Source organism: Equus quagga, chromosome 15 (genome assembly GCF_021613505.1).
Source record: "Equus quagga isolate Etosha38 chromosome 15, UCLA_HA_Equagga_1.0, whole genome shotgun sequence".
Lineage (NCBI taxonomy): Eukaryota > Metazoa > Chordata > Mammalia > Perissodactyla > Equidae > Equus > Equus quagga.
Genome location: NC_060281.1, coordinates 67,543,684 through 67,615,772, shown reverse-complemented (window position 1 = coordinate 67,615,772; position 72,089 = coordinate 67,543,684). Strand labels below are relative to the sequence as shown.

At 45.1% G+C, this 72,089-nt stretch overlaps 1 pseudogene; it reads left to right on the top strand.

Annotated features, from left to right (window-relative positions):
* Positions 1 to 17,698: 17,698 nt before the first annotated feature.
* On the top strand, positions 17,699 to 54,943 carry LOC124227125 (transmembrane protein 132B-like; annotated as a pseudogene).
* Positions 54,944 to 72,089: the final 17,146 nt, after the last annotated feature.

Here is a 72,089-nt window from a genome sequence, read left to right as displayed (position 1 = left end):
TGGGCGTGTAAGGTGATCCTGCCATCTGCTTTTAGACATCAGGTTTGCCCCAGTTCTGCTGCCCTGCTGACTTGCCAAGGAATGCAGGCACAGGGTGCCCAGAACAGGGTCCCACAAATCTGTGTACGTCTGTGCTACAAAGGTGATGCCAGACCTCTGCAGAGAGGAGCGAGCTGAGATGAAGCTGCTGTGAGTGCAAAGGGCCGTTACCAGGATGGAGGAGGACAGCAATGTGGGTTTCCACAGAGGAAAGCCCAAGTGGAAAGAAGAGGAGTCTGCATTTTCACTTCTGGTCACCTGTGTTTTCATTTGGTCTCCCATAATGCGAGCCTCCTGGTGCCAGGTGTAGGGTTTTGTGCTCAGAAAACCCCATGATGTCTAGCACAGTGCTGAGAACACACAGGTCAGGGTGGAAAATCAAATTTCTCCAGCAGAGCAGGTTCACACTGTGGATGACTGAAGATGCCAGGCAGCGAGAGAATGGAGAGGGGCACCCGTAGGACTCATGCCCCGTCTACAGGGGGCGCCACCACTCAGCTCCCCGCAACTGTTTCCACGTGGCTCTGTGAGGACAGAGCTGCAGATTTGCCAATATTCAAGACCAGACAGAAAGCTGGAGATTTTTCATTGTGAAATCTTCCCATTCTAAAATGTCAGCCCAAGTATGGAAACAATAAAGACCTTTGAAGGAACCAGTGCTGTCTGGGTTTGTGACTTTGCTAGTGGTCATTATTAGACGCCAGCCTTTGAGAGGCAGGACGCCATGTCTTTCTCATCTGGTGTCCTCCACAGAGCCAAGTACAATGCTTGGGTGAGGGATCACTGGAAGGTTGATTTTTAAATAATTTTATTGAGATATAATTTATATACCCTAAAATCTACCCATTTTAAGTGTACAACTCAATGGTTTTTACTGTATTGGCCAAGTTGTACAACCATCGTGGTAATCTAGTTTTAGAACATTTTCATCACCGGATAAGAGTCCTTCACACCCATTTGTAATTAACATCTGCTCCATCCCCAGCTCCTGCCAGGCACTAATCTACTTTCTGTCACTAGAGTTCCCGTGTTTAGATATCTCATACAGATGGAACCATACTGTACATGCTCTCTTGTGTCTGGCTTTTCCTACATAATGTAATGTTTGCAAGGTTCATGTGTGTTTCGGCATGAATCTTCACTCCATTCCTCTCTATTCCTCAATAACATCCCATTGTCTGGATGTACCACCAGTTTTTGCTTATTAACCCACCATTTGGTGAGGGTTACAGTGCTTCTGCTTTTTGCCCATGATAAGCAATGACACCATGAACACTCACATGCAAGCACGTGTGTGCACAGATGGTGATGTTTTGGGGGTGGATACCTAGGAGTGGAGTTTGGTAGACTTCTGTTTAACATTTTCAGAAACGGTCAAACTGTTTTTCAAAGCGGCTGCCCCATTTCCCTCCCCACAGCAATGCCTAAGGAGTCCTGCTTTTTCCCATTCTTGCCAACACTTGTTACTGTTTCTCTTTTCACTAGAACAGTTTTAAGCTTCCTTCATGGTGTTGCTCCAAGTAGCAAGCGTTCATTGAAGAGGCAAAAGGAGCGTTCTTGCTGCCCTGGGAACTGCGAAGTTACTCTGACATTCTGTACTAGAGATCGGAGTCTGACGCTGGCCGCCACCCCGGGGACCAGCTGACCTGGTTGCCTGAGATGTAGTTCAGCAGGCCGGGTGAACTGACCCAGAAGGGAGCTGCCGGGAAGGTGCGTGATAGACTCAGCACGCCCACTTCCAGGCTCTACTTCCACAGGCAGTTTAACAAATGAGCACAGGGACGTAGGTGCCCAGGAAGAGACGTTGCAGCATCATCCATCACAGCAAATTTGGACACAGTCTAAATTTCCATCTTCATGAGACAACTTAGGTAAAATATGGAGTAAACAATAACTAATTATTAAAAATGAAATAGATCTTTCTTCCTGTTGACATGGACCACCCACTGATACATTTTTCTCAGAGAGAAAAGAAAGGTGCTGAGCACCTTGTTTCATACGCTGCCACGTGTGTAAAGGGAGGCAATGTTTACCTCTGTGTGTGTGCATATGTGTGCACGAGTGAGTGTGTGAATAGGATGTGCCTGGAAGGATAAACACAAAAATGAGGAAGGAAGGAGAGGATGGGTTCAACGTTGGCAGTGAGAATTTTCAGTAAATACGTATACATCAAATATATACAAATACACAAAGAAACCTGTGTTGTGAAAAGAACAACAATAAAATGAGTCTTCACATTAGTAACACACAAATTAAGACATGAAGCATCACCAGTGTTGGCCTGATTTATTTCTGGGTACACTTACTCTTTAGCACTCTGATTATTTCTTTTACTATCTGTATATATTATTTATTAAATCAATGCTTTGAAATAAAAAATATCCCAAGAAGGAACAACATTATAATAGGATAAATCCTTCAAAGCAAAAATGAATCAACAAACCCAACAAAACAATTTCTTTCCCAAGATGACACCACGACTGAAGCGCAATTGGAATCTAGGCATCTGTAGAACCAAGCTCACCTTTGCCTCCACCGCCCTCTATTGCATCTGTGATGAGCCCAAACGCTTTAGTGTTGGCCAGTGGCATTCCAAACACCCCGGGGCAGACATCCTGCTGTTGAAATGGCCCCCAGGATTGGGCATCATCATTGACAAAGAGACTCATCTCTGTGCCGCCCAAGGCACATGCAAATCAACCACTATTTCCACCCCATCTGGTCCAGTCCATGATCGTGAGTCCAACTATGAGAGAGAGGAAAGAAGAGAGAGGTATTGTACAAAGTCCTTGATTTTCAGCACACTGAGAATCCCCCAATAGGATGAGGAAAGTCTGATGTGGTCAACACCTACCTGGGAATTTGCAGCAGGAGTACCCATGAAGAGGGAAAATTGTATCCTTACAGCCATGGGGAATATTTTGAGCCAGCTGGCAACGTTAAATGGAATGGGATTTCTACACATAGCACATAGATGTGCACGAACCAGAGCAGCCCCATCTGTTGGAGGAACAGCAGCTTCTACTTAATGACGCCTGGGCAGGGCGCCGCTTCAATGAGCTGCCTCGGGCTCAGACTCACTTCGTTAATGGCTGTTTCCAAATGTGCAAAGCAGAGGGAGGCTAGGGCGGGAAGCAGATCCTCCTGCCCGGGTGATTGTCTGTAAACTCTGCCCCAGGCGGTTCAGTCCTGAATGGAGACATCTGGTCCAATGTTAGTTTGGTCATCCTCTGTCCCCAGGAAAGGGAGATTGAAGAGCTGGATATGCCAGAGAAAGAGCAGGGAGAGAGGCACCAGAGCAGACTGGATGTGGACACTGCTCCTGGGATGGCAGACCTAGGGTCAAATCCCCACTCTGCCACTTCTTGGCTGTGTGACCTTGGCCAAATCCCTGAATCTCTCTGAACCTCAATTTCCCCATCTGCCAAGTGGAGGTGGTACTGCAGGGAGAACAAAGAGGGAGTGGTGTGCAGAGCGCCGTGCATTTCCTAAACTCGTGATAAGGAATCGAGCAGTAGCGGCAGCCGTTGTGGTTACCACAAGAGAATTACAAGGGCCCCCTCGCCTCATTTCGCATGACATGTGTAATTGCAATCTGCAGGCTGGACCAACAAAATATTTTGGCCCATAAAATATTTTTGTACATTAAAGATTTGAATTTAGGAATTTTGCTTGAAGTCGAGATTTCTGGCTTATCTTGGGGAAAAGAATATGAAGATCTGGCAAAAGCAGATCCACATTACCCTCTGGGAACAATTAACTGAAACCGGGGAGCGGCCGCCCCGCGCAGACAGGACAGCGCCCTCCAGTGGTCATAACGATAATCACTCACCTCCTGAGCAGGTGCTCCTGTTTCCCCCGTGTTATAGATGCGGACACTGAGGCACAGAGTTTAAAGAGCTGCCAAGGTCACACAGCAAGAAAGCAGAAACTGGCACCAGCCTCCACGTTTCGACCTCCACATCACCTCCCTGTAGCACGGCATCCCCTCCAGGCCGGCCTCATCCCTTCTCCCGCCCGCCTGTCCTTGACATCAGAATGTTTATCTCTGTCTCCAACAGTTGTAGCCCAAAGGCTGAGAGTCACAGACTGTGTCTGATTTGGATGGAGACCATCGAATCAATTTTCACCTCCGGGTCCCAGGTCATTAGCTTGCTCTTCCCAAGGTTCAGAGAGAATTTGCTGGTCACAGAACAACCAGCTCTTTCCTGTGGAACACTTGCCTCCCAGTGAGGACGGGGATGAGCACTATTAGGAGGTCTTTGCTGTTTTTAGTGTCGTGAGTTATCAGTTGTCACCATCACAGGCAGGACTCCTCCTCGCTGTTAGTGGCCGGAGCAGCCCGTTCATCTCAAATAACGAGCACTTACGAGTCATTTGGATGGAAGCCGCCTGCGTTTCTCACCAGAAGGTTCATTCTCATTTTATTGCCAATCTAGTCAGCTTTCTCCTCCCAGGCGGCACCGATTGCTCAGTCATTTCCACGTGAGTTCCAGTTCAAAGGGCATCGTTTGTGACTCTGAAACTAAGCATCTAATATAGCAAAACAGGTGGCTGGCAAGTGGATGCATGGACATAAAAAGATGCTCAACATCATCAGTCATTAGGAAAACGCAAATGACAACTGCAGTGAGTATGACCTCACACCTATTAGAATGGCTAATATTTAAGAAAAAAATGGGCCAGTTGACAATTCCAACTGTAGGTGAGGATGTGGAGGGACTAGAACTTTCTGCTGACGGGAGGTAAAATGGTCCGGCTGCTCTGGAAAACAGTGGCAGTTTTTAAGAAAAAGCTAAACATGCATCTTTCCTGTGACACAGGCATTCCACTTCTAGGTCTTTACCAGAGAGAAATGAAACTACGTCCACATGAGGACTTGGTCACGACTGCTCGTGGCAGTTCTCTGTGTACTAGCCCAAACGGAAACCACGCAGGTGCCCGTGGACAGGGGAACAGATGAACAGTGGAGTATTCATATAAGGAAACAGCACTAGGCAATACAAGGAAATTCGCTATTGATACAGGTTCCAATATTGGTAGATCTGAAAATCACTATGGTGAATGAAAGCAGCCATGCAGAAAATGGATGATTGCATTTTTATGAAATTATGGAATATGCGATCAAATCTCTAACGTCAGAAATCAGATTGGCGGTTGTGTGTGGATGGGTGTGGGCCCAGGGACGGGTCGGGTGGAGGGATGACGGGGTGGCACAAGTAAACTTTTTGATCCTTGTCTTGATTTTGGTCATGATTTCCCAGGTTTATGCATAGGTCAAAGCTTGCCAAATATTATGTATGTAACACATATGTGTTATACTTTATATCACGTATACCTCAATAAAATTCTTTAAAATAGTGCTTGATGCATGATAGATATTTGACAAATATATTTGGTGAGGAGATCGCACTAAAGCTGTGTCAGCGAGAACGATTTCCTCCCCTCATTTTTTCTTCCCTCTCTTCTTCCCCTTTTCCTCTCCAAGAACTGGATACTAGGGGAGGTGGGGACCCCACTGGGACACTGGTTGGGGGCGGCCGCGGGCTCTGCGTGTCCTGCTCGTAGGAGGGGAGGGGGCTTCTGGGGTCGTCCACGGCAGCTCTCCCTCTGCAGATGTCTTGCTCCTCGAGACGCTTGCTGGATGAAGAGGAGACGCGCACGCTCATGGGCAGCAACCTGCAGCTGGGAACAATCCACTTCATGTGAACATGGCTTGTAACCTACGTCCTGCCAGATGAATGGAAGGTGACTGTCACTTTGGGAACTGTCAGTGAAGGACAGGACAGACAAGGGGGAGTCTGTTATTTCAGGAATTAGGAGAAGGACCGCGGGGCTTGTCTGCAGTGAACACGGGGAAATGTACAAAATGAGACGGGGGATGTACATAGAGGCCCAGTCAGGCGGGGCCTCCCGGAACCATGGAACAGGTTTGGGTTTTTTTTCCTAAGAACAGTAGAAAGCCATTGAAGGGATTTAAGCAGAAGAGTGACAGTATCTTACTCACGGATGCTGGAAACGATTCAGTCTGGGAGTCTGGCTGCTGTGTGGGGTGTGGATTGGAGGGTTGCAGGGGGAAAGGTGGGGGACGACTTCCCGGCTGCTGGCAGCATCCAGGGAAGGGGGTGTGGCGGCTTGGCCCAGGGTGGCGGCAGGGGAGGTGGCTAAGGTCCCCCTTGAAGGGCAGCCCTGAGGTACTTTCTCTGTGTGACCTGAGTTGATCTGAGTACAGCACTTGGGGATTCTGGACTGGACCAAAGGTTGATGGTCGGTCACGTTGACAGTTACCGGTGATTCTTTTTAAAGTTGCTTTTGGCCAACAGGAAAGTTAGCCCTTAGAAAGTTTTGAAGAATAAATTGCTTTCTGTAAACTATAAATAGAAGGGCCTCTGCACGAGATGGGCTTGGCAGCCTGTTGTGATGTGTTGCTATCGATGAGGAGATAAATGACGCTTGTCGTGATCGCAAGCAGCAGGTCGATTCAGCTGCCAAGTGGTTTCCAGGCTGGTCTCCCTGATGCCTGGGCATGTGCTGAACTGGCCTTCCAGGTGGGCGACTCCAGCACGTTGCACCCACCATCCTCTGGTGCCCGTCTCCATCCTGCAGTGTCAGGTGCAGTGTCACTGTGACATTTTCATTCACTGAATCGCTGGCAGGAGGAGCTGGTGTGTATTGCTTCTGTCTTTGGCGAGAATCTGGGGAAACGTGAGCAGTCCCTTCCCTGGACGTGGATTTCAGCACCGCCTGCTTGGTGGTGCAGCACCCAGCCGTTTAGAATCTTTCAGAGGCCCTGGATCGCTCAGTAATCTTCACCTAAGGGACCTGAAGGAAACACTGATAAGACGGGAGCTCTTAAGCCCGGACCTGGGAGACAGATTTTGTGTGTCATCCCATTGCTGACTTGCTGTGGGAGGCTGGTACCCTCCTAAGCCTCTCTGTTTTAGGGACATGTATTGAAAGTTCAGATTCTGCTGAGTTTAGTACTGGCGACGATTCAGGTAACTCTGAGTAGGAGCGGTAGTTCACTGGCTGTGAATTTATACCATCCGGCACGTACAGAGGAAGGTGAGAGCACGGGCCTCACTGTGGGCGAGTGTGGATATAGGGAAGGGTGAGAGGTTGTGACCAACCGCTTAATCTCCCACAAGAACATACCGTTCGCTTCCTTCATGCCACTCAGCAAGCTTCCACGCAGGATTTCATTGGCCAGAGTATCTCACTAAATGGCTGAAATATAATTTATGTTACCAATTCTTTTCTTGTAGGATAGTAAGAATTTTCCCATTTTTTAAAATATTATAAGCAATTTACAGTCAATGTTTGCTTATACTTCTTTGTCTACTTTTCTTGTTATTTTCTTAAATTATTTCTTAAAATCGAATGATTAGTTTAACATCCAGATGTATTTTTAGGGTTTTTGCTACATATTGACAAAACATTTTGCAGGAAAGTTGTATTCTATTATGTTCTCATGGGTAGTGTAGGAAATGCTTGTACATCCTGATACTGGGTAGTATCAATTTGTTTTTAAAACTACTTGCCACTTTGACAGGTGAAATATCATATTGCTTTCACTTGCATCTCTTTGATAACTTGTAAGGTAGAATTTTTTTGTGCTTGTTGATTTCTGGTATTTGTTCTCTTGGAAATTGGAACATATGTATTACAATCATTTTGAGCTGTTTAGAGACAGTGTATGTTTAAAGGCCACATGGTTAGCAGCTCTCCTGTTTATATCTCATTAATTTATTCAAGAGACATGTACTGAGAGCTTCGTCTATGTGGCAGGCACAATTCTAGGGACTGGAAATTTGATAACAATGAAACACACAAATCCCTGTTTTGTGGGACTTAGATTCTTAGGGGTCAGGCAGAGATAAAGTACGTGAGTGATGTAGGTAGCGTGTCAGATCATGAACAGCACGAGGTAAGGAAGGGATAGCGGAGATAGGGATAAAAGGAAGATTTGCAATGTTAGAGGGAGTCCAGGAAAATTCTCTCCAAGAAATGAAGATTCTTTCCATTTTAGTAAACATGGATGAAAATGAGAGAATATGGATACCACATGGATACTCAGGCATTCCAGGTAGACGGATCAGAAAGTGGCAATGCCCTGGCGCAGGAAGGTGTGTGGGGTCGAGTGAGGGCATCACGGTGGGCCTTCTCGGCCACCGAGGGACTGCGGCTTTTCTCTGCAGGAATTAGGGAGCTGTGGAGGGTTTGAGCAGAGGAGGGGCTTGCTCTGTTATACATTTTCGTAGACTCACTCTGGGCGTCGTTCTCAGGACAGACCGAAGAGGAGCAAAGGCAGACCTGAAGGCCTCGGCTAGGAGGCTGTTGGAGGAGCCCAGGTAACAGGCGGTGGTGGCGGCTCAGACCAGGGAGGCAGCAATGGAAGTGACGGGAAGGAGCTAGGTTTTCAATATTTGAAGGTAGAGCCCCAAAGACGTGCTGACAGATTCACTTCATTATGTGGGTTTTTTTTGGCTTGTTTTCTTGTTTTGCCTTCGATTCAGGAGAGATGAAATCACCATCAATTGAGATGAGCAAGACTGAGGGAGCAGTTTATTGCACTAATCATCATTATTTATGAACGAAGTGATTTTAAATAAAAACCAGGATCAGTTTACAAACTCCAAAAGGCACTCACGAGGGGTGAAAATTTAAAACTGTGCAGGACCTTGTGAAAGTGCGTGTGAGCAGGGGTCCCTCATGCCAGGCGACGCTCACGGTGAGTCGGGCTCTGTTTAAGTCCAGCGTGTCCACAGATGGCGTAATTGGGAGCCGCAGTGCAGAGGACGACGCTGAGAGAAAGGCTGTCCCTCTTAAGGGGGCAAAATATCCCCTTTTGGATCTTTTCCCCAGTCTCCTCCATTCTCAAAGAAGAAATAACTTCATTTTTTTCTCCCAGTTTCCTCTCAGTAATACTTCCTGTCACATTACGTTGCATATGAACATTACTTAAAACACCGTCCGATAAAATAGCCTTTGCAATTTTCTCTTCAGATGGAAACGAGGAAATTAACCATCACAGGAGTAGGTAGCATCCTTGTCTGTGCAGCGTCCTCTCCGGGAGCAGCTGAGTGCAGCTGGTAGGAAGAACGGCGTGGGCTCCCTGTGAGAGGGCAGGAAGAGATGGGGAGGCCTCCGCAGGACCCGTCCTCTGACATTTCGGTGCATGGAAGTGGGGTGCCTTCCTTTGCTGCGTTCACGGTCACTTCAGTGACGCTCCAAGCTATCGTTTTGACCTCAGGGTTTCTTGACCTCAGCGTGGTTCACATTGTGTGCTGGGTGATGCTTTGCTGAGAGGGGCTGCTCTGTGCCTTGTAGGGTGTTCAGGTACATCCCAGGATTCTAGGAACTGGATGCCAGTCCCCTCCCGCTGAGTGAGACAACCAAAAATATCTCCAGACATTGCCAATCTGCACCGGGTGCCAACTCTGACCTCGAGTGAGCTGAGTCCCTGAGTCCCACAGAATTACGATGGGTTGTAATGCAATTAGGGAGGAACGAAATGACAACTCTGTGAAACAGTAACCCCGAGGTCTTCTCGGTCTCCTGTCCCTGTGCCGAAGACCCCACAGAAAGGGCTCCTTCTGTGTCCTGCTCACTGTGCCCACAAAGTCACTGCACCTTTTCTTTGTGAGGTCTGTGTTGTGCCTGTACTTGGACAAGGGCACACTCTTAGGATGCGGGTTAACTAGGGTTCAATGGCTTTACCGTTATTTTCTCTTCACTCCTTTTTTTAAAAATTCTCTGCAGTCCTAGAATCTGGCATTTATTTGGATATTGCTGAGGTCATGATGGGGTTTCCACCGAGGGAAGGGTCGGGAAAGGGCACAGTGGGGCTTCTGGCTGGCTAGAGCAAGAAGTCATCTTGGGCTGTCAATTCCGAGGTAGGAGGGAAGCTTGAAGCCATGGATTTCAACCCACCTGCTGCAGCTCGTGTGGCCCCTCCCCCTAAGTGGCCCCAAGCCCCCAATGTGTGTCTGAACACTGGCCCCCAGGCTGTGGACCGTGCTCCACCCAAACGCGCCACACCCGGGGGGGCACTCACATCTGCCATGGCACAGCTTTGGGCATCAAGCAATGGGATCTTGATCTTCAGAAAAGAGGTCTGGACTGGGCTTTGCAGTCCTGGGCTCGGGCTCTGCCTCTGCCATTATTTTAGCTCAGTAACTCTGGACAGGTCCTTTCTCCTGTCCAGGCCTCATCTTCTCCCAACTAAAATGAGTCATTTCAAAAAGATTCATGTTTGTCAAAGTGTAACACACTCGTCACTGAAGGTTCTTCAATAATGCAGGTGGTGCACGGGTGAGGGCGTGCATGTGTGTGTTTGTGTGTGAACGGGGGATCTATACGTGTGTGCACACATCTACATCATATATGCAGCTATTCCTGTAAGGAAAATGCACTGGAAACAAAGTACAATGAAGCCTGCATACCAGAGTTAGGATTTCACAGCGCTTATTGCTTACAACAAGGCTCGTTACCTCGTGAGGTCGATTTAAATAAGAATATCAAGCAAATAATATTGTGAAGGCTCATGGATATAATAAACCGTGTGTCCACGGGGGGCGGCGTACGGGCAGTCGTGGGCGAGGAATGTCTGCGCCTCCCTCAGATCTGGGTGGGAGCTCACCTGCCCCACTGTGGCCACAGCGTGGGCCAGTGTGTGGTCAGCCGCCCTCAGTGTCTCGGAGACACAGCTGCGGAGATGCTGCACAGACGGGCCCCCACCACCCCCTAGAGGGACACAGCCTCCTTAAGGAGGCAGCTGGGTGAGTCTCAGGCTGCTCTGCTCTCTCTCCCACAGCAACTCCAGCTCTGATCAGGGAGCCGGTGTGCTCTTGTGTTCCCACTTGAAACACATTCTTTCTTTGTCATCCATGTCACTGATCTTCAGCCACCCCAGATGTCTGAATTCGTGACTCAGAAAAGCAAGTGGGGCAGTGTTGTAGACGGTGAGAAGGCCGCTCACAGTGTAGCCTCGGTCTCAGCTGCCTGCAGGTCTTGAGACGCTCACTGTTACAGATTAGGAGGGAAGGGCGCCTTTACTGGGGAAACCGTTTCCTTCCAATTTTAGAGAAAAGGAGGAAAAAGGCAATTAGCACAGCCCTTTGAAGAATTATGCAGCAGAAATGATAGCAGCTGAGATAAAGAGCAAAGATTCATTTTATGAGGTATAATTCAAGCTGAGAAATCCATCGACGGGAGCAAAGTAGACAGACTCCTCTCTCCGCATGTCAGGTTCTTTCTCAGTAGTGATGCCGTGGAGAAGGGGGCGTGCCGGTGAGAGAGATGGGGACCCAGATATAGGATAAGATGCTGTGGAATTCTGAACCTTAGAAGATTGTGAGAAATCCACAAAACAGCAGCAACCTGCTAGGCAGCTTTCTGCTGTCAGAAGGCTCCTGGCTTGGGGGAGAAGATAGAGAAGCTTCCTTTGCATACATGAAAGCCTGTTTTAATTCCAGCAAAGAGGCTGCACAGTCACTGTTAGCATTACAGTAGATATCCCTGTGTCTCAGGGGAAAGGCAGTCCAGGACCATCCTTTGCAAAAGATGGAATCAAAGAAGGAGCTTTTCTGGTCAATTAGTTTCTTTTCCACTTTCCCTATCTTTCCCCCGCTTTTTACAGAGACTGATGCCCCATTGGTCTTTTTTGTTTGTTTTTCCTGTCCTGGGCTTCACTAAGCCATTGAGAGGGATGGATCATGTTATTTTTTCATCCTTGTCTTTAGCCAACCTGTGTCAGTTAGAAATGCTTTTGTCTGTTGGAGAATAGCTGAAGCATAGTAGCTAAAAAAAAGGGGGGTTTATTGTCTCCAGGGCAGGAGTTCTGTAAGCAGTCAGTTTCTGCTTTGGTTCAGCAGCTCTATAATATCAGGATCAGAGCACTTGAGATCTCTTGGTCTTTTCCTCATTCTTTTTGCCTCATGGTGCCAAAATAGCTGCTGTACCCTAGGCATCACATCTACATGCCAGCAGTAGGGGAAAAAAGGCTAACAGGCAAGAGTAAAGGGCTTTCCTCTTCAAATTTTATCTTAATTCAGTTATATCAGTAGTGATTTAAATACTGGCTAAATGATCACTATCTACTTGCCAATTATTATTATTACTATTATTTGTTTCCCAGGAAGATAAAGGCATTCCCTATGGCTTCTCCCCATATCTCACTGGCCAGAGTTGAGCCTGACTTTGGGCAGATCACCATGCTAGAGTCTTGAAGTCCCATTTTTGGCGGACACCAACTATGATTGATTTCTGAAGCTGCAGAAAGACCACCTTCTCTGAGGTCAAGGACATTCACCAGCTGTCTGATCAAACTGAGCGCTGTTTCAGGGAGGAGGGTAGACTCTGGGGAGGCAGAAGACCATCTCTGTCAGCGAATGTTTGTTATTTTAAAGGTAGCAATCACTCGGCCTCCTGCCTAAGGAGGCGTCTGCAGAGGTGGCAGCCACACGTTGCTTTGGGGTGACTTGGATTTGCTCATTTCTTCCATCTGTATTTACTGAGCGCCTCCTGAGTCCAGGCTCTGGGCTGGGCACCCTGAATGTAGCACTAAGCCAGGTGGACCAGGCCCCACGCTCACGGAGTTCACAGTGTAGAGTGGGAGACACACCATGGCAAGCCAATAAGCAGGTGACCTCAGACTGCGATGAGCTGCGGGGAACAGCGCAGGGTGGAAGGGCAGAGGCTCACTTGGGGCAGAACCCACTTCCCATCGGGTGAGAAGGGAGGGAAAGGCCTGACGGGAGGCATTTGAGCAGAGACAGGAATGATGACTAGGATCCAGCCAATGTCGGATCTGGGGGTCGGGGGAACGTGCAGGGTTGGGCTCACTGGTCACAGGCACTCACCTGAGTAGCCTGCAGAGAGGTGGGACCTGCGGGCGCTGGGTCCTGGGATGACCTGGGTCTGCTCACAGGCAGGACGCTCTGCAGATGACTGATTCTGTCGGTGACCTGGGTCCAAGCATCCCCCTCCTCTTTAGGGAGTGTCTTACCAACCTGCCCTCCTGGCCTTTGTCACCTCTCGACAGAAGGCATCGGAGGGTGCATAGGATGGGGACCTGCCCAGTGACCTGGAGGATCCGCTCTCGTCTCTCCTTCGCTGTGCTCCGCCGTCTGTCACTCAGGGGTTAGCAGCGTCTGTCTTCCCCTCAAGAGAGGGGACGGGTGAGTCGAGAGTTGGAAAACGTGTCTGAAATCTGTGAAGCTGACGGACAGAACCAGAAGGTCTGTCCTGGGGCAAAACTCATGGTCACACGGTTTCCAGGCGTGGCCGGCATCCCTCCCCCTGAGATAACAAGGCCCCCGCCTTCTTCCACTCTGTGGGGCTTACGCGACCCTGAGAGCTTCAGCATTTACAGCTTGCTGTTGAAAGTCGTTTCTAAATTCCATCATGACACATAAATGTGGAAATCAGGTTAACTCTGGGCACCGGCTGAACATTACCCAGTGTAAATTCCTGGGCCCAGTACCTCTCCCTCTTGCCTGTCACGCTCCGCCTGCCTCCTCAGGAAAAAACGCCGCTCCTTAAACTGATGTACGAAGTGGGAGCGGGGATTTTGTTTTCTATCTCCTAATAGGATCAGCTCAAATCAAATATCCAAAACCATTGCCCGGGGGACCCTCTTCCAAGTGGAACTTGGAGGAGTTTGTGCCTGGGAACAGCAGACGGAAGGAAGTTGCTGGCTGCTTTTGGCTTCTGCTCCTGTGGGACCATCAGTATCCCCCTCTCCTCCTCGGGGGGGAGGCAGCCGAGACACCGTCCACCCGCCATCAACACTGTTTGGTAGTCGAGTCCCGGATCTGCGACCTTTAGAGCCTGCGTCCCGGACAGTGACCCATCTCAGCGACCAGTGTGCTGTTGACCGAATTGGTGACGAGCGAGGTCTCGATTCCTTTCCTCTCACCGACATAAACAAGGATCCTTTTCTAGGGTAGAACCTCTGGAAGCCAAAATGAGACCTTTCTGATGATCTTTATGGTAACGTGGTGACAGTCATGCTTCCCACCAGTAAGGCGCCTAGAAAAGGCTTGTTTTACAATTTAAAAACTTTTTGAAAAAATGGGAAAACGAATGGTTTCCCCAAACTACTTAAGTATGTGTCAGAGGAGGAGAAAGATTTTCTGCGGGTAAAGGTGAGGACCATCAGTTTTTCTGGCAAGATAAATGCTGGGGACTGATTTGTTTTGCCTTGCTTCACGAAGCCTTGAGAAATGAGCCGCATACCAGCTGTGAGACGCAGGCAGACAGACACGATGGAGTTGCTTTGAGAAAACACCAGAAATCAAAACAGCCTTGCAGCCAGGGAGTTGATCCATATGTATGTGCGCCCTGAGGTACGACTCAAGTACTGGGGCGGCACGTCGGAATTGCTTTGAATTATCATAATTTGGCAAATCATCTAATTTATATATTAAACTGGCTCAACAGACATATCTCGTTGAACTTTCATTAAAGCAAAAGAAGTGGTGAATAATTTTCACCTAGGAAGAAAGTCACACACCCATGGTCTAAATGACACGTAGGAGGATGGCTCCTCCACACCCTTCTGGAGAGCACTCGCTTCCAATGGGCAGCTTCAATGTGGAGGCGATCAATGGAACATGAGCTGTGGTTTTCATAGAGTGTGGCTTATTGCTCCCTTCCTTTGGCCTTTTCTGAAAGATAGCAATTCCAAGGCTTTGACGAAAAAAGCACAGTTTTCTATCAGGTTTTCCCATAATGACACACAACCTTATTTTCCTTACACGTAGATATTTTCAACAAACATCGTAACCAGACAAACTCTCCTGAGATGACCTGTGCTTCTTGGCGGGACGCAGCGGAGAGGGCTGGGGTCCAGGGCAGGCTCAGGGTTAAGGGGGCGGGGGGCGCACCTTCAGAACTGCTCCTGCCAAGAAGCTGCCACCACAGTCCATTTCTCCAGCTCGCCTGCGCTCTGTGAGTTCCGCACACCTCGCCCTCCCAGACTTCTCTATGGTGTTGTATTTATTAATTCATTCAAGTACCCTCTCTGCTGTGGGTCCTCTACCTGATTCTATAAAATCAAATTATACCCACCCCTTACCTTCAAGATTTTTGCAGTAAAGCTGAGAGACAGATATATAAGCTGACTATGTTCCTGTATGCTAAGAGGAGGTATTTTACAAATGATATAGCTATATATTCGAAGAAAGAGCTAATTCTCCCCAGAGGGAAACATTTCATCTGGGAAGGTGTTAAAGTTAAGGCAACATGGCAATGGGGTTTTGAAGGATAGATAGGAGTTTGCCAGGAAGAACCAAGAGCTGTGGGTAACAAAACCAATAGTTACTCTTAACTGAGCAGCAACTGTGTGCCACATGTGCGTTTACATGTTTTAACAACAGTGTGACTTGGGCACATTAAATCCTTTTTACAGAAAGCTGAGGAACTGACTCTCCCAAGTGCAGGCAGCTTTTGGAGCAGATTGTCCCTGAACCCAGGCTCTGAGCCATCACACCACAGTGCTGGGTGTTCCAGGCAGAAGTGTGGGGAAGGAGAGAAGGTTGATGCAACCTCATGGAAGTGTGTGCGTCTCATGTGCCCAATGACTGGAATGTGTGTGACACTCGCCAGTGTGTGGCTTGGGCACAGATAATTGAGTCCTTCTGAACCTCAGCTTCTTTGCAAAACAGACGGCATGCGGCCTCTCTCTCAGGGGTGTGAGACTCCCCTTCCTTCTGTTCCTCTCTTCTTTATGCCTCCCTCTCTCTTCCTTCCTGACATGTGTCTGTTGAGTATCTGCTACCTGCCAGACAGCTGGATAAGCACTGGGGATGCAGCTTAAACGGGGCTGGGTGAGGATGAGCCCCGAGGTGGGGGCCGAGGTGAGCCAGCCTCTGCTGCTCAGTCCCAGAACACCCCGGTTAGTCACAGGTGTGGATTGGCACAGTGGTCCCCCAGGCAGCCCAGGGCATTGTGGGATGTTGACGGCAAGCATCCCTGGGTCAGAGGTCAACTTGCCCCTCCTGCCGCATTTCTTTCTGTCTCTCTCTGTATCTCTTTGTCTCACCATCTATCTGTTCTGTTGGCTTTTATATCTTTCTGTGTCTTAGCTCTTCCTCTCTCTGCAGCTACTTATCTCTTCTTTTTCAATCAGCTGCTCCCTCTCTCTCTCTCTCTCTCTCCCTCTTTGACTCTATGTGGGCAGGTAGGTTCTCAGTCTTTCTCTCTCTCTCTCTTTCCCTCTACATCGGCTTCTATCTCTCTTCCTCTCCCTTTCCATCTCTGTCCAAACATCCAGAAACAGGACTTGTCTGAGGGATTGAGAACCAGCCAGAGACCCCAGCCCCATCTCCCCAGCTGGCCGGACCTGCCCAGGACCCGTTTGCAGAGACCGTGCAGAGGCTTGGCTCCCGCCTCCATGGAGTCGCTGCTGTGAGCTTGAGCTCGTGCTTCTCTTCCGGAGCATTTCTCTCAGAAGGGCTGCCTTAATCAGGTTTAGGTGATAATTAAATGACTGATATTTGCATGCTAGTTCTGTGCCAACTGGGTGTCGTACTAAATTCTAATTTGGCCTAAGCTGGATAAGAAGGTTCCTTCATTCAACAAAGCTGGTTGTCTTGGCAGCTTACAGACGTAATTAGGCCGCGCTTGACGGAACTGCTAATGGATTCAGGTGCCGGGAAGGAATTCCAGACAGACACTTCTGCACTTATTTTCCAGTGTTGGTGCCAGGGTGCGGGAATAAGCAGGACCCGGGTCCCTGAACCTTGGCGGGCTGGGGTGCAAGAATGCAAAAGTCCATCCGTGCTTAAGTTGCGATGTGCTCCACTCTTTCTCTGTCTTTATTGGTTCTTGAGTGTCTCTGTCTCCCATTCCCTCTCAATCGGTCTCTGTCTCTCAACCTGTGTGTTTGTTGCCTTCTGACTCTCTGCCTATGGTGTATTAGCTCCCCATGGCTGCCAGAACAAATGCTACAAAATGGGAGACTGAAAAAAACAGAAATGTCTCCTCTCACGGTTCTGGGGAACGAAAGCCCGACGTCAGTTTCACTGGCCGATGTCGAGGTGCCAGCCGGTCCGCGCTCCCTCGGAGGCCCTAGGGTGGGATCCTTCCCGCCTTTTCCAGCTGCTGGTGGCTTCAGGCATCCCCTGGCTTGTGGCCGCATCACTCCAGCCTCGATTTCCATGGTCACATGGCTTCTCCTCTTCTCTCTGGGTCGGATCCCTCCGCCTCCCTCTGATAAGGATCCACGTCATTGTACTCAGGATTCACCTGGATGGTCGAGGACCATCTCCTGGGGACCGTCTCCTCAGCATCCTGAACTTACTCACATCTGTAAATCCATTTCTAGCCGCTGAGCTGACATTGGCAGATTCCAGGGGTCAGGGTGTGGGACCAGTGTTCAGTCTACCACGGACATGCTCTCTGTCTCTCTCCTGTCTCTTTTTCCTCTCACCACTCGGAGAAGGGCCTTCTTCAGTGGCTCCCCTTTGGCCCAGAACTGGAAATGAGCTGGCTTCTCTAAGTGGAGACTGACGGATCCTCCTCTGAGCTGAGCAGCGGAGGCCAGAGCTGCCGTGCGGGAGAGGACGCCATGACTTCCTTTTCCCTCCCTTCGCTCAGGAGGATGGAGAGGGATGTACCAGTATGTTGTGTGTTCTGTGTGTCTTTCCCCAACATGGCCTACGAGGTCTGGGACTCTAGAAGTCACTTCCTTTCACAGGGTGATCTCCATCAGGCAGTTCCGGGCATCAGGTGAGAGCTTGTGCTTTGTAGCTGGGCACTGAGGTCCCCTCCCCTGCTGCTCGTTAGATGCTTCACCTTGGGCCCACAGTAACCCTCTCTGAGCCTCAGTTTCCTGTCCTGTAAAATGGGTATGATAATGGCACCTCCTTTGGGAGGTTGCTCTCCACACATGTGCGTTAGTGTGGGGCTCTGTGGATAAGCGGGGTCCACCCGAACTGGCAGGAGCACACTGCCCTGCAGGCAACAGTGCAGACCCACGTTTCAACCTGTAATCCTGTGTCCACATCCGAGTTCCCTCTCTTTCTCTCCTTTTGCTTTGCTTCTGCGACTCATCTTTGTCTGTGCTCGTCCCTGGGGCTCTGTGGTCTCTGTATTTCTTGGTCTGTGTCTCGCTCTAGCTTCTAGCTGTGGTTAAACATGTGCTTGCTTCTCTGCCTCTCTCTGTCTCATTCTGTCTTTCTCCGCTTTATATGAGTGTGTGAATTCTCTGTCTTTCTCTCTGTCTCTATCTGACTGACTGCTTGTCTCCCGTTCCTTCCCTCTCACCGGCTCTGATGAGGGTTCTGTTCTCAGGGTCCTCAGCTCTTCCTCCTTGATGCAGAACCAGGAGATGACTTGTCACCTCCCCCACCCACGGAAGCCTGACAGATACGTCTCCCAACTCAGACTCTGCAGATGGAGACGGCGCTGAGTGGTGATAGAGCATCAAGGCTTCCCTCTGCCTGTTCTTTATTATCGATCAGCTACAGAGAGGGACTCGGCCGTGAATGGAATTTCCTCCAGTTTCTCATAGTTTTTATTCACTGTAACACGCTACAGTTCTACTCAGGTACCAACACAGTAAAGGCAATCGCACTGCGCCTCCATCCTTAGCTCCTGGGGCAAGTGCATCGTCTCACAATGTGATTCCACGGCGGTAGGGGCGGGGGGAACTCTGGGGCGTTGGTTCAAAGCCTGTGCTTTGAAGTTTGGTGAATCCCAGCTCAGCCACGGACCAGCCATATGACCTTAGGTAAGTCACTTTTCTCTGCGACTCAGTTTCTTCCTTTGTAAAATGGGCGTAGTAATATTGCCTCCTCTGGGGGTGGCTCTCTTTTCTCCCGGGGCTCCCTGGGCTGTTCTGCTCACATCCAGCAGCTGCTTGGCCTCTGGAGGGGTTTGTGTCGGGGACTCCTGTTCTTTTCAGGGTTCCAAACTGACCTTTTCTCTTCTTGTCAATATGGTGATTCTCTCTTCTCCTCCCCTCCATCCACCTCGCCTCCCTCCCTCCTTTTCTCATCATTGTCAAATCACTATCCTTGGGAGCTCCAGGGGGATAGACTGGCTCCCAGTCTTACAGATGAGGAAATGGAGACCAGCAAGATTCACTGGGACACTTCACCATGACAGACTGTCGAGCCACGTCTTGTGGCTCTTGGTTCAGTGCCTCTTACAATGACTCATCACATCTTCCTAGCGGTGAGACCAAGGACGTTCACCTGGGAGGGTGGGATCTGGTGTTTCTCTCTGGCTGATAAGTGAAAAAGGGGTGTAAGTGGGCATGCCTTAAATGCTTCAGGATTATGTGAAAAATGTAGAGCCTTAGGCCAGCAACCCTCCTAGAGGACTCAAGGTGAAAAGGGCATTGATTTTCGTTATTATGATGGCAGAATGTCTCACAGACGTCAAGGGTAGGAAATTAATCACTCCTTGCTTAAGAATGACCTGGAAACGAACTGGGGCTCTTATTACTACTTCTCTCTACATATGTATCTCATTATTCCCCTTCCTACAGAACCACTTTCTCTGCTTTTCAATCCATGCGGCATAAAATGGCCACCAACTGCTCTTAAGTTTATATCCCTTCCTCTCAAGAAAAGAGCTAAGACAGACAATCCCTTAATTCCATTCCGGTTGCCTCATTGACCCGGTTTGGGCCAGGTGTTCACTTATGGACCAACCAACAGTGGCCAGAATGGGCGGGGCCGTGCTTCCCACAATGACTGCCAAGATCCCTGTTGCTGTTACCAGGGGGATGGATACCAGGAAAAGAGAAATTCCTAGTGAGTGTTTAGAACAGCACTGTTTGTTGGTTTCACATCCATTCAACAAACATGGGATGACCACTCATCAAATGCCAGGCATGAAAGCTCGTCTCTACCCTCATGGGGTTTTGCTTGGTTCAATTCCCCCCACTCCCTATGGGAGGGCCAGTTGTCTTTATTGTTGCTTCCACAGCTTCAAGTTTTCTATGGACAGGTTAAAGACTCGCCTGTTTTATATTCTGTTGTGCAAGTCGGGAAGAAACACTTGATCAAGAAAACTTGCTGAACAATACGTAAGGCCCGCCGGCCACTGTCTTCTTGGAATGACCCCTAGAAGGGTCAGGCAGGGGGATTCTACTCTCCAGTTACCCCTCGCTGCTGACGGATGTTCTCCGTCCACAGGGAGAGTGATAATGGAAGCTTCTTCCAGTTTCCTCGTGTTCCCTATATTACCTATTACCTCCTTGACACAAGAACCGTGCTTTGAGCCACGCTGAATTTTTATTGACTTTTCCTCTAAGTACATCTTATTTGAAATATCTTTCTTCAGGGGCCAACAGGTAGCTGGATTTTGAAAGCATGTACTACTGGGATAGCATGTTATCAGAGGCCACAAAAATGTAATTGAAATGGTGAGCTAGGCGGACTTCAGAGACAGCCGATGCCCAGCACTGGAATTGAAAATCATTATATAAATTGTAGCAAGACCCTAGCTGTTCTCTGACTGAGTTTACAGCAGTCTTGCCGTTTTATCAATCCTAACTGAAGTATTCTGAGGACAAAGGGAGGGAAGGGCGGTGAGGTTATGGAGAGCCCCCTTCAGAGGCTGGCATGGGAATATCAGCCAACAGGCAGCTAGAAAATGGAGCTCAGAGTTGGTTCCGCTTCCTGGGCTTTCTGGACACAGGAGAATGCCGTGAATGATGAACCACGAGCCTTGTGGTCAGTGTTCACGAGCTTTGAGGCTCCTCGATACTGCTGCTGTGAACAGAACTTCACATCAGGCAAAACACATTGAATCAGTTTTCGTTGTGTCTTTTTCCTTGTTTGTTTGAATCAAGGTCTTAGGAGTTTTGTGTTTACAGTCAAAGGTCCCTTTCTACTTAGATAGGATGAAATTTTAGCTTCATTTATGGGAGGAGATGACTGGCTGAAGCAATGTCGTGGTGGCTACCAAAGTGGGTGTTGACCTCTGTGTGTCTCTGCTCCAGTCTTGGCTGTGCCACTAGGCAGCCATTGTTTCAACTCTATCCAGCAGGGGGTAAGAAACAGAGCCAGACTGATATGCGTATATTAAGAGAAGCATTGCAAGGAATTGGCCTGTGGGGTGGGAGGGGCTGGCGAGGCAGGGCTGACATCTGTAGGGGAGGCCGTCAGGAAGGGGATGCGCCAGGAGGGGACGTTGCAGTAGATGGGCTGGATCATTCCTTCTTCAGGGAAGCCTCAGTTCTAAAACTTATCTCCACACCTGTGATTTTGTCCAATTCAATGAGCTCTTTTTATCCCAAATTCCTCAGGGCTTCCCTTCCTTGACGGACATCTTAAATATTTATTCGTATTTGTTTAATCTCCCTGGTGAGAATGGACTCTTCCAAGCTTGGACTCTGTACCATTGGGTTGATTATTTACTTATCATCTTAATGCCCAGAATAGAAATGTGACAAGAGTACATGTTCGGGTAACACTTGGTGCACAAATGAATGAACGAATGAATACAGTACTATCTAGAGGGGGAAAAAAAACTCACGTGTAAAACACATGGATGCTCCACCTTCCCCAGCTCAGTTATCATGTTTTCAAATTTTCACTCCAAATTTTCTGTTCTGTTGACAAGCAGCTATTAGTTCCAAATTTAATATCAATGAAAGCCAAATCATCCGTCTATAAAAGAGAAGAAAAATAGTACTTATCACATAGATCGTTGGGAAAGTTAGCACTGTAATTACACGTCCCGCTTCTCTCCATGCTTGTGCAGCTCATGTTCTAATAGTAAACCTCAGAGGAATGTGACCCCGGTGCCCTGGTCTCTATCAAGAGCGAGCCAGGAAAAGACAGAATGAGCAGGCCCAGAATTTCAAGAAAGAACTGTGTCTTTGTGGAAACAGAGAACATGCCTAACTAACTCATTTGCCAATAAGCCTTGTCTCTGTCAAAACTATGCACTCTAAGGCCCATTGAAGGCTCCCCACTTTTACCAATCTGGCAGGAAAACTTCACATCCCTGGTCCCTTTGCACATCCTCTTTTATTCCAGGTGTGTGATGAGCTCTGGCATGTTGGCGCGTGTTCTCTAAGAGGTGTTCACGGTGCTGCCGAGGGCCCTGGAAATGGAACCACAAGAGAGGCCATCACAGAAAGTATCCGTGTTTACCTGGTGATCAGCAAAAGGGGAGGGGTGGAAGCTCTCGTTAAGGACTGGAAGGGTCGTCATGTCAGTGGAATCCTTTATTCTTTTTTTAGTGGATCCCAAAGTGGAAGTCGAAGGCAACCAATTTTAGCTCAGGATAAAGAACAAAAATACGGCTCAGTACACAGTCCAGGGGTTAAACTTTCAAGATCCAGCATCGTGATCCAATCTTGGCCTCGCCACTTTCTAACTCTTTGAACTTGAGCATGTTACTTAACCACTTGGAGCCTCATTTCCCTTGTCTGCAAGAGGATGATGATAATAGTGTGGAATTCATCCCTACCTGGAATATTAGTTCCAGTGCGACTGTAAGGGAAAGCCCTTTGTATAGTCCACTTCCATCACCAGGGCCTGAGATCTTAGACTCTCAAATGCCAAGAATTACCTTTTCTTATTTTTCTTTGCACTTGGACTGTGGCCAAATTCTCTGACACAATATAGACCAAAATCAACATAGACCAAAAGAGAGTGTTGGGGAGTCAGAGACTCAGTTATATTTTCTCTCATTCCTCTTTTTACCTCAAGCCCATGTAATTAAAGTATTTATTCGTTAAATATGTGTACAATGTAATTCTACTGAGATATTTTGGAGAGGATAAAATAAGATGATGTTTATAAAAGATGTTGCACACACCTCGTTATTTGTTCAGTATCAATAAACACGACTTGAGTGTGTGACAGCGTGTGTGTGTTTGTAGGGTATAAATCTACACAATTTTTAACCTCCACTTGATTATAAGCTTCACAGGGTAAGAACTCTGTCTCTTTTACTCACTGATGTTTATCACACAGAAGGTACTCAATATGTATGTGGGATGGATGAATATTAGGGAAATGGGTTTTGGTCTGCTAGAGTTGGCGTAGTAAAGTGCCGTGGACTGAATGGCTTACACAATAGAAATTTATGTTCTCACAATAATGGAGGTTTGAGTTTCAAAATCAAGGCGCCGTTAGGATTGGTGTCTGGCGAGGTCTCTTCTTGGTTTGCAGACAGCTGCCTTCGAGCTCTGTCCTCGCGTGGACTTTTCTCTGTGGCGTGGGGAGAAAAGAGAGCTCTCTGGGGTCTCTTCCTCTTCTTATCAGGACCCCAGTCCTGTGGAGTCAGGACCCCACCCTTATAACCCCATTCGACCTTAATTCCCTCCTCAGGTTCCTATCTCCGAATACAGTCGCTTTGGGAGTAGGTGCTTAGCGTTTGAATTTTGGGGAGGCACAATTTCGTCCACAACACCATCCAAAGATGCAGTGAGCTCCTATACGAATGGCCACATAGTCTTTGCTAGAACATCTCCAGCCAATATCCTGCCACTGGAAATCTTGAAAGAGGTGTGGATTGGTCTTTGGAACATCTTTACTGAAGTGAGACCTTAGGGATAATGAGCCAAGTGCTCTTTTGATTTCATGGAATGCTTTTGTTCCAATACATACACTGATGAGCTCTCAGCAGAGTAATATACAAAGAGCCTTGCAAGCTACCTGGATGCGATATTTACAACTTCTTCCCTTAGAGGATTATAATCAGGCTAATGGAAATAGACGGTTAATATTTTTTGAGCTCTCATTTCTGCCCTAGGCACTATTATAAACACGTTAGATGTATAGACTCATTTAAGCCACACAAGTTTTCAAGGTAGGTAATACTATTTATTATGTGATGTTATATATGTGGAGGCAGAGGTACAGAGACTTTAACCCATCCTAAATCACCTAGCTGGTGCGTGGTGGGCCCACAGGTGCTTGCTGTCTCCAGAGCTGCCCCGCATCAGCACTGTGCATTACTGAATTGTCAGTGTGGTTGTGTAGACATAGGGTGTTCTTAGAAACTAGTAGCAAAGTACCCTTCCTCCTGCTTTTCCATCAAAGGGATCCGTTAGTTGGAACAAGCTTTTTTGAATTCTCAAAACACTTGTGTTTTCAACCACATCACCTCTAAAGCCTGTTTTCTTCTTTTCACTAAGTTTCTTTGAAGGTCTTTTCTGGAAGGAAGAAAAATATGATTTCCAGGGCGTGATTATATTGTAACTTTGAGAATCTCTTTTTGACTAAAGGATGAGCTCGTGTTCTTAAGTTATTAGTAATTTAAGATTTGCCAACGAACCTTGGCTTCCAGAACACCAGAAACCAGTCAAGCATCATCAGCATGGGGCCGAACTTTTTCATTCTTGGAGAGAAATAAATAAAACACGATTGCTGCTCTGGAAGATAGTGCCTGCCAACTGACTCTGAGATAATTAAGTTCTCAGGCTTCCAATATCAGCTGGACCGGGCACTAATGAGATGCTAAAGGGCTCAAAGTAGTTACGTGCACATTTGAAAGCCTTCTCTGCCCCAGGGAAGCATCTCATTTTCAGACTTGGTCTCTGGTGGCTTAGGTAAGAGAGCGTCTCCTGATGCATGTGCTGTCAGAGGAAATCTAAAGTGACCTGCTGCTCGCTCAGAAATGTAGAGGCGGTGGGTCCCGAAATAGAACCTGATGTCACCTCTGGAGAATATCTGCAGCTTCGAGACAGCAGCTGCATTTCCTGGGTTAATGTACTACAAAAGAGCGCTCCTACCGAGCTTTCCTTAAATGGTTGAATTTACAGGAAGGATAAAATGTGAGTGATGGACGTCTTGAATGTCATCCTATAGAGGGGCATGCTTGAGCCTCAGTAACTAGGTGAAGATCCCACGGAAGATTCTGGCTGGAGGGACCTGCGCCAGGGTGGGAGGCGGTGGGTACTGGCGAGTCTACCATCAATTCTTAAATTAATTATGGCGTTTTGGCTGCCTACAGTAGAAACCCAGATCAAACTGGCTTAAGCACTCTCTCCACGAAGGAAGCGTGTTGGCTCACGGAACAGAGGGCGTCCTGATGGCTTTATGCAAAGTTGGATCCTGAAGGTCTTCTCTGCTTAAAGCAAAACATTAGATTTTGGTAGAATTTTTCATTCCTGAGAGAGGCCCTCTATACTGAGTAACACTGGAGCCCACCTAGGTGCCCAAACCCACTGTGATTTGCATGCTGTTCTCTGTATGTAGAATCCTCTCCTTTCCCCCTGCCTAAGCCGGGAGAAATGCAAGTCACTCCAGGGCCAGCTCCGCTCACCGCTCCTCTGCGAAGCACCTTCTCCTTGCCTCTCTCACCCCAAGGGTTCTCTGCCCTGGGCTGAGATCACCCTGTACAAGCAGCGCAGCAGCCGGGGCCTGTTTTGTGAAGATGTGCATGGGAGAGCTTTGCCCCTTCCTTGAGATTTCAACTTCTAGAAAGCAGAGACTGTGTCTTATCTATCTTCGTATTATCCAGGTCTGTGTTACTACTACTATTATTAACAACAACAATATTATTACTACTAGGCACTCATACTAGGTAATGCTAATAGTATACAATAAGCATTTTTTTTTCTTGAGGAAGATTGGCCCTAGGCTAACATCTGTGGCCAATCTTCCTCTTTTTGCTTGAGGAAGATTGTCCCTGAGCTAACACTTGTGCCAATATTCCTCCATTTTATATGTGGGACGCTGCTTCAGCGTGGCTTGATCAGTGGTGTGTAGGTCCACACCCGGGATCCAAACTGGCAAACCCAGGGCTGCCGAACTGCGGTGTAAGAACTTAACCACTACGCCAGCAGGCCAGCCCCACAATAAGCATTTTGATGTGTACTAACATGCTCATTCGTGCATATTTAGTGCACAATACACAGGAATCCATTTCATATCACAGCAGCCACAGGAGGTCGGTACTATTTTTAGCCTCGGTTTAGAGCTATCAGGCACAGAAAAGTTTCAGTACATGGTTCTTAATAGGGTTTTAATAAGCATGAATTTACTTTACGTAAAATTTATAGAACAAGCAATTAATATAACCCTTCCTTTTTCCGTTTTCTCTTCAAGTTCATTTAAATACGATGTTTCTAAACTATCAGAGGGATTGAGTATTCTCCTGCAGGTCTCGCCATCCTCCACCGCCTACAGAAGCTCATCTGGCCGTATAATTGGGTGAAGTGGAGCAGGAAGAGAATCAGAGAAAATACAGGAATATTTTGCCTTGCCCATACCCCAGCTAAAGCCTGCAGCCCCAACTCAGCTCCACCCAATCTCTTCAAAACAGGAATGCAAGCCCAGGGTGGGAGAAGTCCCCTCCCCCCATAAGGAAAGTAGAAGTCCAATTTGATGTAAAAGAAAACCTCTGGATTTGTTAAAACAGCTTTATTGAGATACAATTCACAGATCACAAAATTCCTACTTCTAATATGTCCAGTTGAGTGGATTTTGGTAAATTCACACTTGTGGAACATCACCACTATCAAATTTTAGAATGTATTCCTCATCACAAAAAGAAACATTGTACTCATTAGCAGTCACTCCCACTTCACCCCACCCTCTCCATCCTCTGCAAGTGGGAATGGAGACCTTCTGTCTCCAGGGACCTGCTAAATTCTGGATATCTCATGTCAATGCACTAGTGCAGTAAATGACCTTTGGTGACTGGCTTCTTTCACTTAACACGATGTCTTCCGAGTTCGTCCTACTGCAGCATGTATCAACACTTGCTTCTTTGTCGGCCTGAGTGATGCTCCATTGTATGGATATACAATATTTTGCTGACCTCCCCATAAGTTGTTAGACACTTGATCTGTTTCCACTGTTGGCTATTAAGAACAATGTTTGTTTAGAAGTTTTAATGGAGAAATATGTTTTCAATTATCTTGGGTAGATAGCTAGAAGTGGAAGGCTGGGTCATATAGTAATGCAACGTTTAATATTTTGAGGAACTGCCAGTGTTTTCCAAAGTGTCTGCACCTTTTAAATTCTCACCAACTCTTCGGGAAGTTTCCAGTTTCTCCACAACCTTGTCAACACTTGTTATTGTCTGTCTTTTTTACTTTAACCATCAAAGAGGCTGTGAAGTTGTATCTCATTATGGACTTGATTCACATTCCTTAATGACAAATGGTGGGCATCTTTTGATGTGCTTATTGGCCATTTGTGTACCTTCTTTGGAGAAATGTCTATTTGAATTTTTTGCCTATTTTAAAATTTGGTTATTTATCTTTTTATTGTGAGTTGTACAGTTTCTTTGTATATATTCTGGATTCAAGTCCCTTATCAGATACATGATTTGCAAGTATTGTCTACTGTTCTGTGGGGAATCTTTTCATTTTATTGATGGAATTTCTTGAAGCAAAGAAGTTTTTACTTTTGTTAAAGTTCAATTTATGTAATTTTTCTCTTGTTGTGTGTGATTTTCTTGTCAAATCTAAGAAATTACTGCCTCGTACAAATTTATAAGATGTACTACTATGTTTTCTTCTAATATTTTTCTAGTTTTAGCTCTGATATTCATTTCTATGGTCTTTTCAGATGTTATTTTTATACTGTGTGAGTCAGGGATCCAACGTCATTCTTTTGTGTATGAATATCCAGTCAACCCAGTATGATTTGTTGAAAAGACTATTCCTTCCCCACTGAATGATCTTGGCACCCTTGTCAAAAATCAACTGACCAGAAATGTAAGAGTCTATTTCTGGACTCTTACTTCCATTCCCTTGATTTACATCTCTATCCTCATGTTGATACCACACTGACTTGTATAATGTTGCTTTGCAGAAAGATTGGAACTGGAAACAGAGCATCCGCCAACTTTGTGCTTCTTTTTCAAGATTTTTTTGCAGATTCTGGGTCCCATGAGTTTTTGTATGAATTTTAGGATCAACTTGTCAACTCCTATGGAAAAGGCAACTAGGATTTTGCTATGAATTACATTAAATTTGTAAATAAATTTAGGGAATATTGGCACCTTAACAATATTAAGTTTTCCAATTCCTCAACATGTGATGTCTTTCCAGTTAGTTTGGTCTTTTTTTTTTTTAATTTCTTTAATGATATTTTACAGCTTTCAATATACGAGTATTTATTTTCATTTATGAAATTTCTTCCCAAGTATTTTTGGAGGGCGCCATGGTAAATGGAATTGTCTTAATTTCATTCAGGGATTTTCCATTGTTACTGTATAGAAATACAATTGATTATTGCATATTGACCTTATATCCTGAAACCTTGCTAAGCCCACTTATTAGCTCTAATAGTTATTTTGTGGATTCCTTGGAGTTTTCTGTATTCAAAATTGTCATCTGCTAATAGAGATCATGTTAACTTTTTCTTTCCAACCCAGGTGAGTCTCATTTCATCCTCTTGAGTCTCATTTCATCCTCTTGCCTAATTGCTCTGGCTAGCACCTCCAGTACCTGTTGAAGAAGTTGAATAAAAATGCTTCCCTTTGGGGCTGGCTCTGTGGCCGAGTGGTTAAGTTTGCGTGCTCCACTGTGGCGGCCCAGGGTTCGGATCCTGGGCGCGGACATGGCACTGCTCGTCAGGCCACTTTGAGGCAGCGTCCCACATCCCACAACTAGAAGGACCTGCAACTAAGATGTACAACTATGTACCGGGGCGGGGGGAGGGGGGTAGTTTGGGAAATAAAGTGGAAAAAAAAAAAAAGATTGGCAACAGTTGTTAGCCTAGGTGCCCATCTTTGGAAAAAAAAAAAAAAAAGCTTCTCTTTGTCACCAGGAGCCAAGAATTTAAGTATAAAATGTCAGGCAGTTTGGATGTTATTGACTAATTTCGTCTTTCTTTGTATCAGCAATTTAGACTTGGATTATTTCTTTCCAGTTGGAGATACGGCAAGTATTTCCTGTTGGCCGGACTATAGATAATGCTTCATTCTTAACCCTCGGTTCCTGCTGAGTAGATTATCATTTCCATATTAATTAGACAGGTGGTAGTTGTTGTTTTTCTTCGGTTCTGTTTTGGCTGCCTCAATTAAAAACTAACATTCTTAATTGAAATTCTTTCAGTTAAGAAAGAAATGTGGCAGCTTAGAACTGCAAGCTCCCCAGCTTCCCTCCTCGCTCAGAGACATGGCCAGGGGCTTTCTCCTTCTCTCCCAGTCCAGCCTCACCTGGGCACGTCTCCAGCCACCTCCAGCCCCGTTCTCAGGAGGGCGATGCCCTCAGAGCTCTGCGGCCTGTGAACGCGCCTCAGGCCTCACGTGCTGTTTACACCTTGCCCGACTGTCTTGTTTTTTTGGAGATGTATTAAATTTGTGCTCAACGAGAGAACAGAAGACCTTTGTTTCTGTCTTGGTGCTTTACGCAGAGTTTAAATTCCCGCCACGTGCAGTGAGTCGGCTTCTTGAGCCTTTCCTCTGCGTCCCTGCAGGAGTTACTCTGAGCGTTCACTGGGGTTCCTTCAGCTTTAGGGACAGAAATTCAACCGAAGTGGGATTGAGAGAAGAGATGGGATTTGGGTTCATGTCACTAGACGTTGCAGACACAAGCGTGTCGGTTCACCAGCACCACGTTCAGGATGCTGGGTCCCACCGATGTTCGGCCCTGCTCTCCTGTTGGTTAGAATCACCTTCAGGAAAGGTCATCCCTCTTGGGGCCCGGACAATCCCAGGCTTACAAATTCTCCATCTAGAAAGCCCAGTGTTAAGGGAATTTCTCTTTCCTATGAGTTTCACCAAGAGCCCTGGAATTGGCTTGGACTGGAGCAATTGGGGACCTTCCCATGCCTTTATTGGTCTCCTTTTGCTAAACTTTATAGGATGCTAATAGTCACTGCATTAAGGCTGCCAAATTCTCGCTTTGTGACCGATGTCTAGTGCAAACTGAATACTTTCTAAGACAAAGCTGAAGTTTCCCCCACTGAAGAAGCACCCTGGTTGACCTTGAACAACGCAGCAGCCTGGCCCGTCGCTTGGTGTGGCTGAGGGGTGCACGGACCCCCAGATGATGGGGCAGCTCCCAGCGGGCGCCCGGAGAGCCCCGGGCACGTTAGCTCTCTCCCGAACCTCTTCGCTCTGCCTGCCACCTGGAGTCCAGCAGACTTTTATGTTTACTCCCTGCCCCTGTCGGACCTTCATTTTGACTTTTAAATCAGATGCTGTAAACGTTCAAATTCTACTCCCCATCCTCTATCCACACCACTCTCCCCGTCTCTCTATTTCTTCCCTAGTTCTGTGTCCACATTTCAGTCTCAACACTTAAATAGAATACTGCATTCCTCTCTATTCATATGCCTGATGACACACTGCAAACAGTCTTTACAATTGTGGTTATATGTGGGTAGATATCCAGCATAGATGTCTATACTGCAGGGTGCAGAGTCTGGAGCCGCATGGCGTGGATTCAAATCCTGGTTCTACTACTCTCTCTGCTACAAATTGTTTAATCTGCCTGAGCCTTGGTTTCTTAATCTTTTCAAAATATTCATTCTATTCTATTGAAGGGTCTTCTGGTTTGTTTTAGGACCAAGATGAGAAGATTTTCCAGTTTTCCCAAGTTTCTTCAGGTTGTCCTTTCTTCCCAGCAACCAGGAGAGAAGAGAATGGAGAAGGTAATTTGCCGCATGATTCCCAGGTGCCTGGCCCTCTCCTGGAGCCCTTCAGTCATTATGTAAAGTGATGGATACAGCAGTCCTTGAGGATAAAAGGGATAGCATCTCCATTTCACAGTGAGAGATCACGGCTCTGGAAGTTTTCATGCCAAGGCCATTCAGGTATCAAACAAGTAAAATGAGGGTTGAGTCCTGATCCACTCTACTCCAGAGTCTGTGTCTTGTCAGTTAGGAGCTAGCCCCCATGATGATGTAAATTAAGGAAACACTTTATGAATCTCGAGGACTTTTAATTGGGCAGCGTATCTGTGGGAGGGCCCCATGCATCGTGACTGTACACAAGTTTCAGAATGAAGGCTGAAGGATTGAAGTGAGCATACCAAGGTCAGTCGGAGTCTGTTGACCCCCTGGGAAGCATCTGGAGAGCCAGCACTTCCGTGTGGACCCAGACTGATGTTATCCACACGGGGCAGTATCTCATTACACTGTGTCCTGAAGATAATGTGTACACAAAACGAAACAAAAAAACCCCAATCAGATGAGAAACATTTAGAGGAGGTCTTTCTCCAGAAAAGAAGGCATCCTTTGAGGTTGAATCAATACGAGGCTATGCACATTCTCTACTGTACCCGGGTTCGTTCAATAACCAGTGGCGGCACCAATCGATAAAACTTCAGGGACCACGGCCTGTCAGACAGACAGAGGCAGCAAACTGCAGAAAAGTAGACGTCTACTCTCTGGGAAGAAGGAATTCTTTCAAGTTGAATCAATAGTCCCACATCTCCAGCTGCATAAACCATGAAACGTTGATAGAGTTGTTTCCAAAAACCACAGCTAATAAGCTTTGTTGTTACTTGATTTCACTTCAAAGCTTGGTCTGTGACATTGAGCGAAAGGCAGGAAAGTGTTTTTCACTTGCATTTCAGGGAAGACAATGTGCAAGTGAAAATCAATGATTTTAACATGGAACTTCCCCCTTTGTGGGATGTAGGGTTTGTGGACTGACTTGCAGACTTGACCTGATGGGTCTGCCTCAGAGCGTGGAGTGCAGCCTGCAGCCTCTGGGCATGGCCTTTACAAATCCCAGGTACAGGCGTACAAAGGTCCTTATATGTGATGAGTTTGAAGTAATCCAGGTTTTCTCAACCCTGACATTTGAGGTCTGATAACCCTTAATTGTAAGGGTCTGTCCTATGTGTTGTATGGTGTGCGCCAGCAGCCCTAACTTCTCCCCACTAGATGCCACTGGCAACCACTTGTCTGAGTTGTGGCAAGCAAAAATGTCTCCAGTCATTGCTAAAAGTCCCCTGGCGATAAATTTGTTCCAGGGTGAGAACCACTGAGCTCAAATTCCAGAAAAATCAGTGGGAAGGAGGAAAATATATTGGACCTTGTAAGCTAACATTGAGAAGGCTGGGGACTTACAGGTGATGGGAGCCAGAGATGAAACCGAGACTGGGCACTTTCTATTTATTGTTTCTAGGCATCAATTTTATTCCTCCAGACAAGCTTCTCCACAAAATAGGGACCATGGCCACAAGTAGATTGAAGCTCCTATTTGTAGAACTCTATAATAAGGAAGGAAAAGAATCTTCTCCAACTGAGTTCAGTTAAAAAACTCCTGAGGAAGGGATCTCATCCAGCTTGGCAACAAATCTTCCTGCAAGTCACTTCTGGAGCTGTCTGTGTTGGGAGGGAGCTGAGGGACTCCGGCCGGGCCAGCTCAAGTGATCTGCTGGGCAGGAGTTTCCTGCTGGGGGAAAGGAAGAAGCTTTTCTCATTCATTCATTCACTCATTCATTCATTCATCAATCAATCAATCACATACTTTGTGCCACTCTGTCCTCTGTGTTGGGGGTATAAAGATGACTAGCTCACTTGTGTCCTGCCTCTGAAAAGTGAAGTGTATTAGATATGCAGCTTAAACTGGGACAGAGTGCTACGTCATCTCAGCAAATGATAACAATAAACTCTATGTTAGTGATTTGGGGAATAATTGAAATGGGTCTGGAAGTAGATGTAGAAGTTGGGAGGCAACGGAGGGAATTTGATTAGGAAGACAATGAGAAACAAGGCATTCTCATAATTGAAAAAGCCGTGGCTATTTTAAAAAATGCCTGATGTGCTTGGGGAAATTCGAGATACCAATTTTCCTGAAGAGCAGATGAAGGGGAGCATTGGGAGGTGATACTGGAGGACAAGCACGAAAGGCGTGGAAGCCGAGCAAAGGAGTTTGGAGTTGACGCTGTGGTCAGAGAAGAGTCACCGGACGGTGGTCATCCAGCGACCATTTTTAAAATTAGCTTAGAAAATAAAGAAATTCAGACAACTCTGTAGGAGATGGATAAGAGAGGAACGAGTCCTTCTCAAGTTCTCTTCCAAGGATCAAAATACTCTACTGCAGTACCTAAAGGGAGACCAATGGAAACATCGGTGACGATTTTCATTGAAAATTTAAAGACTCAGAGTGGGAGGCACCATAATATCCTCAAAAATCCTCTCTTGTCTCCATCCCACGACCATGACTGCAAGGTCCTGTGGGGTCTGGGTCCTGCCTTCTCTGACCACCCCCTTCCAGCCACTCTCCACCCCATTACTTTCTTTGGTTTTCTTTGTAGCATTTACCACTAGCTGAAATTTTCCTTTAACTTGTTTGTTTGCTTGGTTCTATCTATCACCCACAACAGTCTGTGATCTCCGTGAATTCTCACACGTCTCTGTCTTTCTCTTCTGTATCCACATCTAGCATAGCATCTGGTACATACAGGGTGTTCAGTAAATATTCACTGAGCTTGTTCATTCATCCGTCTATTATTCATTTATTCAGTCATTATTCACTCATGCATGTATCTAGTCATATGTTCAATACAGCATTTAATGAATGCCTACTCCAGCTGGTTCATTAAAAAGAGTAATCTTAGCTGAAATGTGGATATTTGAAAGGAAATAATGTCCACATTGATAAACAGAAACAGATAGATGTTTCAATTGGTGCTTCTGTGTCACAGTTTAGATGCTGTAAGAGTTCCCTCCTCAGTAGAGAAGTCTTCCTTTGACAGACAACCCAAAGAAAGATCTTCCCAAAATGTTTACTTGTGGATGGGTAGAGAACTCTGGAATGTAACAGCTCATACTTCGTGTGGAGAGTTTATTCTCAAAATCATGGCTGTCCAGGATGTAGAAATTGGAATATCCATATGCTGGTGGAAAGTACTATGGTGCACCTACTTTTGAAAACAGTTTAGCAATTCCACAAAATATGAAACATGGAGTTCTAATACGACCCAGAAATTCCTAGTTACACATCCAAGATAAATGAAAATATACATCCATACAAAAACTTGTACATGAATATTCATAGCAACATTATTCATAGTATCAGAAAAGTAGAAACAACTCAGATGTCTATTTTCTGATGATTGGATAAAAACACATGGTATATCCATACAATGGAATATTGTTCAGCCGTAAAGAGGAATGACATACTGATAGGTGCTACAACATGAATGAACCCCGAAAATATTCTGCTGAGGGCAGGAAGCCAATCACAAAAGGCCATATATTGTGTAATTCCATTTACATGAAATGTCCGGAATAGAAAAATTCACAGAAACAGAAAGTAGATTAGTGATTGCCAGGGGCTGGGAGGAAGAAGGCATGAAGTGTGATTGCTAACGAGGATGAGGTTTCTTTGGGGACTAATGAAAATATTCTAAAATTAGATAGTAGTGATTATTGTACAACTGTGAATCTACTAAAGAATTACCAATTTGTACACTTTACAAGTGTCAGCTTTATGATATGTGAATTTTATCTTAATTTTAGAAACTCGTGACCAGGTTACATGAGAGAAAGACTGTGAGAGATGTTCTGGAGAGTCTCAGGCCACAGGGTCTCCTTTAGTCCACGAGGGAAGACACTTTGTGCAAAGAACCATGTGTGGCAAGAGTACAAAGGGTTATTACCCTCAAACAAAGATGGTTGGATGTAGGGTGAAACATGGGTAGAAAACTATTTGTTAGAAAATACTGCTTATGTGATTTTTGGCTTTCATGCGAAAGAGATGAAGGCACCAATTGTTGCTACTGAGAAAACATCCTGGAAGCTTTGCTGCTATTAAGATTTGAAGGCCTTCAGAACCTGCTAAGGAATTTGGACTTGGATTTATAGCAAAAATGGCAGGAATAAGATGCATGCCACAGCTCCCCAGCACCTGTCCAAGGCAGGCATCACTAATCAATCCTTGCATTCCTCTTGCCAGAGCCCAGATTCCTTCTCAGGATGGAGCTCTTCCCAGGAGCCTCTAGGAATTGATTTGTCTTCAGAAATGTGATGAAATCAATGGGAGCCAGGACAAGTATCTAATAAGGACTGGAGCATAATGTCAATGAGGTACGCAATTGTACCAGATTGTTTTATACATTGAAGATAAAAATAAAAATAAACCCACCTCCATGTCTTTCCTCGGACATCAGAATCACACTGTCAAGAAAAGCATTTGCCAAAGTCCACAAGGTGGCAGCTCTTGAGGCCGAGACAGTCCCAACTCTTGCTTTCCTCGGCCAGCATCCTGCTTTCTTGTTTTCCAAGTGGGGCCAATCCTGAGATTTGACAGATTTCATTCCAAACTTGGATTTCTTGCTTCTCTTGAAAAAATCAGATGCTCTAGAAAGACAGGGTCAGCATTCCCACCTGCAAACAGTTGTGGCTGTGGTGGCTGCCTCCCTTGAGTGAGATATGCTCATTCCAGCGTGGCTGGTCCTCAATATTCCCAATTGCGTTACACCAGACCTGATGCTACATTGCCTCTCTGAGCCATGCACGGTTTTTTGTTCTGTCCTTGTTTACCTTGTCTGAACAGTACTTCATGAATGCCATTCCTGTCCAGGAGCCCTGAGAACTTACGGGTAAATTACCTTTGTTGTAAATTGAATTATATCATGAATGTACAAGATAAGAGCATAATAAGGTTTTTTGTGTTCTGCCAGTGTAAATCGACTTTTTCCATAAAGAAACGGGTATAATTTCACCATGGCAGTCAGGGTGGGGGAAGGGCTGGTAGAAACAGCATATGTGTCATCCTACCTAGTTCAGAGTCATTTTGATTGCAGATGGAATTCTCAGGCAGCTGAGAAAAAGTTTTTACAGGCAGGAATTTCGTCTATTTCTATTCGTGGGTGGAACGATCACAAGTCCGTCATTGTTAAGGCATTTTATAATGCTGAGGGCGTTGCTTGTGCACCGAGAGTTTCCTCATGAAACACCAGGGGTCGGCTGGGTTCGGAATTTCTGGATCTCTTGAGAAGTACTCACTGAGAGTGCGAGTTCAGATGTCCAGCCCTCTCTCGGCAGCAGGGAGCGCAGCTTGTGTCTGCCAGGTCCTGTCTGCTTGGGTCCTTCAAAGTCCCTCTTTTCTCCTTTCTGTTTGTGGAATAGGTGGTTGAGAGACCACCATTTGTATCTGCTTATGTCCCTTTTCCTGGAATCACAGAGAAAACTCTGTTATCGATGCCTCATACCTTAAGTTCACAACACATGATTCTCTTATTTTCTCAAGTGTTGTTTTTTTCTAATAGAAACTTTCCTGAGTAGCTTTAATAGACGTTGGAAAATTTCTGCAGAACTTCCTCTTGAAAACCTGTTTATCCTGCCAAAATATCTTTTTTTAACCTAATTAATTTATGTGCAATCCTCGAACACCTCAGCTTTGGCTCCGGCATCTGTGCCGATGGAACCTAATTAAGAGGGCTTCTCTCCAGCAGGTCCAGGGTCGCAGTAAGAGCTGGTGCGGGGAGCGGGGCAGTGCCATATGCCGGGCTTCCACCAGACAACTCTTAATCCCTTCCGAGGCATCGTTGGATGAATACGAAGTGCTTGGATCTTTTCCTAAGCTAACAAGCTTTGGTGGCGCTTTGATTAAAATCCTCTGAGTCAAGGGATGAAACGCTAAAATGAAAACATCCCACAAATAAGCATATGCTAAACTTTGCACTGAGTCATAGTCTTGGAGCCAGGATGCTCTGAAATTTTGATAAGGAATAATTTTTGGAACATACTTGTCTGGAAAAAGTAAAAGCTTATTAAAAGTGTTACGGGTAGAGCATTTTCCCCAAGGGAGAAAGACTGACATGTCTTGGTTTTCCCATAGTAGTGGCCCATCAAACAGAATCCAAAAATATTCTGTGCCCAGCAATGTGTTGGAGGTTGGATGCGGGAAAGGTGTCAAGGAATTCTGTTGTAAGGATGCTCTGTGGGTCCCAAATTAAGGTGAGCAGGGGACCTGTAGTTCTGAGGTGAAAGCAGCCACTGAACAGGTGCACCTCCCACGCCCCCATGAGAGCTTTGGGGAAATACAATTAAAAATAAAATCTTCTACCAACTCAGAAAATCTCTTTAACAAAAGTAGAAGAGTGGGGCCAGCCCCATGGCCAAGTGGTTAAAGTTTCACCTGCTCTGCTTGGGCAGCCCAGGTTCACAGGTTTGGATTCAGGGTGCAGACCTACTCCACCCATCAGCCATGCTGTGGAACATCCCACATACAAAGTAGAGGAGGATTGGCACAGATGTTAGTTCAGGGCGAATCTTCCTCAAGCAAACAAAAGAGGAATATTGGCAATGGATGTTAGCTCAGGGCAAATCTTCCTCACCAAAAAAAGAAAAATCTAAAAAAGTAGAAGAGAAAGAAAACAATTTTATTATCAAATAAATATTAAGCCAGAATGTGATGTGCATTCCAGGCAATTCACTAAGAGATTGCAAAAACAGAAAGAAATCACATCATTTTATATAGTGAAGCAGATACATAATAGATTGATATGATATGTACATATCTATATACAGATATCAGTCCATCTCATACATGTTCTCAAGATAGACAATAACTAGTCCTTAAATAAAAGGATTCAGCATCCATGGTGAGATGCAGGGCATCCTAAATTCACCTGTGAATTAGGGGAGTCACCAGCGTTCGCTACTTGACTTGAAAGAAAAACTTCTCAGTCTTATGATAGGAGGTGGGTTTGCAACTTGTAGGCAGATACTGGCTGAAGAGAGGCTCCCAGCCTCCCACAGAAACTGAGAGATAGGGGCGATAACGCCCCTGATATTTACATTTCAAGGTGAGGGATCCCAGGTCTCTGAGAAAGACATTCCTGAGTTGTACAGCGGGCAAAAGGCTTATTTAGCTTTTGAAAAGAACCATATACATTTCAAAGGGGCAGAGGAAGCATTCACAATTACAAGTTTCCTAAAGTAAATTCTCTAAAAGAAGGGAGACTCTCTTTCCATTTTTGCTCAGGGAAGAATTAAAATTAATTTGGCATAGCACTTCAGTTTGCATGCTCCGCTTGGGTGGCCTGGGTTTGCGAGTTGGGATCCAGGGCAACGGACCTATGCAAGGCTCGTCAAGCCATGCTGTGGTGGCAGCCCACATACAAGAAAAATAGAATGAGATTGGCACAGATGTTAGCTCAGGGCCAATCTTCCTTGCCAAAAAAAGCCCACAAAACAAAATTTAATTTTTCTTATGTTAAAATTTCATTTGCCTGTACAGAACCCTGAGTAGTTTACTAAGTAGTATATCATTTGTATGTGGGTCTTTAGAAGAGTGAGTGTCAGACCTGGGAACACAACCTGGCAGCAGAAGAGCTCAGTGGCCCAAGGTCCCTTGGTTCTAGTCACTGGCTCCCCTGGCTGGGAGTTTAGTCGAAAGACCAAGGTGATTAGTCACCGACTTCTCACTGTGGGTGTATTCCTATATCTCCCAAGGACCGTGCTGCTCCAGAGAGAGGGCCAGGTCTTCTGTCCCTGCGTGTTTGTGCTGAAGTATTCACCCACATTGGTTAAGAACCCTGGTTGTGCGTTCAGATGGCGTGGGTTCGAATCCTGGCTCCGTCTCTTACCAGCTCTGTACCCTTGGCCAGTTTGGCCTCTCTGAGCCTCATTTGTTCTGTTATGATATAAGAATAAGAATACTTTACCTTACAAAGTTATTGCGAGGATTAATTGGCTATAGTGCCTATTAAGTTCTAGGAACAATGCCCAGGACACAGCAAGCCCCCCTTGAGGGTAGTGATTAATATCCCTGCCTTATTTCAGGAGTTACTGACTATAAGGCAGAACAAAAAATATATTGGGTACTCCCTAAGTGTCAAACACTAAGCCATCACTTCACAAAACTATGTAAGGGATATTAAATATTCTTTTGATTCTGATGAAGAAGATTATTAAAGATTATTAAAGGTAGTTTGCGTATCTTCACACAGAAGTGTCCGTTTCGTGTATGTGTGAGGAGCGTATCTGATTCTGTACCTTGTCTTCATTGGTACAGAGCTTCCTGTGTGTCGGGGTGAGAGCGGGGTCGTGAGGGGCGACTACAATGCACGGCCAGGTCTTCTTCAGTCCAGACAGACAGATCAATACAGTGGCGAATTCAGTGGCGAGTGGGCACAGGGGTTAAATTCTTGCTTCTCTTCTAGACAGAAAACAAAGCAGTGGGCGTTTCTTACGGGATCCTCAGATGAAAGATACTTTCCTCTCAAGAGGCTCCTCGTGCCACTATTACTCTAAAGTAACGTTGCAGCAAGAACGAGCAGGAAAATGATGACTCTCCGAAGGCGACTTTCTCTAGATGGTATTTGCAGACCATTTCACGCACGTTCACAAAGGAAAACGGCACGAACCATCCATCCTTACTCTCCAAGTCCACATCACCTTCAGTTCTTTTCTGACAACATTCGAAGGCCTGGCATTTGTATCTCTTTGCCCCTCCTGGGACTCAGAGAGCCTGGCAGTATCATTCAGCTCAATGACGGACTTCTGACTCTCATATTTTTCTGTGTCTATTTCTTTCCTCCTCCCGCCTCACATACAATTAATGTTTGATGTGATACAGGTAGGTCTGAATTCCATGTCAAAGGCCAAATTTACCGCTTTGGAAGCAAAGTCCAATATTTATCAGCTTTCTGGCCAACTTTGTAAAGTTTACTCTTCCCGTCTCCTCTTCGTCATGCTTCCTCACTGTTTGAAAGGAACTTCATTCCTCATCGTTTCCAGTGATGGAAACGAGAGAACTTCCTCTCCTTTCCTCAACACGAGTCATTCCCAGCTCACAGAATGAAATGGGGCGAGAGGAAAACTGCACAGATGTATTAATCCATCAGCTCATAGTTGCTGAGCTCTGTCTGGACTCCTCCCAGTTTGGTTAACTCTGTGATTACATGAGGTCATCAAAGATCCAGCTTCTTTCTTCCTTCTTCACTCTATGCTCTTCATATCAACTTGGTCCTTCGGCTGAAATAGTTCCAGGAAAGGCACCTATTATTGTGTCTGTTTTTAAAGCAAATAAACCCTTTCCAGAAGCACCCTCTCCCACTGGCCTGAATCACAGCATATCACCATTCCTAAACCCATCCCTAGCAAGAAGGATGGGATTAAAATGACTGGCAAATGGAAGTGAACAGATTATCTCAATAAAATATTGGTTATTTTAGGAAATAATAAAGTACGTGTGTGTTTTGGGACATATAAAAGTGGTGGTCTATGGAATAGACCACCAGTAATATCTGTGTCCGATGTGGATGAGAAGATTCCAGTCTGGGGAAGATCTGGAAAAAGAGTATTCCAAGCAGAGGGAGAAGCAATTCCAAATGTCCTTTCATATTTGCATTTCATTCACCAATATAGGTCCCAGAAGAAACCAGATAGACCAGTGATCATTTGGCTGTTTGTGCTTAGTTGTAAGCTCAAACAAGTGGTAGCCCCGATCACAGCTACAGCGCCACATGTGGTATATTTGCTAGGGCATATCAATATGGTCTCAGGCATATTGGCTATCATTTGGGGAATTAATCTGTTTAGTGCATTATTTTCTGTCTCACTCAGGAAAGGAGTTCAGAGACAGTTTGCATTCACGTGAGACAGACAACAACATATATTTGCAGTTTCTACCCAGGGCTCTGTTAAGTTTTCTCTCCTTTTCCAGAATACCTTCAGAAGAGATCTGGACCATCTGGGCACACCACAGAACATCATATTGATCTATTACTTTGATGGTATCGAACTGCCTGAGCAGGGTGTAGGTGGGTGTGATGCAAACTTGGAAGAGAGAATAGAAAAGACAGACAGTGACTGTCTGTTGTGATGGATAGTCAGTGGACTACTGATCCCTCAAACTCCTCTCTAATAAGTTTGTCATGAGAAGTGGAGGTACCCCAGAGGCCTGGAAGATCTGCTCATCCATCTACACCCAGCTGAGTGGAGAACTGTATCTGTGTGGCTCAAGGGTGAACTGGGTCCAACACACAGTTGTGTCACTGTGATTTTCCTTCAACAGAGGACTTGCTACCCATTTGTAAGAGTTGTAGCTAGATAAAGCTCTCCAACTGTGAACTCTTTCAGGCTCCAACTCAGCATTTGCCCCAAGATTCTGCCTTTCTTGATACATCCTCACTTGGTGACTGAAAATGGTGGTTCAACTGAGGTCACACACTTCTTGAGGCAGCTTCTAGCCAACGGGTGAGTAAGATGGTGTAGCCAAGATCGTGCTCCCCTCAGGATGTCATCAACCAATGACCAGCAAGGTGATGGTTCCAGAGTCTAACCATTCCCACCTAACACGGGATCCTCTAGAAGCCTGTCCCAAAAGATGGACAACAGTCCTGAATGCTATTTGTATAATTTCAGTGTTCATTTCTTATGAGTCCAGAATTCCTTGTGGTTTCCAAAGCCGAGTCTTATTCTAAGGGTAGGCTACCATTCATGAAGTTTTATAGCAGGAATTAGTAGGAAGAAAAGGAACTGATAAAGAAGGTACAGAGTTGAACAATTATCAAAATTTTCTACAAACGAAGTAAAATTGAATATATACCTGTGGGTTTTCAGAAGAGAAGAGTTCTAGAAATACATACTGAATACTTTAAACACAGGAGAAGGTGAGAGGCAGCCTCCTATTTTGCATCTAGTTTATATCAGAACTTTATTGCTTGTAGGTGAGCTCGTATGCTGTAGGCTACAGCAATCACTGGGGCCAGGGGCTGGCGTGGGATGTGCTTATCTTCCTTTTCTCCCAGCCTGTGACCTGGAGGGAAGTATTCAGAGGAGAGGCCTCTACCGTGGGGCTTCTCTGGTCCCCCGAAGGAACCCCGGGGAATAGCCGTCAGGCTCAGCCCTGTCAGCATCATAGGTTCTTAAGATAACAAAAGGTGCTCATCTATCCCATTTTCAGCTCTTATCGAAAATCCTGCCACGATTGTTCTTTTTACAAACCTGGACATGATAATGAGGTTTTAAAACCCTCAAACATGCTCTATAAATCAGTTAACAGCTCTGTCAATGTGACCTTTTCAGTGTGGTATAATTTATGTGCCTGGTTATTTGGAAATAGCAAGGGTGATGGACGAAGTGGGCTATCTCACGGGAGATATGAAGAGTTAAGAAAACGCCCCCCTCTGCTCCTTCCTAACAGTCTCGTGATGTTAAATGGCTGAACCTGGGTGCACTGGCTGTGGGATGCTCCAGGACGGCGATAACACGAAGAAGAAAAACACACGTGGCCTGTGTTCCTCATTTTGTTCTTGATGCCCTTTTACTAAGAGGGAGACTAGATTCTCTCTTCAGTAACCTCTGTTAACATTCACATGTATTATATATACACATATATGTGTACGTATATACATATATATTACATATTATACAAATACATTTGTTTGATTTTTTGTTTTAAATGTCTGGAGATTACTATTTAAATACTACATACTGTAAAGGATTTAATTATAGCTTGTGGGATATTCAGTTGGGAAATAAACTAGTTGACACTTCAGAAGCTGACAAATTATTTTGCTTTAGGGGAATCCTGCAATTATTTAATTTCTGAATTTTTAACTATTGCCTCTTATGAACCAGAAGGAGCCAGCTTCGGCTTCCACACTCACACCACTGCTTGTACCAACCGAGATTATCAACATATACGTTTTATAAATTTGGGAAGTGGTGTCTCAATCGTGTTTGATTTGCATGTTTTTAAATAGGAATGAGATTGTGTCTTTTGGTATGATTGAAAATGCTTTGCATTTCCTCTTTTTTAAATGTTCCTCTACTGTTTTGTCTTTAAAAAAAAAACAAACCTGGAATCTTCGTATTGTTTTACTAGATCTGAGTCTCAAGGAGACATAGGAATAAATAAATGGACGGTAAGGGATTGGCTCATTCTAGCTCCTAATTTTGATGGAACAACCAAAGGTGTAGGATTAACCGAAAAGTCCTGCGGGATCAGCTATCTTCCATACTCTGTAGTGATGTCGGTGTTAAACTGTAGCATCCGCTTACCTGGGATTGGAGCTGAGATGCACAAACAGCTGCAGAGAGGCAAAGGGAGCATCAGAGAGGACCGCTTACTATTTCTGCTTTCTGGCTGATGCTCTTGTCCCTGCGCTATTCCATCCTCGAGCCATCATTTTCTTCTATATCTTTCCTTAGAAGTCATATGCAATAAACATGAGTTAAGTGCCTTCCATGTGCTAGGCAGTGTTTTTTGTACCCAGGATACACCAGTGACAAAAGCAGGCAAAATCTCTCCCCCAGTGATGATACCGGCCCTTACTTGTCTGTGAAAGGTGTCGAAGCCCTTCGAGAGAGATGTGGAATAACTGTAGGTGTGTAGCAGTGGGCAGCCCTGTGAGCAGCCCACACCAGATGTTGTCTCCAGAAGTAGTCAGGTTCTCCTGAGCCAGCCTTCTCACTTTACTGGGCCTCAGTTTCAGCATCTGAAAAATAAGATTGTGGGCCCCCTTTTTGCTTGTGATTCTGGGGAGAGCTTTCCTCGGACATAGCATCTTTCTCATACGAAGTTATACTTGTTCACGCATCTCCTCCATCTATGTACATGTGTGGGATTTTCTGAAGGCCTAGGAGAGATGGCCACAAAGCGTCCTATTTGCTCAATAGGAAGATGTCAAGGAAAACCGGGCCTTGGTTGTCTCATTCTTCACCTGCTAATTAGCTCCCTCAGAAAGCTGAAGACGAAGCCTGTAATGAAAATGCCATCCATCACTTTCATTCTCCAAAATTGCAGTTTAAAGGAGTAAAAAATACTTATACTCGTTTTTTTAAAGGCTTTGTTGAGTACTTTGCACAGGAGAATTTCAGTCTATGATAAAACTCTACTGTTGAGTTTTTTTAAAAAGATTCTATTTATGGTTGGCATAAAACTATTTCTCAGTACCATATGGCCAGCACTTATATATTGTCAAAAATGGCCCAAGCATAAAATTTGATGCATCTGAGATTTGATTTATGGAAGACTGAGTACATTTGGTGAGGAACACACACACCCACACACACACACACACACAGACAAACACACAGGCATAAGAGATTACGTCATTCCTTTACATTAGTCTTACAGTTTTGCTAGTGGTGATTGATTGGGACAAAATGTTTTTTCTGAGATTTATTTATCATCATTTGTCACTAAAAAAATCATGTTAGCTACAAGCATATTCTCCCAGCTCTCTAGTAAATCAGGGCTGTTGGAGTTTCCTGAAGTGTCATTGTTGTGTATTTTTGTTTGTGGTCTTTTTTCGTTTTTTCGTTTTGCTTTTTTCTGCTGACGCATCTCAAGATCCCCTCCTCCCCCATGTTTTCCAACAACTGATTCCGTTTCTGTGAACGACAAGGAGACGGAGAGCGGAGTGGAAGCGATCGTGGACTTCACCCACCAGCGCTTCACCTCCCAGGTGGAGGTCACGGTCTGGGCGCCCTGACTGCCCCTGCAGGTGGAGATCTCGGACAGGGAGCTGAGCCAGATGAAAGGATGGAGGATCCTGGTGGCCTGCAGCAGAAGGTGAGAGCCAGAGAAAAGATTCCATCCTCTGTGGACCCAGAACTTGTTGTAAAGATGGTAAAATTGGTGCTCAGGCACCCAGGCCCCAGGGAGCAGCATGAGGGTGGGTAACAGTGTCTGGACTTGGGGTTCAGGTGGATCAGACTCTGCCACCCATTTGTGGTGAGAGACGTGATGAGGGGGTACGCTGGGGAGCCAGCCTCTGCCCATCGCTCGTGATCTGAGTGGAGAAAATGACTTAACTTCTCTGGGTTACATTCTCTTACCTGGAAAGAGGAACAACCCTAGGACTGACCTGGTAGGGCTGTGGTTAACAGTCAACAAAACCATGCGTACAAAGCATCCAGCCCAGGCTTGGCACTTAAGGATAGCTTGACAGTCGTCCTTCATCCCTGATTCCCCTGTCATCCCTCCTGTCATTTTTCCTTTACTACTTGGAGAAGCCAGCAAACTTTTACTGATGATGGTGTAATGGTGAGGAGTGCGTATGCTGGGCTCAGCCTGGCTAGGTGTTAGTCCTGGTTCTGCCACATACAGCTCAGTGGCCCTACTCAAGTTACTTAAGCTCCCTCTTCCTCAGTTTCCCCATATGCGATTGGGGATGATCGCATATGGGGATCTTCAACATGATATGGGGCTTCTGCAGCATGAAGCACCATTCTGTCTATCTATATATAAAAAACATATAAATATATATAATGCATATAAATAATTATTCATCTTATAGAAATATAACGTATACACGAAATACAGAATAATCCATAGACATACATACAAATCATATATGTAATAAGTATCATATAAATATATGCAATACATATAAAATGCATATCAATACGAACTATTTATATGTTGTATAAATATAAAATATACTTGAAATGCATAATAATCCATTAAAACACATATTATATGTATATATAGTAAATATATATATTAAAACATATATATATATACACATATATACACATATATAGATGGGCCCTTGATTCTTGTCCATTCAGTGATTTGGGGATCCAGAATCTATGTTGGCTGCTGGATGGGAAAAGGGAATATGGAGGAGGCACATACACTTTTTTCTGTCTTGGCCTGGAAATGGCTTATCTCTTTTCTCTCCTTCTGTTGTGGGAACAATCACATGGCCATGCCTGGGTGCAAGGGCGCCTGGGCAATGTGACCCCCGACTAGAGGGCAGCCCCCCCGCATCCAGTGTCTGCGCGGCTGAGGCCCTGGATCGTGGGGCAGCCTGCAGTCTGCTGCCTCTTGTGGTTACTACTGCACATTTTAAAGTCTTGTGGGCCCTGCCTAATTTGCTGCCTTGTGTTGAATCAGCAAGGGACAAAGTTCCCTGAGGTCACATCCGGGGATATGTGGCCAAGAACCCCAAGCCCCTCAGCGCACTGCTGTCTGGCTTCTGCTCCGACCTTGGGCAAGCCTGCCGCTGACTATTCTTTATGCCAGGAACAGAAGCTACAAGGAAATGCAGCCGTTTCCCTAACAGTGGAGTCTCGGGCGTGTGCCAGTGGTCAAGAATTCCTGGGTTTGAGGGAAAAATAAGACATAACACAAATTTGATGATAATGTGTTGTCACTGCTAAATAAGTTTCAAACTATTCAGCAATCTCTGCCTTCAAGGTGGTGTATTAAGAACACACTGAAGAGGGGCTGGGCCCGTGGCCGAGTGGTTAAGTTCGCGCACTCCACTGCAGGCAGCCCAGTGTTTCGTTGGTTCGAATCCTGGGCGCGGACATGGCACTGCTCATCAAACCATGCTGAGGCAGCGTCCCACATGCCACAACTAGAAGGACCCACAACGAAGAGTATACAACTATGTACCCAGGGGCTTTGGGGAGAAAAATGAAAAAAATAAAATCTTTAAAAAAAGAACATGCTGAAGAAAATATTCTCGTCCCTTGACCTTAGTAGGAGTTGGATCTTACTCGAGGGGAAGCTTTTAAAGATGGCACCAGGGGAACAGCCCTGAAAATCTTGACATTCTCAAGATGAAGAGAATAGTTTCAACTTAGCCTAATATTAATAAGACCAGACATATAATTTTTTTCAGTATCCTAATGCTGAAACCTGCTGAAAGCACCCAGTAACCTAAAGGATGGAAGGAAAAAAGATCCATAACTTATCTTTTGGTGATGTCATAATTACATTGTTCAAAAATCAAAACTATAGTAAAAAATATACACTGAGAGGTCCCATTTCCACCCCATGTCCACGTCTACCTTATTCCCTGTACCCCATAGATATTTATTTTTGTTAGTTTCTTATTTGTCCTTCCCTCGTTTGTTTATTTAAATATAAGCAGATAGGAATTTAGGTGCATGTTCATATCCTCTACTTTGTTTTTAACATAAAAGTTAGCATTCTTCATCCACAGCTCCATCCTTGCTTTTTTCACTTCGCACCGTAATCCTGGAGTCTGACCACACCAGAGGTGGGCTATCTGTTAACTCTTTTCATGGCTGCATAATATTCACCAAACCTTGGGTTATCATAATAGGTCTAGAACAGATACACCTTTTCTACTCATTTTGCAAGTTTATTTATTTTTTAAACAGACTTTATTTTTAGAGCAATTTTAGATTTACGGAGAAATTAAAAAGATAGCACAGAGTTCCAATGTCCCCTGCACCCACTTTCCCCTATTATTTGCATCTTACGTTATCATGGTACATTTGTTACAGTTAATGAATGCATGTTGATATATTATCATTAACTAAAGTCCATATTTTATTCAGATTTCTTTAGTTTTTGCCCAATTTTCTTGTTCTGTTCCAGGGTACTGCATTACATTCAGTGTTCATGCAAGTTGGGCTCCTCTTGTCGGTGACAGGTTATCAGACTTTCCTTGTTTTTGATGACCTTGACAGTTTTCAGGGGTTCTGGTCAGGCATTTTCTAAAATGCCCGTCTAGTGGAATTCGATGTGTGTGTGTATTCATATTTGACTGTAGTTGTAGGTTTTGGGGAGGAACACTGCAGAGGTAAAATGCCATTTTTGTCACATCACATCCAGAGTAGAAATAAGTTCCGCATTGTACCTCTAGTCAACAATACTATAGTGTACACTTAAACATTTGGTAAGGGGAAATAACTCAGGTTGTCCTTACCACAAAAGTAAAATTGGAAAAAAAAAAAAAAGGCGGCGACCACATTTCTGGCCTCAGCTGACAAACAGGGAGACTTGGGCTCCTGGGGGCTGAATGGCTGGGTGATGGAGGGTGGGAACGAGCGGACAGGCTGCTTCTCTTAGAAACTGCTCCCTGTGTTCACTTTATCCAAATACTTGATCGAGAAACAAAATAGCCCAGATCAGAGCAGTGTGCTTGCAGCTTCTTGGTTGCTAACACTGTCCCAAAGCAAATTACAGCAACATAAATTTGCTTTTATAATCTCTCTCCCATAATGGGTGTTGCAGAGTCTATAAAGAGACACACAGAATAAACACCCTCGGGGACCAAAGAAGAAGAAAAGAAAACTTTCCCTAATATCATAAATAAGTGATTTTTCTTGTTGTTATTTTGCTTTGACTTCAGAAATAGTTATCAGCTCACAGAATCAAACATTTTTGAGGCAATGAATTCCCCAGCATGGGGGCATAATGAGAGAACCAATAACTGCCTGGGGCTGAATATCTGATTTTTGAAGCAGAAGAAAAGCCAAAATGAGGGGATAAAGTGCCTATCCCGTTGTGTAAACAGAAAGTGAATTAGAGAGGAAAGTGTTTATGCCCTATGAAGTCTAACAGCCACTTAAGAGGATGCTGTTATTTGAGAAGACAGGGTTTGCTGCTAACGGGCACTCTGCGCATCTTCCTGCTGCACAGATTTAAAAAGATGGGAGAGAGCAGAGCCCCACCCAGAGACATCGGATGGTCAAGGCTGTGAGTGCTGGCGAATTCTGATGCCCTCCAGGAAACGCAGCAACTGGAAGTAGCCCCATGCTTAGAAATCGGGTCTATGGGCGAAATAATAACAATGCTGACGGCAGCTGCTGTGCTCCCAAGGGCTGATGACACGCTGGAGATTGCTTGTGGCATTGTGATTTATAGGAAATATGTATCTGGTCCTCCTCTATGGTTCCTGGCTCACGGCTCCCAAAACTCTCGGAGTTTTCTAAGTGATAAAAGCAATTTGAGCATCTTTTGTTATAATATTTGGTCTTTTGTCCTCAGTTCAGAGACATAAAGGTGAAACGGGTGCTTAGTTATTCCTAACAAGCCCCTTTCAACCTCACCTGTTCCCTAAGGTGTTGTGAGTCATGTTTTCTCTGTCCTCTCACAGAGCCTATGCGGAACTCCGTGGAATCTCTTCTTGCATCATCGGGACAATCAGTCCTGAATTCTGACGAGGGCTTCCTCTGTGGTGGTCTCATGCCAAGCACGCGGCAGGTGTCGTTTCCCTCAATGCATACCAAGCACATGAGAGGTGGGCGCCGGCCCACTTTGCAGGTGAGGAAGCTGGGGGTCAGAGCGTTCCAGCGCCTTGTCTAAGTCAGGGTGGAGCAGGGCAGTGCAACCAGTTTTGCTTCATCCTGGAGCTCAAACCAGCCACTCCCAAACCTAGCTGCACATTCGATTCACCAGGACCTCTTCAGAATATGTGGATTCCTGGCCCCAGCTCCGAGACGTCATGATTGAAACTGGGCAATGGGATGCTTAACGGCTCCCTGGATGCTTCTGATGCACCGCACAGTTTGGGAACCACTGACTCATCCTCTTGATCCTATAACTGCCTCTCTGGAGCCTGTATCTTCTACTTGAGTGAAACAAATTGAAGGCAAGAGACACTGCCTTTGTCCTCTGGGCTCTGGGCATGAAGCAGCGATTGCAGCTCATAGTCCGCCCCCCCCCCCCCCCCCCCCCCAGTGCTGATGGTTGAAGAGACTGGGGGACGGATCAGCGAGTGGTCACGGCAGATGGGCAGAGGAGCCATGCCCTTTCGTTTTACTCTGTACAGTTCCACAGTTGCTGGAAAATTGAGGGTATTTGTAATGTCTTAATGATAGTTATGCTCCTTCTGGTTTGTTTGTGTCCCAGGCCCACCTGAGAGAGCGAGGACGAGGAGGACAAGGAGAGGAAGGGCCGGGGTTGCCTGCTGTAGTACCAGCACGCCACGGTGCGCGTCCTCACCCAACTTGTGGTGGAGTTGCCCAACTAAGGTCAGCTGAGCTATGTGCTGAGCCCTGACTGGCATTTGGACATCACTGACCTCATGATGGATTTCATGAAGGTGGAGGAGCCAAAAATTGCTCAGTTGCAGGATGGCAGGACCCTGGTGGGTCAGGAGCCGGGCATCACCACTGTGCAGCTTCATTAATTAATTATTTGACCTTTCCCCCAAATACCCAACCCATTATTTGTGTGTGTCCGGATACAAGTTAGTGCAAGGTAACTCTGTGCATGTGTGTTTGTGTGTGTGAGAGAGGAAGTAATGAGAAATAATACACAGGATTCATCAATCTTCATAAGTCATATTCAGAAATTAATTTTTAATTTAGGAAGCGCGAAAAAGCTTTTGCAAATTAAAGACACTCTTAAGATCAAGCATTTTTCACCAGTGAATGCTGAGTTGACACATACAACGAAAACAATCTTATTCCCCTGCTGTCTCTAGTTCTCTACCCCAGGATGCTTGGCAATGTTTGCACGCATTGTCGTCATACTCATTTTTACACACTTCCATAATTTCATGCTTTCTCTGTTCTTACACTGTTATTGAAAATATTTCATAGCTGATTTGAATAGAAGAGCTGTGAGGAGATTATACAACAGGTCATTCATTATCTTTGTAAGATGTTTAAATATTTTGATCACATCACAATTTAGGTTTTGCCCAAACGTAATTTTGCAAAAGCAGGTTTATTGATGCTGCGTTAGTCCAGGTCTGCATCACCTCTGCTGGCAGGTTGATGCTTTATGAGATGAGACAACTTCCTAAGGCCATTAATATTCCCTTTTCCACTGTGTCTTCCTCTTGAGCTCAATGGTGCCACATGGACCAACAATTATTGCTTTATAAACATCTAACTACTCAAAAAGAATGAATTTAAGCAGAGGAAGAAGGCTAGAAACTGTTGGAGAGGAAGAAGTCTTTCTCTAGCCTTCTGGGTTCTTCTGGCTGGTCAAAGAATTAAATTGACGTAAGACAGATTAACGAGAGAAAATTAAATTTAATTTCTTACATACAGGAACCCAAAGATACGAGGTTCCTCAACAGTCAAGTAATTGGGGTTTATACGCTATCCTGAGCTAAGGAGGAGGCAAGGGTCTGGGATTTTGAAGGGAAGGAAGGCAATTCACAGGGAGAATGAAAAGAGCAAGTGTTTGGAAAACCAGTGTTTGCCATGCCACCCAGAGACAATGGGACCCGGGGAGGACTTGGATCCAACGGGCCTTGCTAAGACTCCCCTCCACCACCACACCTCGCTTGTGTGCTTTGTAGATATCCCTGTGACAGCTCTTCTTCCCTTTATCTAAAGTCTTTCAGGCAGTGAAGGGAAAGATAAAAGAAAAGCTTTCTTAGTCTTTCTGTTTCTTAAAAATAATCAGCTTAAAATAATAGTCATGCCAAAAAGACACATTTTGGGTGGAAAACTTTACTTCCCTGCAACACCATTTCTCTAGATATTTGTAGTAATTTTCTGCCGTTGTCAAAGTGTAAATACTGGTTTTGAGAAAGATGTATGTTTCATGTGCTTTAATAAGCCAACATCATGAGGGAGATAATTTTCTTTGATTTTTTAATATTGTTACTAGATTAACTCAAACCCTTTGAAGAAAACAAATAATTAACGTGTATAAATCAAAGGAAATAAAATATATTAGGCTGATGTATGTTTATAATTCCTTGTCTTTTTAATTGATGGGTATAATTGAACATCTAAAAATTTTTCCTAAACCATTTCATCAAGTTATCCTTGCCTGGGACCGTCTGTCCTAATCTCGTCAGGTACAAATCTGTTGTCTGAGAGTCAGGTTCATTGACCTATTGCTATTAAGGAGACCACACCCAGAGGAAATATGGGACATCATATCAAACAGCAGAAGAGAGAGAGTTACTATAGGATGTTGGGGAGGGTTGCGTGTAGGTAAGGTCTTAGTAAGGCAGAGTGGGCAGGGAGCCAGCATCCGTCCAGACTGTGAATGGACCCGGGACCCTGCTTGCTGGTGAAACACAAAATACTCAGGGGTGAGGAATGTTGTCTTCAGAAACCCCTTATCTGAAATCCTGCACTGGAGTCAGAAGTCAGACACCCCAAAATGTGTCTTTCTGGCATCATGATTATTTTAAGCTGCTTCTCCCTGTCCAGGTGAGCTAAATCCTCAAGGCAAGAGAGGCATGTTTGTTCTTTCTCCTGTGATTTCAAAGACTAAGGCTTTTGATAATCTTTGATTTTGAGAACACTGTTTCTCAGTGAGCAAAACCAGTAGTAATCACCCAAATAAAGGGGTTGTTCTGACATTACAGTTGTCACCTGTCCTTGGGAGGAATCTCATTTCCTGCTGACCTCACAGGTGACCTCACCTGCAGCTGCTACTGCACCTGATGGCGAGGCAGGGATTTCCTGCCTTGGTCTGAGCGAGTTTCTCCTTTCTGGAGGAGGCATTCATTTAGCAGTAAACCGAGAGCACACTTTAGGGGTTAAAGTGATTGTGGCAAAGCTATGATGGAAAAGAAAACATCCAGCTGATTATACAGATCCATTTTCTGCTGAAGCTTTCTCGCTTCCTCGGAAGGTCCTCTCACCTCTGTCTGACTCCATCCTGGCCGAGAAGACGGTGACCGTCCTGGATGACCGCGTCACCATCGCAGACCCGGGCGTGCAGCTGGTGGCTGGCTTGTCTCTTTCCCTGCAGCCACACAGAGCCGACAAAAGAGCCATTGTCTCCACAGCGGCTGCCCGAGATGTTCTCCAAGCACCACAGCAGGTGGGACTCCAGAGTCCTTTGTCACTGCTCAGTTGAGATGGTTTCTCTCTCCCTCCCATCCTGCAAAGGAGACGAGTAGAGCCCTCATAGCTAGAACTGGTGACTCTTGAAGCTTCCTCCTCCTTCTTACCCCATCTGTCCTACTCTGGGAAAAGCGCTCAGTGGCTTAGAGACATCTTCCTTAGATCCATTTCCTACACAATATATGCTTTAATTCATTGACTGCATGTCCAGATACCATTTTGCAGTGGGTTCTCCATGACCAAAGGATCACATTTCTGCTTTTCTAAAATAAGTAGTATTATCCCTGAAAATTCTATTTCAACTATTTAAACAAGTATGGCTAATAGGCACCAGATATCTGTTGGTTTATATTAACTGTGGGCAACTTTAAACCTCTGCTCCATCTTTAAACTTGTAGCAAATCCACGTAAATTATATCAAAGTCATTGTGTCTTTCAAGCATGCCAGTCCCCATAAAGCATCTTTTCCCAGATACGTCAGGCCGAGCGTGTCTTTCTAATAAAGAATGCTTGAAGTGATATTATCTTGAGCACTAGCTTGATTAGCTGCACCTGAAATTGATTCAGGCGCATCACGTGATCTTTCAAACTCTTTTTGGAAAATTAAAGTCAAATTCTGTTATATGACATTCAATACGTTAATATGCTCAGCACTGCATTCAGCGAAGTATGTAAATTTGCTCCTCACACCAGTGGGGCTACAGCACATGATTATGTCTGTTTAATGTGTGACGGAAACTGCTCTAGATTTTAAAACACAGGGATTTATTTTTCTCAGCCTGCATATTGAAAACATATTTTATAGGAAACCACATTTGTGAACATGTTTAGAAATTTGAAGAAAAGAAATTATAACAAAATGCTTTAGTTTCATTATTTTCTTAGTTCTCAGAATTTGTTCAGTGATGGTTTGGTGACACGCTTAGACATTTATGATGTTTTTCCATCGCTACCTCATCATGGGATGAAATGGTGGTGTCTGTCCAGGAAAGCCTTCAGTCCAAATGGCCAGTTGTAGTGGCAGAGGGTGAAGGGCAAGGACCCTTGATTAAATTGGAAATGATGATTAGTGAACCTTGTCAGAAGACCAAGAGGAAGAGAGTTCTTGCCGTGGGTAAAGGAAATGTCAAGGTCAAATATGAACCAAATATTGATGATCACCAAGGAGGCACCAATGATATTGAGGGCATAAATTGCAAATATAAAGACCACCTCAGTAATTCCATGGAGCATGAAGGGAAACCAGGATAAAGCAGTTCAGGAATGGTTCCAACATGGCGCCTCTGTTGGCCAAGAGGAAGGTGCCAACAAAAGCACAACCCCCCAGTCTCCCATGGAAGGAAAGGGTAAGAAGTTGCTCAGGAGTGGTGGTCCACATGCCTTCACAAGCTTTCCCACTCAAGGGAAGTTACCGTTATGGGAACCCAATAATCCGAGTGACCTTACAGTGACCTCAAGGGGGTTAACCGACCTGGAGATTGGCATGTACGCCCTGCTCTGTGTCTTCTGCCTGGCCATTCTGGTCTTCTTAGTCACCTGTGTGGCATTTGCTTGGAAATACAGACACAAAAGGTTTGCTGTGAGTGAGCAAGGCAACGTCCCCCATTCCCACGACTGGGCCTGGCTCGGGAATGAAGTGGAACTTTTGGAGAGCCCGGTGGACGTCACACTCCCGTCGGAGGAGTGCACAACCGTGATAGACAGGGGGCTGCAGTTCGAGAAGAGGAACTTCCTTCTGAACGGCAGTTCCCAGAAGACTTTCCACAGTCAACTGCTCAGACCTTCGGACTATGTCTATGAGAAGGAACTTAAAAATGAACCTACACATCCATCGGGCCCAAAGAGGAAGCGAGTCAAGTTTACTTCCTACACCACCATCCTCCCAGAGGACGGCGGCCCGTACACCAACTCCATCCTGTTCGACAGCGATGACAACATCAAGTGGGTCTGCCAAGACATGGGGCTGCGGGACTCCCAGGACTTTAGAGACTATATGGAGAGACTGCAGGACCAGATGTGAACTCCTCTCTTATGTCCGTACTCACCTTTATGCCTTCTGTTTTCTGAGTGGTGGAGCAGTGAGTTTATCAGCAATAGGGGATGACTTAGCAAAGCTTAACTTGTGGAGGTCTGGTGGGTCCCTTCCTGAGCAGGTAGCAGAGGTCTGGGGGGCTATAGCAGCTGGGTTAGAAGCCAGGATGTACCCTTCGATAGCTACAAGCAGACACTGGGATGGCTGTGGGACCCTGTTTTTACGTGCTTCCTGGGACCAGCTCAGTGCTAATACAATGAACCTAGAGCGCATCGATGTTACTCAGGGTAGATAGCCACTTGGAATTAGAAAGAGTTTTGGAATTGATTTTTCTATTCTTCATGCCTTTTGGAGCACAGTTACTCATCCATGGCCGGAGAGCAGACACGTGTAAAACATCAATGTAGCCACCCTTACTTGCAGTGAGTACTGCTCTTGCTTTGATGAACGTATGCCAAAGGCTGAGACTGAGGTGTGGCTGGGTGCCAGGGGTGTGCACTGCACAAGACTGAGAGTGAGTGCCTCCTTAAATTTGATGCCCTCAGGCTCCTCATTCTCTTCACCCTAGTCCCTGCCCTACATATGCATCAACAGCTAGGTTCTTTGGCTTCTGGAATTCTTTTGGAAATATAAATAGGGGAAAAAAGTAGTTTTTTCAAGATCTGTTTGATGGCGTGTAAGTTTTCTTCCCTGGGGTTTGTCATGTCACATCATTTCCTGCATGTCTATATTGGATGGTGGTTTTCTCCACTTTTCCCTTGAGTGTTTAGGGGTGGCACCTAAACTCTTACCCCTACTTTATCTTTCTGAGTTTTCCTTATTGAAATATCTTGTATCTGAATTGGACAAGAGGTTTTATTTAATATATGAGTATCCATAAAAGAGTTCTATTAACAAATAAATTTTACATGAAGCTTTTTTCCCCTTGAATTTTGGGGAAATGTTGAGAGCCGTTGACATGCTTTTTTTTTCCCTCTGGTAATTGGAACTCAAGGGGGAACAAACGAAGTTCATTTCTGGAGGGTACAATCTCTCAGTTAAAACTACTTTTTGCTGTATTTATATAATCATTGTATGAGCATCATTTTTAATATCCATTTTAAATAATCTAAAAATAGGACTGACACACATAGAAAGAAAATGCCTAGGAAGCAGCTGTAGATGAAGCTTGCCACTTGCCTGAATAAAAAGAAAGAGAAATAAATAGAATGATATTTCAGTCTAACAGTATGTAGACACCCAGCTATGCGATGACCAGGAAAACATGCACAATTGTTTTTCTGGCAGAAGCAAAACATTCATGGAATGCACACTGAGGGAGAAACAACTGGTGCTCATATTCATGCACACACACAATCTTAGCGGGAAATGGCTCTTCCAAGATGAATAAGCTGCCCTTAGGAAAAACACAGAGACTAAATCGGTGGCAAAGAAAAAAGAAACTGCATATGACATGGTTCTTGTGTAACTTACAAAATATCAAGTGCTGCTGGATGAACCATAGGAATGATCTCAAGCAAAGCGAGAATTCAAAGGTAGGAAGATTTAATACGATTTTTATTTATTAAGATGGAACAGCTGCTGAAATGGATATTGGGCTAGAATGGCCATCTTAGTCTCTGCTGAGCCATTTCGTCTCCAAGAAATAAACTTTTTTGAAGGTAAAATAAAAGCTTTCATTTTTCTTGTTCTCAATGATGGAACAGATAACTTGTTCAAAATAATAGTGGCAATAATGTGTCTGATTATGCGCGCTTCTGCAGAAGTGAGATGAACGACAGCAGTGATACAGGGACGGGGGAGGAATTATGATTTTTTAATTTTTTATTTTTAAGCTGAATGTGTAATGTTTTATTTCTTTAAAAGAGACAGATCTTAAGCAAAAATGGCAAAGCTAGCATCTTACATTTCTGTGGTCTGTATATTGACATCTCGTTATTATTCTATAATTTCAAATATTTCATAACACAAATTTTAATATGAAAGAGAGAGCTTAACACAGCACTCAGCCAGCAGTGGCTCCTCCGAAACGGTCAACTAGCATTCTGAGGCTGTCCTTCCATGCCGCACCCTTACCTTGACGAGCATCTCCTTCCTGGCTTTGTTCTCTTAACAGTGTGGAGGATGTCTTCTACTTTTTGACACAGTTGATGGAAACTTCTATCCTGGCTACTTACAGTTAGCTCAGATAACCTCAAGGATAGATCGTGCACATCTGAGGACCAGATCTAAGAAATGTAATTTTAAGGCACAGGAGTTGCAGGGTCCTTGACTCCAAATGGCTGATGACTCAGGTATTCGAAAGAGAGCATAGCCATCCCCTTGTCACCACTGTTCATGGGTGGGAACATCCAAGCCAACTTCCGATATGTTCTCATCACACTAGCAACCTAAGTATTCTTCCTGTATCTCTTGTTTTTGGACAGGGTGCAAATCCCTGGTGATGTGGACATGACCCAGAAGCTGGTCTTCTGAGTCCTGTGGTTGCTATCATTGGGATTGAGAAGTGAGGCTGATAAAGCTTGAGTTTTTTTTTCAATTTAGCTGGAGAATGAAACCAGGAGACCTGAGTCATTTGATGTGAAAATAAGACACCGCAGTGAGGACACAGAGTCAAATCCTCCTTAAAGAGCCTCTAAGATGTTACCTGGAATGTGTGAGCATGCTGGACTTGAAAAAAGGACTCACTTACCCCGAAATTTTTCTGTTAAGAAAGAGAAGGAAATTTATGTTATCTTTGTGAAAGCACTACCTGTCATCTCCACTGCTCTAAACCTGATGGTCCCATGAGAGGGGAAGGAGCCTTATTTCCTTAGGGGAATCACCAGCCACTGTGGAAATGACAAGGACTCTGTAATAAACACCGGTCATGGGCAAGTCCAAATGGGGGGACTTCCCAGGCTGCCTCCACTATCCAGACCAGGGACTCCAATTATGGTTCAGCGACTGCCTATCTTATTCACTGTTTCCACAATTATAACAGAAATGGGTGCTTATTGTAAAATATCTAGAAAATGCATACATGTATAAAGGAAATATAAAATGGCCAAAAATAACCACTAACAACAACAAGAAAGACCATTTAAAAGATGGCTAGCTCCGGGAAGAAGAGCTCTTTTGTGAGCCAGGAGATAGCTCCAGGGTTTCCCAGAGTGTTCGCTGGAGAGGTGGCCCCTGTTGTAGAGAGAAGTACATGCTAATTCGAACATAATTATTCAAACGAAGCCTGCTGCTTCTCAAAGTTACTTTCAATGTTCTCTCCATTTGGATACTTGACATTTGGCCCAGGCATAATGGGAATTCATTTCTGAAATGGAAGTGTCGCAGCTCAGTTGTAGGATGAGTCACACATAGTCAGCCAGGCCTCCTCCCCTGGAAAGGGAGACTTTGTGGAGTTGTGGGGGGAGCTTCACGGTGGGTGGGGAGGCAACTGCTATCACCCTAGTGTCGAGGAGCCTGTTGCAAGCAGCGTGCAAAATACGCAGTTCCCACGGCAAGGGCGATTGGCTTGGTGCACGACGCACCCCAGAGAGTGGAAATGTGGCAGAGGTTCTTGTCAGAGCCGGAAATGGCCACCTCCCTGAGCAGGGCTTTGTAAAGAGGGATGACCTAGAGTCTGTGGGAGACACAGTCCGTCCTGGGCAGGCGCACTTGCTTCTTGAGCTAAAACTCAGTCAACTTGAAGTGAGGAGCCGAACAGAGGACTGGGCCCCGTTTCCAAATTTTCCAAACCATCTTCCTCTCTAGTGTGTTTGTGTGTGTGTGTGTGATATTTACTGAAAAGTGAAAGGATGGACATTTTAGTGTGAAACAACAGTGACTCTAAATCTTTCTGAGCTTTGCATTGACCTTCATAGACTTAACAAAATGTCATCAGCATCATATCTGCTCTAAAATTTTCTTGCGATTAAAAAACATGAGCTATAGTCACCCTTGTTTTTCACCTGCATAACAGGCATTGCATCCTAAAAAACATAAAGCCATGTGGAAAAATGGACCTGCACTGTTGGAGTCTGAAATGCGGCTCCCTGGGATGTTTGCCTGAATGGAGCAAAATTTTAGTGAACGGGATTTCCAAATTATTGGTCTGAAAAAATGATTTCGTCCAAAATGTAGTATAGGGAAAGGCCCTTCCTTTACGGCAGGATGGAAAGGCTCAGATTAATGCTCAGACAGACACTAGGATCCCTGTCGAGTGCATTCAGTTTTGTGAATTCTTTAAGGTATAGAAGGTACAGACGCTTCAATAAGACCACACCACCCAAAACATTTGAGAATGTGAGGTGTCAATTCCCATGGTTAGATACGCTGTTTTAGAGGCCAAAACACAGCGATGGAGAGGCAGCGGCCACAGGCAAGGAGCGAGTTTAAATCCATAGGTGCGTTAAGTTGGGAGAAGGCAAGAAGAGAAGACCCTGGAAGTTTTCGTTGGGAATAAACAGCACCTCGCCAACCTCAGAAAACACCTGTGTGGACAGAGAGAAGCTGAAACTGACTTCCTAGTTTTTATTTTGCAAACAGGCAGGATTAAGTCTCCAGGCTGGAATCATCCTTAAATCTAACCAGAACGATTGGGGAATAGAGAACATCAAAGCAGGTGGAAAGATGCATTATTTGTTCCACTGCCCACATCCGTAGCCTATTATTATTTTGACAGCGTTAGGCGACTTGAAAGTCCCATCTCAATATAGCAGTGAAACTGTTTTTTCCCCCTCTACTCAACAGCCTCAATTCTCCACTTCTCTCTCCGTGTAAATGCCCTGTAAGTGCCTTCTGAACTAAACTGCCATCTCCCCAATCAAAACCATACCTGATAGAATACATGCTCTCTATGTTACAAAGAATCCTTATTTAAAAGGATGGGGAAAAGTTATGCTAAAATACTGTCTGTGGGCTTCATGTATGCAGTGTAGACATATTGAAACACCAAAAGATAGATTGGAATAAATACGTTTTAAAGTAAAAGAGTGCAAAACTGTTGATTTTAAAAATACAGCCAAACTACTCTGAAATAGTCAACCTAAAGGAGAGAAGGCCTTTAGAGAGAACAAGCATGAGAGGCACTGAATTTGAAACCTGGCACATGTTTGGGGTGGTTGACGGTACTGCTGGAACATTCTAGTCTCTGTCTTGATTCCTTTTCAATTTTATTCCCCTGGAATTACTTCAGAAATGAAATGACTTCATTTTGCAGCATAAAGATATCTGCTAACCACAGGGTGTCATCTATTTAAACATGGAAGTAAGATTTAAATGTTCTTCGATTCCATTCCAATCTTTTATGCTCTTACCTTAGCTTTTCCCTGTCAGTCATTCAAAGGACATCGCCATCTGGGAGGAACGTAGGACTGAGGAGAAGGGGTGAGTGGCCACGTTCAGACATGCATGTGAAAGGAAGCGGTTTCTTCAGCTGTGCGTGCTGGCTCCCACGCTAAGGTCCACACATTCTCCCAGGATTCTTTCTAGTCCTGTACATACTCCCAATTTCCCCCAAGGTTTTGGCAAATAGGAGTGAATGCATGGATCAGATGCAGATTTTCAGAGGCAAATAAACGGGCCCTGCACTCCTAGTTATCCAGCTGGCTGGCACAGGGGCGCAAACATACAGCTCAGGTTTACCATTTCCATCTAAGGAATTTGGTGCTTTTTAGCAAATCTGAAAAGATAACTGTAAATGTAACAAAAAAAGTCTTAAAAGCACTGGGAAATCTCACCTCTAAGAAACATTTTATTTATTCTTGTAGCAGCCCAGACAAGTTATTTGTAGCGAGATGACTCAGGGTGCTAAAGACAGGGAGATGTCAAATATCTCTCACATCCTTCAGGAGCCAAACAAACCGACCCTCAGATGAAGTGAAGGCTCCCCGGTTATCTGATGGCCGTCTCTCTGTGCCTCTTTTTTTTTTAAAAAAATTTTATTTTTTCCTTTTTCTCCCCAAAGCCCCCCGGTACATAGTTGTGTATTCTTTGTTGTGGGTTCTTCTAGTTGTGGCATGTGGGACGCCGCCCCAGCGTGGTCCGACGAGCAGTGCCATGTCCGCGCCCAGGATTCGAACTGACGAAACACTGGGCCGCCTGCAGCGTAGCGCGAGAGCTTAACCACTCGGCCACGGGGCCAGCCCCTCTCTGTGCCTCTTTTGAGCTGTATTTGTTAACAGCTTGGATGTGTGCATGCATGTGTGTAGTTGTGTGTATGTGTGTGGTGTGCATGGTGTGTGTGTGTATATGTTTATGTGTATGTGTGTATGTATGTTTGTGGGTGTTAATGTTTGTGGGTGTTAATGTGGGGGGTATTTATGTGTATGTGTGGGTGGTGTGCACATGTGTGTGCGCCTGTTTATGTGCATGTGTGTTTGTGTGTATGTGTATATATGTGTTTGTGTGTGTTTATGCATCTGTGTGGGGAGTATTTATGTGTGTGTGGTATGTAATGTGTGGTTGTTTATGTGTGTATGTGTATACGTGCATGTTTGTGTGTATGTGTGACTGTGTACATATGTGTGTATGTGGCATGCGTGATGTGCACATGTGAGTGTTTATGTGTGTGGTATGTATGTATGTCCATGTGTGTTTGCATGTGTGCACGTGTGTCTCTGTGTGCATGCACGCATGTGTTGTACATGTTTGTGTCTGTGTGTGTTCATGTGTGTACGTGTTTGCATTGGGGGCAGGGGCTTGTTTGGGCCCGAGATCCCCCGGGCACTGATGCTGCAGAAGCAGCAGAGCTCTAAAGACATAAGGAAAATGCACGATGACTGGGGATTCTAGTGGGGCCTCTGAAGATTTCAGCAGAGGTTTCAGCTGGAACACTGGCGGGTACATGTGCCAAGAGCCCTCTGGGCCCTCAGTTAGCTGTGCGTGTACTTTTCCAGACTGCTAGCATCATCTTGGCCGTTTTGGCAAATGCCACATTTTGCTTTCAGCATGAAAAGAGAAATCTCCTTGGAAATGCAGAGTTTGAATAGCTTGATACGTCTTAATAATTCCCCTCAGCCCAGCCTGCTCCTGCTCCAAGCCCCACGGGAGCCTGGAGCAAACGGGCAGAGATGTAGTGGGTCTTTGTGAACCTGGGTCTGTGAAGCAGCACGCTTTCACGCTTCAAAAGAGTTGGCAGAATATGAAGCCAAATGCTCTGCCTTCATTCCAAGTCCGTTCTTTCCCATCAGCGTTATTTCTGAACTATAGAAAAATGTTTTTCACTAACAGCTTTATCCAGTTCTTTTTCTAATGGAAAACAGGAGAGCCGAGCCCCTGGCCATGGACAGGGCTTCCCAGATCTCAGTGTGCATATTTAACTGTAGTATAATTGGGTTTAAAAACAGTAGGAACAGAGAAAGTTTGAAATGAGATTCATAAAATAACAAAGACTTTTTATTTGGAAGTTTATGTGCAAAGTACAAATAGTGCATGCAACATTTTTTTGTATTGAAGTTCTCAGTACCTACTGAAGATTCCTTCCTGAATTTATAAACGTGTATGTGTTATGGTGTGTGTGTGGGGGGGGGGGGTTGTTTATTTTTAGAAATCTTAAAATGTCTAGGAAATTGCAGAGAAAAGTTTAATGTCAGCTCTTCCATATCCAGAGGAGAGTGAGACACTAACTTTCTAGGTGGGAAATGACAGTCCAGGGGCTTTAAAATCCACTAGAAATCTTCTTCTCACTCTGCGAAAGCCGGGATGTTATCAGTAGACACAACCAGCCAATCTCTGTGTTTTAGGAGAATCGTGAAAGGAGCCTGGCTTTAATTGTTGGTCTGGGTCATTCGCTTGGATGAAGGTGTTTTTTCCCTCATTTTATTATAGGTGGAGGGTGTTCTCTTTAGGTCCTGCAGAGGCTGAGCGTACAGGCCACCTTTTTGATCGTTGGGATAAAGCAGTTTACGATGAAACGGGTGTTGGTTTGAAATCTGAAGTCTGTGAGAGGCTGACTTTTCTACCCATTTGAAAACGTTTTACTTGTCTAGAATGACTTCGGTGTCTAATGACCTGTCACTGCTCCTTTTGTTTCTTTGTCTGGAATCCATGTAAAAATAGGAGGTCACTCACAACTTTGATATTTTATACAAGTTTAGAATTAAACAACCCATTACTTTTATGATAAAATCTGATCCGATGAAGGAAACAACCTGCAACTACACTTATAGACACTACCTATAAAATGGACTCAGTTCACACCTTTCTTTCTTCCTTACAGCGGGTTTTCTTTCCCCTTTCAATTCCACTTCAGACCATCCTTTTTATTCTGGGTGCCATGGACCCTCTTGTGGAGTGCAGTCACTTCCCAGTTGTGTCAACATTTTAGACGGAGATGGGGAAACCGCAGTTGCCATCTGTGGGTCCACATCTCCCGTCACTCGGTCCTTCTATTTCATTGCCCCATTTTGAGGATTCCACTTGCACATCTGCGCAGTGGTGTTGGACAGACCACCTCACAGCTGCACTCAGGCGAGAATTGTGCAAGACCTGACAGCCAAAAGAGGCACCGAAAGGGGCCAGGATTTGCACATGGAAGGACTGAGCTTCTCCTTCCCGGCACAGGACACAGAAGCAGTGTGGCCTGCGCTGGTTAGTCCTGCATCCACACCCTTTTAATACTTGTCCTCCACGAGAGACCCTTGTTTTTGACTTCTAGAAGCATCGTCAACTGTCAACTACATTCTTGGTGTTCTCGGTGAGCATCACTCACCGTCAGAAGTTTAGGCAACCTCCAAGACAGAGGAAGGACAGGCACTGGCAGTGGAGAAGCAAATAACAAAGAAACGGTCAAACCCAGGGGAAAAGAAGTAGCTACAAAACACTGTGAAAGACACACACTTTCCTATTACTTAATATTTTACAGATCCATGCTCTTGGAGGAAAAGCGTGTTTATGCCGTATCAATGGCAAGTTACTGTTGACTTCGCTTATCTATAATGTATATTTAAGTTATACGTGTTTTTTCACACGTTAATGGATACGCCAGCCAGTAGTCCCCAGCCAGAGACTACTGTCTGTGGGCAATGAATAGGGTCTTGGGTCCCAAGGCCAGATGTGGGTTTGAGAGAGAATTGGGGCGAGGTCCTCCGGGGACTGTTTGATAAAGGGTCGTGTGAATGCCCCAACAATCTGGAAGAGAAGGAATAGAGCTTTCTGAAGGTCAGCAAAGGAGGGGAAAGTGGCCACCTAGACCAGCGATTGCTTGTCTTGGTCACAGACGCTGCAGGAGAGGTGAGCCCAGTGGAGAACTTCCAAAGACATCAAAGATGTAGCGTCAAGATGTGCTGGATCCAGAGAGCATGATGCTCTTTTGCATAGTTAGCAGTTCAAGTAAGACTTTCGCCAGCCCCCATGTCTCCTCAGGATTCCCTGCTCAGATGCTAGAGACTCACGAAATGGCCCAAAGGCTGAGGGTTGGCAAAAGCAGAAGAGATGAAGTGAGAAACTCTCCCCCCACAGGCTCCAGCCAGGGGCAGGTCCAAGCTCGGGGAGGGGAGAAGGTTTGCAGTTAAATCAAGAACGCGGTTTTGGTCTGTATCTTGGGTGGGACATTTTAACAAATGAACAGAGATTGTACTCATCACCTACACTGGCCGTGGAAGGCTGTAAAGAGCTAGGTAGACTGGAAAGCAAGAGGGGAGAGTCCCCGTGAGACATTGACACCAGCTGCAGGTTCGGGGGTCTGTGAAACCTACCCTCAGTTTTGATAATTCACTAGAATGACTCACAGAACTCAGGAAAGTGCTATCCTTAGGACTGTAATTTTATTCTAGCAAAAAGGTACAATCAGAACTGGTCAACGGAGGAGATGCGTGAGAGGAGGTCCCAATGTGACCTCTCGCTGAGGAGTCCTGGACCGCATAACCCCTCCCAGCTTTGACATGTGACAATATGCACGGAGTACAGCCAATCGGGAGGCTCCCCTGACTTTGTGTCGAGTCTGTGCTGGGGCTGCACTGCACAGGTGAGCTTGATAGAACCACGCCCCGCCCCTCGCTGGAGGTCAGGTGATATCACCTGGCTCAGACTCCCCACCTTCTAAGCACCTGCTTGGTTCTGGGCTGGCCAACCCTGCACTTGTGTCACCTCATCAGCCTAAACCCCCAGGTGTGGGCTGAGGGGCCAATGAAAAACAAAGACATGGTCAGCACTCAGGGAATTGCCGGGTCTCAGAGGTTCCCTCCGGGAGCCGGGGCAAGGACAGACCTCACTTTGGACAAAGTTAAGTCTTCACTACACAAAGGTCTGTTATTTAAACGTGAACAGAGAAGTGAGTTTATGCAGAGGCAGGGGGATGCCTCCCCTGAAAGTCTGAAAGGGACTGTGAGAGACAAAAGAACATGTGTGTTGTGGTCCCATGTCACATGCAGTGCACTCTCGTCAGCCAACGTGGAACTGGGGGGAGAGTGGAGTAGACACTGTGCTCTGGACAATGTCACAGTTTGACGTCATTATCATGTTTTCCTTTCTCATCCCTTGTGACCCCAAGGAGGTCAAAGCGCCATGCGGGTTTGGGCTCTGTCTTCGCAGTGTGACACCCCAATCTCAGGGACCACCACCACGACGAGAAGCTGGTTGGAGGTGGAGGCTGACGTAAACTTGCAGGTGCTTCTTCCCTTGTGACATGCTTTCCCGCCCTCCCCTTACTTCATCTTTGCAAGTACCTTGGAGGTAGGTAGGTCAGAATATTAGGATTTCATTTCACAGGTGGGAACCCCAGCCATTAGAACTTGCCCACCAGCCCAGTGCATCTGTGGAAAACCTGGAACCAAGGTCCAAGCCTTCCTCCTATCGCAGGGCTCATTCTAGTAACACCTAATCAGAAGTCCACCACTGCCCTTGGGATGCTGTGAGGCCACTATCACTCTGAAATTTAACACAAGAGACCATTCAGCATCTTCCGCTGTGCCACCTGTGCAGTGCTCTGGTGGGACCAAGGGCTGGAGTCACTTCCATATGTGTAAAGCAAAGAAAACCACACCGTCAGTCCCTCAAGCTAAGAAGCTTTCAGTGCTGCACCAGAAGCTTATGGCAGCATCATGTTTTCACCCCACAAAAATGGATGAGAGAAGAGGAACCGGGTTGGGCAGAGAGTGGGGAACGGAGCTATGCCAGTCGGTCCCGAGACTCAGAATCAAACAACAACCCAGCACTAATAAATATTCAGCCTGTCAAGTCGCAGTCCATTTAGCATGACGTTGTGAGCTGGAAGACAAAAGCCCAAGAGTTCATTATCATGAGCTGACTTGCAAAAGTTTGGAGCGAGTTCTGAAGTAATTAAGATTGCATTTGAATAATATGATGAACATGCTTATTTATTGATTGTTGAGCAGCTTCGAGATACCCAGCCACGCTCCCTCGTGTGGAACGCCTGGCAGCAGGGGGACAGCTGATCATCAATCGGAGGAAGAATTAGGAGTGTTATTTTTAACTCCCATTATCAGAGGAAACACACATCTGGAGCCTTGTGAGGAGCGATCATTAGCTGCTCAGTTGAGAAATAGCCTGGTGGCTACAATGCATCGTTTTCCAATTATTTTGATATTTTTCAATGCTTTAAATGCTAGAGGCATATAAAATTCAGCTCATTTAATCTCTCTAAACTATGGTTTCCCCATCTGCCATGGTCTTACAGTTCAGTAAAATCATTACTTTCTATAAACTCAGTAAAATCATGGAAACTATTGGGGGGAGCTCAGCCTCAGCTTGGCTTTCTTTTAGGAAGAAGAAATATATTTGAACTGGAAAATAATTTTCATATTTTCAGTCTGCTAACAAAGTTTGGGGATTTTTACAGGGCCACATATCAAGCTGACAAAAACAAATGTACTTTTATATTTTTCTTATGAGTTATTCCAAAAGACTGTGGTATTGGGAAGTGGTGTTTTTTGCTGGAAAGACAAAGAAATAAGCCAGGCTCCCTGACCACCATAACTCAGCTCCACATCCCTGTGGTTTAGACAGCGTTTAGCAATCTTTCTTTATTGAAACTGTCTGCCTCACATATCAAGGTCAGAGCTCTGAAATGTTGAATAGAAGAATGGAGGGGTGTACATATCTTGCTGTTTATGACATGAAATAAGTCAATACGCACAAATACATGACAAAGTGTTTGAAATTTGCACTGGCAAAGAGAGGGTAGGGTGCTAAGGGCAATTGCATGCTAAAGCAATATAAAATGTTTTGCATTTTTTAGGACCTCTGGGAAAGCTGCATGAGAGCCCAGACTATATTCTTCACCTATGTTTTATAGTTGACGGAATTTCACCATTAGAAACTCAGTTTCATTGGGAACCCTCCAAAGCAACTTTGTATCGATGCCCGCTAACAAATATTGTTTGTTTTCACTACTTGGCGCTTGGTCAACACTCTACCTTACCCAGAGTTTGCCAACTCTTCTAGAGCTGCAGTCTTTTGCATAGAATCTTAGGTCCAAGAACGGAAAAATAGAAACAAGACTGGAGAGCACAAGAATTGTGGGCCAGCCTCTCCCAACTATAAGAATAAGCACCTGGGTTATGTTTTGCCTTGGGAGACTGCTTAACTTTGGGGCACTTTGCATACTAACTGTCACCTCACAGACACACAATTACGCAGAGGTTATTCTCCACCAAGGATGGTTGAAGTGTCTTTCTGGTGGAAACAGGTATCATCTCTTCTAGGTTCTGTGAGCTTCAGTAACTCTGCACAGATCACCCATAAAATAGCCATCCATTTATCTATCCATCTATCTATCATTTGTCTATCTATCCATCTATCCATCCATCTATCTGTCTATCTATCTATCATCTTCCAAGTGTCAGACGTTCAAGAATCCTATTAAGACGTTTGTCATATTTGCTCATTGCCACACATCCCCACACATCACCTTTGTACAATGATTATCTTACAGTTTTCTTGTTTTAGATCACTGTTATAAATGAAAGTTAAACAGAAAAATACCATGCAAATAAAAATGTGACCCACGCTACTCATTGCCCAGTCAAAAGCCATTTATTTTTCCTCCTTCCCTGCCAACCAATCCCAATTTTGTACTGTGTGGCCCAATATCCCACCCCCAGACCTGAGGAACGAAGCTTGATTGGTCTGAGCCAGACATGTGACCACTCACCATGGCGTGTGATTGGTCTGAGGATGAGCATGTGACCCGGTAGTGGCCAAACAGGCAGAAAGGCCAGTCAGAGGTGCCACTTCTGAGAAAAGGAATAAAAGTGAACCAAAATAAAGAGATAAGCCAAAATGGGAGGAGGGGAGAAGGAAACTTTTTAAGAAACAAAAAGATGGAGTTTTCAAAAAGAAAGACAACTTTTTCTTGTTCCTCTCCTTCCTGCTTGCGAGACTGATGTGTGAGCATTCGTGTTTGAAGCCCAGGCAGCCACATGTGTCCACATAAGAACCACCAACAGGCTGGCCCAGGCACAGACTTGGGTCCCTGGGAACCAAGTTCCTCCAGGCTGCTTGCTGTGCAAGCTAGTTCATCATCTGCATCGTGAGGTGGCTGTAGCTAAGTATTCTAAGTGGTGGGGAGAAATGCCACTTTCTAGCCAGATCTGATTCTCACCACAGTGCTGGGCCTGATGCTCATGCTCCCTTTGACTGAAAGGAAAACCAGACAAGGTTGGAGCTGCCAAAGACATGCCATCCTCAATGTGAGACTTTCTCCTCCATGTCATGCAGAAGATTGGAAGAGAATTAAAATGAAAATCGAAAATGAAATAAAATTACTCATTATGTGACTCTAGGCTGTTAAGCGCTCTCTGGGCATCACTCGAAGTCATTTTACACATCACCTGCAGGCCAGTCTACTCTCTGGAAGACACTGGTAAAATATGTACTGTCTAGAATCAAAATTTTTATGCCTCTGAGCCTATTTTAAATAGGGTGGTCGACAAAAATAATCCATAACCAATCTATAAATGAAAATCTAGGTGAGTTTATTCTGAGCTAAAATGTGAGGACCATGGCCCGGGGCCTTTCTTCCCGAAGGAAAAAAGGGCACCAAAGAAGTGGGGTGTACAGAGTGGTTATGTACCCCCAAAGAAGATGCTTCACATAGGATTGAAATGTCCCTTTTACAATAGTTGAGAGACTGCTCTGTCAGCACAGCTATTGATGGACACAGCAGGTAGGTCTGCTGTCTCGGTGGACACAGCAGGGTGGCAGGTCTGTCGTCTTGAGCTGGGTGGTCACAGGTGAGCTGGGTGGTCACAAGTGAGTGCAGCAATCAGTTCCTAGCCTAAGGAAAGATGCTTATCCTTAAGGAAATGTCAATGTGGGGGAAGTTGCACCTTTATCTTAAGGGCCTTTGTTCTTGCCATAGGAAATGTTTAAAGCAGATCTACAATGCATGCTCAGTGGCCACCTCAGGCCCTTTTGGAAAAAACAAAGTCAGGCCGAATTAGGTTTACACCAAATGGCTTCGTCATCTACTCCAATAGATCCTATTGCTTGCCATTTCTATTTGTCAGGGTGAAGCAGGTTTTTCTGGGTAGGAAATATTGATATTACCCACTATGATTTTTAAAATAGTTTTTATCCATATGCACCAGAGATTAAGAAACACTATTAAAACACTGTGTGTGTATGTGTGTGTTACACACAGACATGCATCAGCTAATGAATTCTTCCGTCATTTTAGTTCCAAATTTAATAACAAGAAATCAATAGTTGGTTAATAATGGCCTGGAATATATCAGGCTGTTTTCAGAATTAACAGTAATTATGGCAGCAGTTAATGACAAATGCCACAGTTGGCCCAAATGAATTTGAAATAACCCAATGTTTTGATGTTTAAATACGTGATAATTTGTGTGTTTGGATATTTATTGAGGAGTGACAAGATGCTGTCAGAAGGAAGAAAGACTTGGCACAGAGCTTATGTTTTTACATACTTTGGCTTAGAAATTAATCTAGAGAGAACATTCAGGTTTTCCTCATGGGTCCAGTTGCATTGTAGGCCTATTTCTCTCTCAAACCTTCTCTTAGACTATGAAACAACATTTTCCAATTTCAGTCTTTTGTTGAATGTTCTTGCAGTTTTTCCCATAATTACAATAATATCTATACTGTATCTATGTAGTATTTACTGTAAAAGTCTTATTTTACATAAATAAACATATTTAAACAGGATATTTTAAATACAGGAAACTGCATCAATACTCTGAATAGAAAACCATTATCACTTCGCAAAAATAGTAGTTAATTATGGAAAGAAATGAAAAATATATTAAACATCGTGCCCTAGATGCTGCTACCCACGTTAGGCTTTGAGTTCTGCTTCCTTTATGTCAGAAAGGAAAATTCTGGAGTATCAGAAAAGATTTACAGAAAAAATATTACAGATCTGTATGCATCAAAATGGACAACTTGCCCTTGAGGTACCCAGAAGAATCCAGAGGCTGTGGAAAAGAAACCACAGTGTCACCGTGTGATTGCTTGTGATCTCAGCTCCACCTGTGTCACCTGAGTTATGTCCGACCCTCCAGAGCAGAGAGCTCCCCCTTGTGGCAGACCACGCTGGGAGCCTGCAGAGGTGGGCAATATTACCCCTCCCCACTCCCGGGGGATGGATCATGAATGAGCTAATCCAGTGGAGGTGATCCCGTTCCCTTGGCAGTGAATGGGCCATAGATGGGGCATGGGACCCAGTTGGTGCCAATCGGACATTAGGCGATGTCTTCTGGGCAATATTTTCCTCTTGATGATAATTGTAATACAAGCAAGGTCCTCCTGGCCCCTGGCCCCCCATTCTGTTTTTGAGTTCCGGAAAGGAGGATCAGAAAGATGGCAGGAATCTGGAATCTTAATGACAAAACCAATTCTGAACTCACCTCCAGATTTCTAAAGTTGAAAAAATATACATACTCTTATGGTTCAGGGAGCTGTTGGCTGAGGTTTCTTTGCCTTGTACCTGGACCTGTTCCTAATTGATACTCTTGTCTCTTGATCACACCTGCCTTTGCCGTGGTCGCCCCCAGGGTCTGACTCTGCTCAGCCTGTGCATAGTCCTCCTCGCATTAACCTAGACAAATTCCAGCCGTCCTTTCAGCTTCAAAAAGCGGGAGAAGGGAAGACTTTTATGGGTGAAAAATATGTTGGGAGGAGACTATGATAAAACGAAAATATTATACAACAAATGCAGAAAACCTCCTTTAGGTTATTGTGTCGGTCTGGATATGATTTCAGGCTGGATCAAGAAAACAGAGCCATTGCAATTGTTACAGTATTAGTTTGATAGGTTTAAGATGGGAATTAGGTTGTGGGTGGAGCTGGGAGAGGGGAGGTCTGGAGGCCACGGCTGGAGGATCCCAGGAAAAGTCACTAATGACTTCAGCCTGAAGCCATGGAACAGACTGAGCTCGCAGGGAACTCTGATAAGCGGCTTTGAGCTTGTCCAGAGCCCCGTGAAGCCCAGCATCTGCCTGCCACAACCTCCCAGTGACAATGGCTCTTGCTTCATCTTTGCCTTTCAAATATCATTTGATTTCCTCTCGTTGGAAGACGTTTCTGGAAAATGGTCTCCGGGCTTAGAAGGGAGTACTGGTGGGGTTAAGTTGGCAAAAAAAAATCCCAACACAGATTTGCATGTACGAAGGGAAGAGAAAAAAACAAGTTTGGAACCTATTTTTCTTTCTTTCTTTCTTTTTGTCTTTCCATCTTTCTCTCTGTCTTTTTTTCTTTCATTAAATGTTGGTTAATCATCTACTGTACACCCGTCACTGTTCTGGACCTGGGATGGCAGTTGCTAGGGACTGAATCGTTTCCCCCAAAATTCGTGTGGAAGCGCTCATCCCCAGTGTGATCGTATTTGGAGACGGGGCCCTTGCGGGGTAATTAGGTTTAAATGAGGTCCTGAGGGAGGGGCTCTCACGATGGATGAGTGTCCTGAGAAGGAGAGACACCAGAGAGCTTGCTCCGTCTCTCCCTGCCTTGTGAGGACACAGCAAGAAGTCAGCTGCCTGCAAGTCGAAGAGACTCCTCACCAGACCCTGAACTGATAGAACCTCGCTCTTGGACCTCCAGCCTCCAGAATGTGAGACACGAATTTCTATTATTTCAGCCGCCAGTCTATGGTAGTTTTAATGGCAGCTGGAGCTGACTAAGACAAGAGTGAATAAAGGAGACATTCTCCTTGTTTGTTATTGCTCTTACAATTATTTGATGATGCTGAGGATGGCTCTGTGCTGTCATTGCTGTTAGAGGCTTACGTGTAGCCTTTATTTCCCTACAGAATAAACTACACGACCCTTTTATAGGTGTCCACAGCTCATGAGGCCTATTTTGCACCATTTAAATGCAAAATTCTGTCTGATCCCAAGCTATGTGGGGGTTTGGAAAGGGTAAGATAATTAAAATAAAAAAAGAAAAAGAAGTAAAATAAAAGATACAAAACAACATACATTTTTGTTTCTTTTTTCCTTCCTTATTTTTTTCCTACAAGTTTGCTTTCTGTGGCATCAGTGTCTTCCTAGCTTCAGGAAACCCCCACCAAGACGGTCAGAGACGCCCAGCCGTTAGCGTCACCTCACTGTTTCTGGGTTGAGTGTGCTGGAATTTGGAGGCGTCACCTAATGTTTGGATTTTCCCCTTCTTACTATGTCGGTTTCCACTGACAAGGAGCTAGCCGTGTTGGGATAGCCTGGGGTCCAGGCTTGAATGGTTATTCACCAAGAGAGAATACACGCTCCTTTCAAGAAGAAAGCGGC